At 38.7% G+C, this 72,089-nt stretch overlaps 1 pseudogene; it reads right to left on the bottom strand.

Moving 5' to 3' along the window:
* Positions 1–20,263: 20,263 nt before the first annotated feature.
* LOC101121223 (PEST proteolytic signal-containing nuclear protein-like) lies at positions 20,264–71,297 on the bottom strand (annotated as a pseudogene).
* Positions 71,298–72,089: the final 792 nt, after the last annotated feature.

Genomic DNA, 72,089 nt, shown 5'->3' with positions numbered 1-72,089 from the left:
ATGATACTCATTTATCTTCTGTATGATCACATAAATTATACTTCGTTTTATTAATTTTTATTTTTACTTTATTTTACTTTATAATACTGTATTGGATTTGCCATACATTGACATGAATCCACCACGGGTGTACATGAGTTCTCAATCCTGAACCCCCCTCCACCCTCCCAACACCATATCATGCCTCTGGATCATCCCCGTGCACCAGCCCCAAGCATCCTGTATCCTGTATCGGACATAGACTGGCGATTCGTTTCTTATATGATAGTATACATGTTTCAGTGTGATTGTACCAAATCATCCCACCCTCTTCTTCTCCCTCAGAGTCCAAAAGTCTGTTCTATACATCTGTCTCTTTTGCTCTCTCGCATACGTGACTATCATTATGATCTTTCTAAATTCCATATGTATGTATTAGTATGCTGTATTGGTGTTTTTCTGTCTGGCTTACTTCACTCGGTATAATTGGCTCCAGTTTCATCCATCTCATTAGAACTGATTCAAATGTACTCTTTTTAATGGCTGAGTAATACTCCATTGTGTATATGTACCACAGCTTTCTTATCCATTCATCTGCTGATGGACATCTAGGTTGTTTCCATGTCCTGGCTATTGTAAACAGTGCTGCAATGAACATTGGGATACATGTGTCTCTTTCTATTCTGGTTTCCTTGGTGTGTATGCCCAGAAGTGGGATTGCTGGGTCATAAGGCAGCTCTATTTTCAATTTGTAAAGAAATCTCCACACTGTTCTCCATAGTGGCTGTACTTGTTTGGATTCCCACCAACAGTGAAAGAGGGCTTCCTTTTCTCCACACCCTCTCCAGCCTTTATTGCTTGTGGACTTTTGGATGACAGCCATTCTGACTGGTGTGAAATGGTACCTCATTGTGGTCTTGATTTGCATTTCTCTGATAATGAGTGACGTTGAGCATCTTTTCATGTGTTTGTCAGCCATCTGCATGTCTTCTTTGGAGAAATGTCTATTTAGTTCTTTGGCCCATTTTTTGATTGGGTGGTTTATTTTCCTGGAATTGAGCTGCCTAAGTTGCTTGTATATTTTTGAGATTAGTTGTTTGTCAGTTGCTTCATTTGCTATTATTTTCTCCCATTCAGAGGGCTGTCTTTTCACCTTACTTATATGTTCCTTTGTTGTGCAGAAGCTTTTAAGTTTAATTAGATCCCATTTGTTTATTTTTGCTTTTATTTCCAGTATTCTGGGAAGTGGATCATAGAAGATTCTGCTGTGATTTATGTCGGAGAGTGTTTTGCCTATGTTCTCCTCTAGGAGTTTTATAGTCTCTGGTCTTACATTTATATCTTTAATCCATTTTGAGTTTATTTTTGTGTGTGGTGTTAGAAAGTAATAAAGTTTCATTCTTTTACAAGTGGTTGACCAGTTTTCCCAGCACCATTTGTTAAAGAGATTGCCTTTACTTTATTGTATAGTCTTGCCTCCTTTGTCGAAGATAAGGTGTCCATAGGTGTGTGGATTTATCTCTGGGCTTTCTATTTTGTTCCATTGATCTATATTTCTGTCTTTGTGCCAGTACCATACTGTCTTGATGACTGTGGCTTTGTAGTAGAGCCTGAAGTCAGGCAGGTTTATTCCTCCAGTTCCATTCTTCTTTCTCAAGATTGCTTTGGCTATTCGAGGTTTTTGTATTTCCATAAAATTGTGAAATCATTTGTTCTAGTTCTGTGAAAAATACCGCTGGTAGCTTGATAGGGATTGCATTGAATCTGTAGATAGCGTTAGGTAGTATACTCATTTTCACTATATTGATTCTTCTGATCTATTAACACGGTATATTTCTCCATTAGTGTCCTTTTGATTTCTTTCATCAGTGTTTTATAGTTTTCTATATATAGATGTTTGGTTTCTTTAGGTAGATTTATTCCTAAGTATTTTATTCTTTTCGTTGCAATGGTCAATGGAATTGTTTCCTTAATTTCTTTTTCTACTTTCTCATTATTAGTGTATAGGATTGCAAGGGATTTCTGTGTGTTGATTTTATATCCTGCAACTTTACTATATTCATTGATTAGCTCTAGTAATTTTCTGGTGGAGTCTTCAGAGTTTCTATGTAGAGGATCATGTTATCTGAAAACAGTCAGAGTTTTACTTCTTCTTTTCCAATTTGAATTCCTTTTGTTTCTCTTTCTGCTCTGATTGCTATGGCCAAAACTTCCAAAACTATGCTGAATAGAAGCAGTGAAAGTGAGCACCCTTATCTTGTTCCTGAATTTAGGGGAAATGCTTTCAATTTTTCACCATTGAGGATAATGTTTGCTGTGGGCTTGTCATATATAGCTTTTATTATGTTGAGGTATGTTCCTTCTATTACTGCTGTCTGGAGAGTTTTTTCTCATAAATGGATGTTGAATTTTGTCAAAGGTCTTCTCTGCATCTATTGAGATAATCATATGCATTTTTATTTTCAATTTGTTACTGTGGTGAATTACATTGATTGATTTGCAGATATTAAGAATCCTTGCATCCCTGGGATAAAGCCCACTTGCCCATGGTGTATGATCTTTTTAATGTGTTGTTGGATTCTGATTGCTAGAATTTTGGGGAGGATTTTTGCATCTATGTTCATCAGTGATATTGGCTTGTAGATTTTTTTTTTTTTTTTTTTTGTGGCATCTTTGTCAGGGTTTGGTATTAGGGTGATGGTGGTCTCATAGAATGAGTTTGGAAGTTTACCTTCCTCTGCAATTTTCTGGAAGAGTTTGAGTAGAATAGGTGTTAACTCTTCTCGAAATTTTTGGTAGAATTCAGCTGTGATGCAGTCTGGACCTGGGCTTTTGTTTACTAGAAGATTTCTGATTACAGTTTCAATTTCCGTGCTGGTGATAGGTCTGTTAAGATTTTCTATTTCTTCCTGGTTCAGTTTTGGAAAGTTGTACTTTTCTAAGAATTTGTCCATTTCTTCCATGTTGTCCATTTTATTGGCATATAATTGTTGATAGTAGTCTCTTATGATCCTTTGTATTTCTGTGTTGTCTGTTGTGATTTCTCCATTTTCATTTCTAATTTTATTGATTTGATTTTTCTCTCTTTGTTTCTTGATGAGTCTGGCTAATGGTTTGTCAATTTTATTTATCCTTTCAAAGAACCAGCTTTTGGCTTTGTTGTTTTTTTTGCTATGGTCTCTTTTGTTTCTTTTGCATTTATTTCTGGCCTAATTTTCAAGATTTCTTTCCTTCTACTAACTCTGGGGTTCTCCATTTTTTCCTTTTCTAGTTACTTTAGGTGGAGAGTTAGGTTATTTATTTGACTTTTTTCTTGTTTCTTGACGTATGCCTGTATTGGTATGAACTTTCCTCTTAGCACTGCTTTTATAGTCTCCCACAGGTTTTCAGTTGTTGTGTTTTCATTTTCATTAGTTTCTATGCATATTTTGATTTATTTTTTGATTTCTTCTGTGATTTGTTGGCTACTCAGAAGCATGTTGTTCAGCCTCCTTATGTTGGCATTTTAAATAGTTTTTCTCCTGTAATTGAGATCTAATCGTAATGCATTATGGTCAGAAAAAATGCTTGGAATGATTTCGATATTGTTTAATTTATCAAGGTTAGATTTATGGCCCAGGATGTGATCTATCCTGGAGAAGGTTCCGTGAGCATTTGAGAAAAAGGTGAAATTCATTGTTTTTCCTATAGATATCAATTAGGTCTAACTGGTCTATTGTATCATTTAAAGTTTGCATTTCTGTGTTAATTTTCTGTTTAGTTGATCTGTCCATAGGTGTGAATGAGGTATTAACGTCTCCCACTATTTTTGTGTTACTGTTAATTTCCTCTTTCATACTTGTTAACATTTGTCTTACATATTGTGGTGCTGCTATGTTGGGTGCATATATATATTTATAATTGTTATATCTTCTTCTTGGATACTTTTTTTGAATATATATATATTTTTTTACTGTGTCTTAGAGTTGGCAATATACATTTGTAACTTATCTGAATTCACATTCAATAATACTATATTTCTTTACTTATAGTGTTTAGTTCAGTTCAGCAAAGTTCAGTCTCAGTGTGTCCTACTCTTTGCGACCCCATGAATTGCAGCATGCCAGGCCTCCTTGTCCATCACCAACTCCTGGAGTTTACTCAGACTCATGTCCATTGAGTCAGTAATGCCATTCAGCCATCTCATCCTCTGTCGTCCCCTTCTCCTACCCCCAATCCCTTCCAGCATCAGAGTCTTTTCCAATGTGTAAACTCTTCGCATGAGGTGGCCAAAGTACTGGAGTTTCAGCTTTAGCATCATTCCTTCCAAAGAAATCCCAGGGTTGATCTTCTTCAGAATGGACTGGTTGGATCTCCTTAGAGTCCAAGGGACTGTCAAGAGTCTTCTCCTATACCACACTTCAAAAGCATCAATTCTTCGGTGCTCAGCCTTCTTCACAGTCCAACTCTCACATTCATACGTGATCACAGGAAAAACCATAGCCTTGATTAGATGGACCTTAGTCGGGAAAGTAATGTCTCTGCTTTTGAATATGCTGTGTAGGTTGGTCATAACTTTTCTTCCAAGGAGTAAGCATCTTTGTATATAACTTACAATGGAATATTTCCTATTCGTCTCTCCTTTCCCTTATGTCATTGATATCATTTATTTCACTTATGCACAGACTACAATCATCCAATATATGTTACTGCTATTATTGATACTTGGAATCATTATCTTTTATATCAATTGTAAAATATAAAAATGATATTTTACTTTCATTTATTCCATTTTTGATGTTCTACCTTTCTTTATAGATATCTTTTATGACCTATATTATTTTACTTCTTTTTGAAGAGCTGATTTTCTTTTAATATTTCTTACAGGTTAAGGTTTCTGACAGTGATCCTTTCAGTTGTTCAACTGAGAAAATTTTAATTTCCTCGTCTTGGCTCCAATTTTCAGAGTGTTCTTTTGTATGTGTAAACATACATTTTATTTTTTTTAAATTTTATTAACATATTTATTTTAGAATCCCTAAAGAATTTTATTTCCCCTTTCCTCATTTCTTTCTCTTGTCTAAATTTCATGGTTTTTTTTTTCATCATTTTATATTGTCTTAGTCTTTATTTATATTTGTCATGTTCATTTTTAATCCTTTAAATCATTTAATTATGTTTATTCCTTGATATTTTTCTGCATATCAATTCCTCTGGTTTTTGTGACTGTTAATCTCGTAATTATTGTGATGAGGCCAACTACTGTGGGCATACCGATCAACAGGGTTGTTCCCCAACAAAGCCCTGCCTTGTGAGATTGCTGCAGGTGTGCTGGTGGCAGGGCAGGTTCTTCGTTCAACTGGTTGTGATTTCTTGCGGTACACAAGTGCTGTGAGCCAGCTGGTGAGTAGGGCAGCCTCCCCAAGTAGCTGGCTTTGTGACCCAGAAGAGTGCTTCTGCTACAGGCTTGCTAGTGAGCAGGATAACCCTCTGGTGTTCATAGAACAGAGGAAGTATTCTCTGTCCTGTTAAAACATGGTATTTTCCAATGCCAATGTTATAGTGGTAGAATGCAATCCCCACGATGGCTGCCACCAGGTCTCTGCCCTCAGGGAGAGTTCTAGCTGATTTTCGCACCTCCAGAAAACCTTTCCAGAAATCTATCTCTATGATACTCTGTGCTAGGACTTGGATTATTGAAGATTTTGTGCACACTCTTTAAATCAAGAATCTGTTTCCTATAGCTTTCTGACTCTCGCTGAAGATAAGAGCCACTGGTTTTCAAAACCAGACATTCTGGAGGCTCCTCTTCCTGGTGAAGAATCCCAGGCTATGGAGCTTTGTATGGAGCTTGGATGCTTCACTCTTTGGAGAGAACATCTGTGGTTGGAGTCCCACAACATCTGTGGTTGTGTGATCCCTGTTAGTGAGTGGTTGACCCTGGAATATGAGTCACTTCATGGCAAGTAGATGGGGAAACAATGGAAACAGTGTCAGACTTTATTTTGGAGGTCTCCATAATCACTGCAGATGGTGATTGCAGCCATGAAATTAAAAGACTTACTTCTTGGAAGAAAAGTTATGACCAACCTAGATAGCATATTCAAAAGCAGAGACATTACTTTACCAGCAAAGATCTTTCTAGTCAAGGCTTTGTTTTTTCCAGTGGTCATGTATGGATGTGAGAGTCGGACTGTGAAGAAAGCTGAGTACCGAAGAATTGATGCTTTTGAACTGCGGTGTTGGAGAAGACTCTTGAGAGTCCCTTGGACTGCAAGGAGATCCAACCAATCCAGGAGATCAGCCCTGGGATTTCTTTGGAGGGAATGATGCTAACGCTGAAAGTCCAGTCCTTTGGCCACCTCATGTGAAGAGTTGACTCATTGGAAAAGACTCTGATGCTGGGAGGGATTGGGGGCAGGAGGAGAAGGGGATGACAGAGAATGAGATGGCTGGATGGCATCACCGACTTGATGGACATGAGTTGGAGTAAACTCCGGGAGTTGGTGGTGGACAAGGAGGCTTGGAGTGCTGCAATTCATGGGGTCGCAAAGAGGCAGACACGACTGAGAGACTGAAGTGACTGACTATTCCTCCTATCATCTCATTGTGGCTCCTTCTTTACGTCTTAGTTGTGGAAAATTTTTTATGTTCATCCTCAGGTTGTTCTCATGAATAGTTGCCTGACAAGTAGTTGTGTTCTGCCCATAGGAAGAGGAGAGCTCAGGATTTTTCAAGTCCATCATCTTGATCTGGCCCCCTCCTATGTTTAATTTACTTAAGTAAAGGGCTATCTCTTTCTAGAGGGCTGCTCTATTCAGGGTTCTAGTAAGAAGCATTAGATGGTTGGATGGCATCACTGACTCAATGGACATGAGTTTGAGTCAACTCTGGAAGTTGGTGATGGACAGAAAGACCTGGTGTGCTGCAGTCTATGGGGTTGCAAAGAGTTGGACATGACTGAGCTACTGACCTGAACTGAAGGAATAAGATTATCATTTAATAGGTGCTTTTATATGCTAATTAACAACTATTTTTTTATTCTTTTAGACTAAAGACTCAATTGTTAGCAGAGCTCCTGATAATGCCTGAATTCAAAAGTTATAAATATATAGTTTTAATAATCCATGCATTGCTCTTTTTAAATTAATTCAGTTTAAACATTACCATTAATCTGAATTAAGGAAAATTTTCCATGCACTGTTACTCTACTCACTCAGAGTTGTGGCTTTGGTTTGCATATTAACCAGGATAGAAAAAGTTATTATACAAATAACTAATATTATATGAATCACTACCTACTTCTTCTTTATATCATACACTGAGTTTCACTCTTTAAATATATTGTATAGCTTAATCCTCTTACAAACCTTATGACTCCACTTCTAATATATCCTCATTTAATAAAGGCTCAAATTAAGTGATTCGTCTGATGTTACTACCTTAAAAGGGGCAGAGCTAGGGTTGAAATGTAGCTCTGACTCCTTGCGGGAGATATTAACCACTGCATTCTGCTGATGTGAGATTTGAACGTGAAGAATAAGGAACGATTTCTAAGTGAAATCATTACTTCCAGGCTCAGTAAATGAGTGTATGAAAAATATCTGGCATTTAATTAGTGTCTGGTAAATAAGGGTAGGAGACAGAAATTGAAAATGGGTGGCATGAAAAAAATTACATAAGTAATGAATATGCTCATTATCCTGAATCTGGTGATGGTTTTACATGATCTAATCAAATTGCACACTTCAAATAGGTTCAGTTTATCTTATACAATTTATTCTTTCATGAAGTTTTTTTTTTAAACATTTTTAAATAGGTGAACATCCCCACTATAAAATTCTTCATATTTAAATAATCTGAAGAATACCTAGTTCTGGTAATGTTGAACTTTACATGAGCTTTGTGGTCCAGAAAACAGTGATAGTTATGAAATCTTCTCACCCTTTCAGCTTCCTAAATACCTCCATCAGTTGTGTTCTGTGAAACAGCCAATCTCAGAGGGCCACTTTGTCTTACATGTCCCAAGAAAATGCCATCCCTTCCATTCCTTGTGACACCTATAAGACTCAAGGATGAATCCATTGTTTATCTGTCCCTATAAAACCCTTTCTTTTCTTTGAGAAGTTCTCAATAATAACCATCCTCCTTATTGCAATAGTCTGAATAAAGCATCTTAATTGTCTAGTGACTGTCTTTCTCAGTATCAAGACAAGTTCACAGTGACTTAAATACATCAGATATAATTCTAATATAATACTATGTCTAGGTGGATGCAAAACTGACTTTGCTTAAGAAGACAGTAATATCAGGCCTCTGGTCAGTTGTTAATTGTTTACAAATTTCTATGAATTTATTCTCTCTGTAATCTCAGTGGTTTCTCTTTCCTGCTTTGACCCTAGGTAAATATCTCAATTGAGTAAGAAAATAAAAAGTAGGAGAGGAATGCTATTTCAAGATAAATATTAAAGTGAACAAAAATGGGTAGTTTACCTATGTTAAAGCAAGTTATTTTCATTATCTTGATATAATTACATCATGAAGTTCAGTTCAGTCGCTCAGTCATGTCCGACTCTTTGCGAACCCATTAATCGCACCATGCAAGGACTCCCTGTTCATTACCATCTCCCGGAGTTCACTCAAACTCACATCCATCGAGTCCATGATGCCAACTAGCCATCTCATCCTCGGTCATCCCCTTCTCTTCCTGCCCCCAGTCCCTCCTAGCATCACTGTCTTTTTCAATAAGTCAACTCTTCACATGAGGTGGCCAAAGTACTGGAGTTTCAGCTTTAGCATCATTCCTTCCAAAGAACTCCCAGGGTTGATCTCCTTCAGAATGGACTGGTTGGATCTCCTTGCAGTCCAAGGGACTCTCAAGAGGCTTTCCAACACCACAGTTCAAAAGCATCTATTCTTCGGTGCTCAGCCCTCTTCACAGTCCAACTCTCACATCCATACATGACCACAGGACAAACCATAGCCTTGACTAGACGGACCTTAGTCGACAAAGTAATGTCTCTACTTTTGAATATACAATCTATGTTGGTCATAACTTTTATTCAAAGGAGAAAGTGTCTTTTAATTTCATGGCTGCAATCACCATCTGCAGTGATTTTGGAGCCCCCCAAAATAAAGTGTGACACTGTTTCTACTGTTTCCTCATTTAATTCCCATGAAGTAATGGGACCGGGTGCCATGATCTTCGTTTTCTGAATGTTGAGCTTTAAGCCAACTTTTTCACTCTCCTCTTTAACTTTCATCAAGAGGCTTTTTAGGTCCTCTTCACTTTCTACCATAAGAGTGGTGACATCTGCATATCTGAGGTTATTGATATTTCTTTTGGCGATCTTGTTTCCAGCTTGTGATTCTTCCAGTCCAGCGTTTCTCATGATGTACTCTGCATAGATATTAAATAAGCAGGATGACAATATACAGCCTTGACACACTCCTTTTCCTATTTGGAATCAGTCTGTTGTTCCATGTCCAGTTCTAACTGTTGCTTCCTGACCTGCATACGGATTTTTCAAGGGGCAGGTTAGGTGGTCTGGTATTCCCATCTCTCTCAGAATTTTCCACAGTTTATTGTGATCCACACAGTCAAAGGCTTTGCAATAGTCAATGAAGCAGAAATGGATGTTTTTCTGGAACTCTCTTGCTTTTTCATGATCCAGTGGATGTTGGCAATCTGATCTCTGGTTCCTCTGCCTTTTCTAAAACCAGCTTGAACATCAGGGAGTTTATGGTTTACGTATTGCTGAAGCCTGGCTTGGTGAATTTTGAGCATTACTTTGCTAGCATGTGAGATGAGCGCAATTGTGCAGTAGTTTGAGCATTCTTTGGCATTGCCTTTCTTTGGGATTGGAATGAAAACTGACCTTTTCCAGTCCTGTGGACACTGCTGAGTTTTCCAAATTTGCTGGCATATTTAGTGCAGCACTTTCACAGCATCATCTTTCAGGATTTGAAACAGCTCATCTGGAATTCCATCACCTCCACTAGCTTTGTTCGTAGTGATGCTTTCTAGGGGCCACTTGACTTCACATTCCAAGATGTCTGGCTCTAGGTGAGTGATCACATCACCATGATTATCTGGGTCATGAAGATCTTTTTTGTACAGTTCTTCCGTGTATTCTTGCCACCTCTTCTTAATATCTTCTGCTTCTCTTAGGTTCATACCATTTCTGTCCTTTATCAAGCCCCTTTTGCATGAAATGTTCCTGGGTATCTCTCATTTTTCTGAAGACATCTCTAGTCTTTCCCATTCTGTTGCTTTCCTCTATTTCTTTGCATTGATCGCTGAATAAGGCTTTCTTATCTCGTCTTGCTATTCTTTGGAACTCTGCATTCAGATGCTTATATCTTTTTTTTTTCTTCTTTGCTTTTCACTTCTCTTTTTTTCACAGCTATTTGTAAGGCCTCCCAAGACAGCCATTTTGCTTTTTTGTATTTCTTTTCCATGGGGATGGTCTTGATCCCTGTCTCTTGTACAATGTCATGAACCTCAGTCCATAGTTCATCAGGCACTCAATCAATCAGATCTGGGCCCTTAAATCTATTTCTCACTTCCACTGTATAATCATAAGGGATTTGATTTAGGTCATACCTGAATGGTGTAGTGGTTTTCCCTACTTTCTTCAATTTAAGTCTGAATTTAGTAATAAGGAGTTCATGATCTGAGCCACAGTCAGCTCCTGGTCTTGTTTTTGTTGACTGTATAGAGCTTCTCCATCTTTGGCTGCAAAGAATATAATCAATCTGATTTTGGTGTTGACTTTCTGGTGATGTCCATATGTACTCTTCTCTTGTGTTGTTGGAGGAGAGTGTTTGCTATGACCAATGCATTTTCTTGGCAAAATTCTATTAGTCTTTGCCCTGCTTCATTCCACATTCCAAGGCCAAATTTGCCTGTTACTCCAGGTGTTTCTTGATTTCCTACTTTTGCATTCCAGTCCCCTAAAAGAAAAGGACATCTTTTTTGAGTGTTAGATCTAAAAGGTCTTGTAGGTCTTCAAAAAACCGTTTAACTTCTGCTTCTTCAGCATTGCTGGTTGGGGCATAGACTTGGATAACTGTGATATTGAATGGTTTGCCTTGGAGACGAACAGGGATCATTCTGTCGTTTTTGCGATGGCATCCAAGTACTGCATTTTGGACTCTTTTGTTGACCATGATGGCTACTCCATTTCTTCTGAGGGATTCCTGCCCGCAGTAGTAGATGTAATGGTCATCTGAGTTAAATTCACCCATTCCAGTCCATTTTAGTTCACTGATTCCTAAAATGGCGATGTTCCCTCTTGCCATCTCTTGTTTGACCACTTCCAATTTGCCTTGATTCATGGACCTGACATTCCAGATTCCTATGCAATATTGGTCTTTACAGCATCAGACCTTGCTTTTATCACCAGTCACATACCCACAGCCAGGTATTTTTTCTGCTTTGGCTCCATTCCTTCATTCTTTCTGGAGTTATTTCTCCACTGATCTCCAGTAGCGTGTTGGGCACCTACTGACCTGGGGAGTTCCTCTTTCAGTATTCTATCATTTTGCCTTTTCATAGTGTTCATGGGGTTCTCAAGGCAGGAATACTGAAGTGGTTTGCCATTCCCTTCTCCAGTGGACCACATTCTGTCAGACCTCTCCACCATGACCCCCTCGGCTTGGGTTGCCCCACGGGCATGGCTTAGTTTCATTGAGTTAGATAAGGCTGTGGTCCTAGTGTGATTAGATAGACTAGTTTTCTGTGAGTATGGTTTCAGTGTGTCTGCCCTCTGATGTCCTCTTGCAACCTACCATCTTACTTGGGTTTCTCTTACCCTGGGCTTGGGGAATTTCTTCACGGCTGTTCCAGCAAAGCACAGCTGCTGATCCTTACCTTTGAAGATGGGTATAGCCTCACCGCCTGTGAGGAGCTACCCTGCGTCCAAGCCCAGGGGTGGCGGCTGAGAGGAGCTATCCCATGTCTGAGGCCAGGGACAGCAGCTGAGAGGAGCTACCCCACGTCTGAGGTCAGTGACGGTAGCTGGGAGGAGCAACCCCACGCCCGAGGAGCACAGGAGGGCCTAGAGGCGCTATCCAACATTGAAGATTAACAAGGTATATGTAGTCAAAGATTCCATAAAATATGTTTAAATAAGCATTTTCTGTCCTGTTGGGGTCCAGCCCCCGCAGGATCCAGGGGAACCTGAAGGAAGAACGGCGTCGGCAGATGATTTAGAGAGAGATAAGGAAAGAATGTTGTAGATTAGAAAATAGAGGAGAGAAAGAGGCTGATATTCCTTGGTTTACATAGAAAGCCAATAAAACTTCGAGACAAGATGTTTGCCATGTTCACGGAGGCCACAGGTTCCTTCCCAGTCTCCCGAGGGAGTGAAGACACAGAACATCTTCCTATTGAGGCCTTAGAAACCTGGGCAGATTAGTGAACGCAGGGAGCATCTATGCTCCAAGGGATCAACCTGAAAAAGAAAGTAAGAGAGAAAAAAAGAGAAAAAAGAAAAACACGGGGTGACCAAGCTTCTTCAAACAAGGCCAATTGTTTTTATTTTCAAAAGGGTCTTTTATACCTTTACTTGTACATAGAGGGCAATGAAAAATGCAAAGTCATACAGAGTCAGCCCAAATATAACATCTGTTTTGTCTTTATCGAAACCAGGATTTTTTCTGCAAACCTTTCCCATAGACAATATTGTGTACATTATCTTCTGGCCTTGGAGGCCTATGAACATTTTATGACCCTCTTTTGATAAAGGCTGTTCAACCAGAAAGCTTATTTTCCCTTGAAATGTTTTTTCTTATATTTCTAACCTATGTCAGCTTCAAAAAGTATTAAACAAAGTTACATTCTCAGGAAGCAAAGGTGCAGTGAGTTACAAGAAAGAACCAATTAGCTCAAAAGTCTGATGTGGTTAATTTCAAGGCTACACTTGTTTTTCTTACTTTCCAACTATGTTAACTAATACACTCCCAGGTGCACAGTGGATAAGAGATATGGGAACTTAGCAACAAGCATTGGCCCAATAATGAAATCCTATGCCTAGCACTATTCTAATAACTTTTAACTCTTCAAAAGGCTCTATGTTTTAGGCTTTCCATGCCTCTCACAGTTGGGAGGATGTAAATAATCATATGCGTAGCTGCAAGTGTCTGGGTATACCTGCCAAGCAAGCTATAATGCTAACAGAGGGGGTTTGATTTGAAATATTTCTCTCATGTCCAGGAGACTTATTAGCTATAGCCCTAAGTTAATTTTCTCCAGAGAAAGGTGGTCAGAAATAGACCCCTGTTAATGTCAGAGGAGTTGGTGAAAATCATGAAATAGTAAAACAGATAGATTCTGGTTTTGGGGTAGATGCTCAAGAAAGCCTAGGGAGCCCATTGAGTTCTGAAGCCTTGCTTAACAGTCCTCTTCTACATGACCTTGTCATGGGTGGGATTTCCCGTGCTGGCTCCCGGCATATCCCCCCCTTTTTTTTAATTTCTTAGAGACAGCCAGGTGTAATTCAGTCTCGAGCTTCTGAGTGTTTTGTCTAAGAGTTTTGACAAAACAAGGAAGAATAATTATAAGAAGCAGGATAAAAATGGCTAGAGCAGCATAGCTAAAGAGAGTAGATAGAATATTTTTTTCAGAAATGAAATTAGAAAAGGTGTGGAAAAAGTCATTAGCTGCTCCAGCGGCAGTAAATTCTAATCGGGAGCGTTCCAAGGTCTCTACCTGACTGTGACGTTTTCCCAAATCCAAACCAATGTTGGAGCTGTCCCAATACCCTCGAAACATAATTCCCCATTCTCTCTTAGCCACAGTCCATCTCGTTTACCCTCAGGGGTGTCACACAAATCCACTGGCTGTTGGCACAACAGGACAATGCCAACTCCACTTTCAAAACCTACAATTCAGCCCCAACATGCATCATCACCTCTTCCAGAGCATCTACCCCCACCTCTCGCTTCCCATCTACAACCTCCTGTGTTGCCAACACCAAAGAAACATTTTTGGACATAGTATTAACATACTGGGCAGTATACACTTGTTGAGCCAATGACATTGCTGTCACAGCAACAATAACAGTAACAGTAATAGTAACAGTAGTAATTAAAGGAACAGAAGAACTTGTTGTCATTAAAGCAGATATTTTTAAGATAAATAAGCCCACAAACCATCGTGATTGCATTAAATCTTGTAGTTGTTGTAGCACAGCAAGACCATAGGTATCATACCAATAAGTGGTTACAGCTACAGGCACCATAAGATAGGATGGGCATTTTAACACCACAATGGAGCAAACATTATATTAAGGGGTTAAACAAGATGAGAGCATACATTGTTTACAAGACATTACATTAGGTCCACCTGAACAATTTATTTGTACATTAAGTTTTTTCTGAGATTTCTTTGTCAGTCGTCTTAGAGTCTGTTGGACTTTTCAGGTGGGCAGCAGAGGCAAGGGCAGAGGAGTGTCTTTCTTCTTTTGTGGTCGAAGCAATGGGGGAACTGGATGTCTGGGGGATTGTGACATGGCGAATCAGTCTGTCTGAGATCCAAACAGGAAAAGTGGAATCCTGTAGAAACACACAAACATACCCTCTCCAAGTTAGCAACACGTCTGGTCCTTTTTACTCTCTGGCAAGGAGATCTTTTTATTTGACCAGGGGCCAAGTCGTAGCCTCTTTAGGAGTCCAGTGCCTTGTCATTGTAGTCTGTCTCTGTGTGTCTATGTTTAAATGATTAATTACAAACAAAGCATGGTATAAAACATGATGTGGAGAGGAATACTTAATTTTTTCTTGTTTGTTTTAATTTAGCTATCTGATTGACCAGTGTTGGCTTGGTAGGAATAGGGTCAATCTTTTTTTTAGCAATATAAGAAACATCTGTTCTAGTATCTAACAGCACTGACATCTTATTTTTTTGAATTAAAAGATCTTTTAAAGGCCTTGGCGCTGTAATTTTTTGTACCCAAAAGGCTAGATCACTAGATTTAAATGTTTTGGATCCCCTAGCCTGAGAAGTTACGGTTTTTCTTTCTTATAATAAGGTAAAAGCAAAAGCTGTGTTACTCTTTGACCTTTATTAATTTACACAGTTTTGGTAGGCGGCAAGATCAAAACTTTAATTTTTCTAATATAATCAGAATTTACTATACCAGGCACGGCTGAAATTTTTTTGAAAACAAAGCGAGCTACACCCTAGCACAAGTCTCACAATGTCCTCAGGTAGGGGGCCAGCTACTCCCATTGGAATTGGAGTAACTGGCACATCAGGGGTTAATATTGTTGCCAAGTCTCCTTTTCGATGTTCTGCTTTTCTCCTAGCCTGGGTGAGGACCCCTAAGCACGCTCTGCAAATTATGCACCCGTCTGCTTTCAAAGTTACTTTGTTCAAAAAACTTTTTATTTTTTTCAGCCTTAGGCAACGCTTTAAGAGGCTTTGGGGACAAAGTGGGGAACTCCTGGACCCTGGGAGGTGCAAATGGAGGCGGCAGTGATCGCCTTAAATCAGAAAGTGGTGGATAAGTTTTTAAAGGTTTGTGTAGAGGGGAGAGGGCTCGCCAGTGTGCCAGGCCACAGCGTCCTGTAAGCCCTCTCCTTTCTCGGCAGGTAGAGCACAGTGTCCCTCCTTTTCTCTGTCAAACAGCAGAAAATATGATCTGCACAGAAAGTGGAGACCTACCACCATCCACTGCTATAGCCTCTCTAATAGGCTATCTAACAGCCTCATGACGGGAATCCAGGACATTTTTAATCATATTTCACAGAGCAAAAGCATCTACAGGAAACTTTTTCTGGCCCATGTAAAGTATAGTAAGTTTTTAGTTGTTCTCCTACCTTTTCCCAAGTATCTAAACTAATAGTGTCCTCTTCTGGAAACCAAGGACATTGTTTTTATACAAATATAAAAAGGGATTGAACACTAGCCTTTTTAAATTTAATTTCTCTTTTAACAGTTGCAAAATTAGTTATATAAAGAGTTGTCATTCTTTTGACTCATTGTTATCCATGTCAGAAATTTCTGTAGAGAAAGAGTTAAGATTTCAGTACTGATTTCTATAGAGAAAGATTTAAGATTTTAGCACAGATCTCCTATCTTATATTGCAAGAGTTAACACTTTAACACTGATTTCTTGTCTTATATTGCAAGAATCAGCACTTGAGGTTTCTTTCAACCTGTCTACAGGGTTTCTTTCAACCCAATACTTCCCACCTCTCTTTCCCTATCTATCTTATGTGGGGGGCGGGGGTCCCGGAAACCCTGAATGGGGACCTATCCGTTTCGAGTAACGGCACAATGGGGGAGGATTACCTTTCAGGTCCCTCTTCATGGCACCACTTGCCTGGGTCCAGCCCCCACAGGATCCAGGGGAACCTGAAGGAAAAACAGCATCGGCAGATGATTTAGACAGAGATAAGGAAAGAATATTGTAGATAAGAAAATAGAGTAGAGAAAGAGGCTGGTATTCCTTGGTTTACATAGAAAGCCAATAAAACTTCGAGACAAGTTTGCCCTATTCACGGAGGCCACAGGTTCCTTCCCGGTCTCCCGAGGGAGTGAAGACGCAGAACATCTTCCCATTCAGGTGTTAGAAACCCGGACAGATAAGTGAATGCAGGGAGAATCTATGCTCCCAGGGATCAGCCTGAAAAAGAAAATAAGAGAGAAAAAAAGAGAAAAAAGAAAAACACGGGGTGACCAAGCTTCTTCAAGCGAGGCCCAATAGCTTTATTTTCAAAAGGGTCTTTTATACCTTTACTTGTACATAGAGGGAAATGAAAGATGCAAAGTCATACAGAGTCAGCCCAAATATAACATCTGTTTTGTCTTTATTGAAACCAGAATTTTTTTCTGCAAACCTTTCCCATAGACAATGTTGTGTACATTATCCTCTGGCCTTGGAGGCCTATGAACATTTAATGACCCTCTTTTGATAAAGGCTGTTCAACCAGAAAACGTATTTTCCCTTGAAATGTTTTTTCTTATATTTCTAACCTATGTCAGCATCAAAAAGTATTAAACAAAGTTACATTCTCATGAAGCAAAGGTGCAGTGAGTTACAAGAAAGAACCAATTAGCTCAAAAGTCTGATGTGGTTAATTTCAAGGCTACACTTGTTTTTCTTACTTTCCAACTATGTTAACTAATGCACTCCCAGGTGCACAGTGGATAAGAGATATGGGAACTTAGCAACAAGCATTGGCCCAATAATGAAATCCTATGCCTAGCACTATTCTAATAACTTTTAACTCTTCAAAAGGCTCTATGTTTTAGGCTTTCCATGCCTCTCACAGTTGGGAGGATGTAAATAATCATATGCGTAGCTGCAAGTGTCTGGGTATACCTGCCAAGCAAGCTATAATGCTAACAGAGGGGGTTTGATTTGAAATATTTCTCTCATGTCCAGGAGACTTATTAGCTATAGCCCTAAGTTAATTTTCTCCAGAGAAAGGTGGTCAGAAATAGACCCCTATTAATGTCAGACGAGTTGGTGAAAATCATGAAGTAGTAAAACAGACAGATTCTGGTTTTTGGGTAGATGCTCGAGAAAGCCTAGGGAGCCCATTGAGTTCTGAAGCCTTGCTTAACAGTCCTCTTCCACATGACCTTGTCATGGGTGGGATTTCCCGTGGTGGCTCCTGGCACTTTCCTTTTGTTTTCAGTATCTTAAATGTGCTTTTGAGAGGCCACTGGTTAATATGTATGCAGTTAAGCCATGCTATTTTGGTAAATTTTGTTGTTCAGTCACTAAGTTGTGTCTGACTCTTTGAGATCACATGGACTGCAGCATGCCAGGCTTCCCTGTCCATCACCAACTCCCAGAGCTTACTAAACTCATGTACATTGGGTCAGTGATGCCATCAACCATCTCATGCTCTCTCATCCTCTTCTCTTCTTGCCCTCAATCTTTCCCAGAATCAGGGTGTTTTACAATGAGTCAGCTCTTTGCATCAGGTGGCCAAAATATTGGAGCTTCAGTTTTAGCATCAGTAATTCCAATGAATATTCAGGATTGATTTCTTTTAGGATTAACTGGTTTGATCTCCTTACTGTACAAGGGACTATCAAGAGTCTTCTCCAACACCACAGTTTGAAAGCACCAATACTCCAGTGCTCAGCCTTGATTATGATCCAACTCTCACATCCATACACGACTATTGGAAAAACAAAACAAAACAACAACAACATAAATTTAACTATACAGATCTATGTCAGCAAAATTATGTCTGCTTTTTAATACTCTGTCTAAGTTTGTCATAGCTTTCCTACTAAGGAGCAAGTGTCCTTTAATATCATGGCTGCAGTCATTGTCCACAGTTGTTTGGAGCTCAAGAAAATAAAATCTATCATTCTTTCCACATTTTCCTCGTTTATTTACCATGAAGTGATGGGACCAGATTTCGTGATCTTGGTTTTATTAATGCTGAGTATCTTTGTTTTTTCAATTTTATGTTTTTAATTGAAGTATAATTGGTTTACAAAATTGTGTTGACTTCTGCCAAATGTCAACATGAATCAGCCATATATGTATATACCTATATATATGTAAATTATGGGAATAGATGCCATGATCTTAGTTTTCTGAATTCTGTTTTAAGACAGCTTTTTCATTCTCCTGTTTCACTTTTATCAAGAGGCTCTTTAGTTCCTCTTCGCTTTCTGCCCTTAGTGTGGTATCATCTGCATATATGAGGCTGTTGATATTTCTCCCAGTAATCTTGATTCCAGCTTGTGATTCATCCACCCCATCATTTCACATGATGTTCTCTGCATATAAGTTAAGTAAGCAGAGTGACAATATGCAGGTTTGATGTACTTCTTTCCCAATTTTGAACTAGTCCATTGTTCCATGTCTGGTGCTAACTGTTGCTTCTTGACCAGCACACAGATTTCTCAGGAGGCAGGTAAGCTGGTCTGGTATTTCCATCTCTTTAAGAATTTTCCACAGTTTGTTGTGATCCATGCAGTCAAAGGCTTTGTGTTAAATAAGAATTCCTATAAATTAGTTCAGAACAAATTGGATTTCACAAGTTAGTAACATAAATTACTTGATAAATCCACAGATAGTATATCCTTCTTATTTCCCGTCTTCATACAATGTTGCCTTTTTTGGTGTTTATACCCTTTGAAAAAATAACAGCCAAATATTTAACTATTATTTACATTTAAATTACTGATGGTAGCTTCCTTTTTTAGAAGAAAGAGCTTCTTTACAATTTTCCTTGAGAGCTGGTGGAAATGTTAACAGAACTAGATAACAAAAATCTAGAGAAGCACACACAATATAACTATTTAATTTGGTAGAAAATGGCTGTTCTCTGAAGAATAATAAAGGTAGACAAGACCCTTTAAAATGAAACATGTTATTTTAAATTCTCAATGGTTTATATAAATTTTAAAATATTATTTTTATTTATTTATTTTTTTAAAACTTTATTTTTACTTTATTTTACTTTACCATACTGTATTGGTTTTGCCATACATTGACATGAATCCACCATGGGTGTACATGCGTTCCCAAACATGAACCCCCTCCCACCTCCCTCCACATAACATCTCTCTGGGTCATCCCCATGCACCAGCCCCAAGCATCCTGTATCCTGCATCGGACATAGACTGGCGATTCATTTCTTACATGATAGTATACATGATTCAATGCCATTCTCCCAAATCATCCCACCCTCTCCCTTTCCCTCAGAGTCCAAAAGTCCGCTCTCTAAAGAGCTTGGTACACATCTGTATCCACTGATAGCAATGCAATAAGTAGTCTCTGATGATTTGAAACAAAATAAATGCCATTAGGGGAAAACAGAGCTATGTTTTCATTTTATCTAATTTATTTTCTCAGTTAATATATCCAGTAACATTTTCCTCCCAATACAATACTCCCTTCTTTCTGTATTTGTCCCTGGGAACCAGACAGCATCAGTTAACACAGGAGTTAAATTAGAGCAATTGCTTGCAGTTTAAAGAGACAACTTTTTGCTTCCCTCTTAATGTGCTAATAGTTGTGTCTAAAAATATGCAGTTCTTAGAAACGTAACATTTCTGATTTTTTAAAATTATCTTTTAACTTTGGAAACTAATCACATGAAAATACAAAATTAGTTAATGCCTTAAAATTTGTATATAAAACATAAATTACCTCTAATTTCAAATTCTCACTTATTAGTGTACCACTCCGTCTTTAAAACAAAACAAAACAAACAAACAAACAAAAAAATGCTCCAAGGAGTCTAATGTCATTCTTTAAAAAAGGAAAGTGTTCCTTTTTCGTTTACACCCACCCCATGCCCCATTTTCAAAACACATGATTTAATCATTTTGGTCATGGACATTTCTAAGATGAGGTTTTATATTTCACTTCCATATCTTCTAATTATCAGAAAACCCATGTCCTTTATTGATGGAATTTGCTCCTGCTGATGTTGGTATATCCCATCCAGTAAGCCTCATCTTCATCTTTGCTTCTGGAGGCATGTCCTCTGGTTCACTATTTTCATCTGGTTCACTATTTTCATCCTCATTTAAGCTGCTGCTACTAAAATAGTTTTTGGAGTAAGTGTTGGAAAGGTTTCTCTAGGCTTACTTAAATCAAGTTCAATGGATAGGACTTTCTTTGTCATCTGACTACCTACCAAGTTGGTAGATTGCCAACTACCTCCATGTTCGGGAAATCCAAACTTGGAGATCTTAGTAGGCTTTGGCGGGGGGGAGGTCTATGGCTTCTTCTGCTTATTGCTTCTCAGCACTATGGTTGGTATTTCTCCCTCCATTACTGGAAGAAACAGTCTTAGCTTTCCCAGATTTTTCTGCTTCTTCTTGATCCTCTGGTGGCCCCAGTTCACTGCTCTGCCACCTGCCTGTCCTCCATTTTCCCTGCTATAGCCTCCAAATTTTTAATGTTTTAGTAAATATTTTTGGGCTTTTCCAGTGGTGTTAGTGATAAAGAACCTGGCTGCCAATGCTGCAGAAGATATAAGAGACATGAGTTTGATCTCTGGTCAGGAAGATTCCCTGGAGAAGGCCATGACAATCTACTCCAGTATTTTTGCCTGGAGAATCCCATGAACAGAGAAGCCTGGAAGACTATGGTCCATAAAGTCTCAAAGAGGTGGTCATGACTGAGGTGACTTAGCACGCACACATACAATAAACATTTTAAGAAACTAAATTATCTTGTCCCTAAGATGATCTTTGATACTTCAATGAGCAAAAGCATCTTCCTCCTTCATCTTAACCTTTCTTCTCTGAATATTCATTTTATGTCATATATTGAGAATAATGCAGTGTTTATGAGACCAAGGTATCAAGCCAGACTACCAAATTTTTATCTTACCTCCAACACTTAATGAGTTCTAATCCACACAGTTAATAATAATGGTAGCTAATATTAATTTAAAACATTTCATTTAAGTTTTACAACTCTATGAGATGGGTACTCACTCATTATTCCCAGGTAGATATACATGGGAATGGGGCTTCCCTGATGGCTCAGCAGGTAAAGAATCCACCTGCAATGCAGGAGGCATAGGATATTCAAGTCTGATCCCTGGGTTGGAAAGATCCCCTGGAGGAGGAAATGGCAATTTTCCAGTATTCTTGCCTGGAAAATCCAAAGGACAGAGTAGCTTGGAAGCTACAGTCCATGGGGTGCAAAGAGTATGAAAGGGTTGAGAATGAGCACAGCATGCATGCACACACACACACACACACACACACACACACACACACACACACACAGAGGATTGAAATTTCCATCTGCAAATGAGGACCTAAACAGCTAAATAAATGGCCTGAAATCACTCAACTAAGGATTTGACTCAGATTATTGGAATTCAAATTTTTTCCCTTGGCCAGCATTTTGTATGAATAAAGGAGAAATTAATCTCATGGGCTTCCCTGGTGGCTCCATTGGAGCCAAAAAAATCAAAACAAAACACACACCTGCCAATGCAGGATATATGGGTTTGATCCCTGGGTTAGGAAGATCCCCTGGAGGAGGAAATGGCAACCTATCCCAGTATTCTTGCCTGGGAAATTCTGTAAACAGAGGAGAATGGTGGGCTACAGTCCATGGTGTTTCTAAGAGTTGGACAGGACTTTGCCGACTGAGTAGACATGCATATCTCTTATAAATCCACCTGAATGACAAGACAATATATAAGTTGTACCAAGTACATGCAGAGAGCAGTAGTTGTGTACAATAATCAAATTTATTTTTGTTTTTGTTTTTCAGAAATAGAGCTTTCTACATTTGTTTTTTAAATACAAATCGACTCTGAAAGTGGAGTGTTAAATATTGAAATTAAGCATTTAGTAACAAGGATAGAATATGCCCTTGAAGAAAAACACATTTTCCTTAACTGTGCCATTTCTGAAACTCTCATGAGTACTTTATAAAACATCCCCTAAATATCAGGACAGCTATTGTTTAATCTCCTGGAGGTAAATTATTGACTACAAAATATCACTCTATAGAACCTGGCCTATTAACAAGATTCTTACTGAAGCATTCTTTCAGTTGTTTGATTACTATGGCAAGATCAGCAACTGTAACCCCTCTAGTTCTAATTTTTTTCCCTTACTCCAAGCTCTGTATGACATACTAGGAGCGATATTCCATGAGACTAGTCAATAGACAGTGGCTGAATGTCAGAGACAAGTCCTCCCAAGGATGTTTATGCAAGGAACATCAGGAGATGGGAAATTTCCACTCCATCCCCAACCACTATTTTATAATTCTGTGAAAATTCTTGTTTCTGGCCAGCGTTTCTCTCCTCCCTCTTGCTCTTCCTCTTTCGGGAACAGAAGAAAGTCTCAGTTTTTCCCTCAAACAAGTTGCTTCTAAACTAAACACCTGCAGCACTTTGTACATTCTATGTCCAAAAATACAAAAATGAGGACATAAAACTTCTCTCTATATGTTTCCCCACATTTGTGATTAGTCTTTTCTGTTCTGTACATCTTGGTAATCATAAATCTGTAGGTTGCTAAAGATCCAAAAATCTGTTAGCACATAAAAAGAAAAACAGACTCCAGATATATTGATTTTTTTTTTTTTTAATCACAAAGATAGACTCAAATTCTAAGTTAAAGCCACTGAGCTGGTTCTTGCAGAAAGAAAGGGGGAATGGAAATGAAGTATGATTCCTGGACCTCTGGCTGGGGAGGCCATTGCTGGGGGTGGGTAATCTGAAGGGTGACCAGAGAAAGGCGTGATTAGAGAATAAACTCTTTTCTTCTTCCTCATCACACTTCCAAACTACTGAAAATTACAAACAGGTAGACTGTGATGTGTTTGTGGGCACTATTTGGTCCCCTGAGTTACTAGCAGCCTGATCGTTGCCCTGAATTTTCTGAAATCTGTCCATACTTAAAGGACAGACATAGGTAAATAACTGTGACATAAGTGTGAATTTTTTTTCATTCCATGTCAAGTTTAGGTTCAGGGCACTATCTGGTACCTTCAACAGTAACCGCACCAGGTGAACCAGGCTTTTTTAATCTCTATTTACTTTTAATTGCACCATTTAAAAAATTTTGGATTCCTAGAATTTGGGCTTGTGCATGGTGCTTCAGTCCCAAATATGAGAGATTTGGTTGCTGGTTCAAAAGACGAAAAAGTCCCATTCTGAGCGTTAAAGGCCATCTCCTGAGAGAACAAACGGCAACCCCACAAGACCAGCAAGAAGGCATTCTACGACATACTCCCTAAGATCTTGTCCAGGTCCAGTAATTCTGATTTAATAATATCACTGACCTAATTCATAAGGACATTTCTTTATTATCCCTTGCTTATAACAGGTTTTCCATGAAGTTTGCTATTTTTAGTTGACTTTATCAAATTGCTATCATCAAGTAGATAATTGCTTCTAGGCTTAAGAGGAATGATTCTAAAGTTTAACAAGAAGCATAAATTTCAAAATTAGAAATGCCAATATTAATAGACTGTTTAAGGAAGCCAAGAGACCATTTAGTCCAATACATACATACAAAATGAAGGTCTCAGAGCTACTGAATCTGTCTCTTAAATCTTCATTTTAACCATTTTTTATACAAAATTATCTACCCTAAAACATTTGAAAACTGCAACTATAGCACTGTTTCCTTGTATTTTCAAAACTATTTTAATCTTGCTTGCAATAAGATTTTCCCTTGAGGTAGAAAATGCATTTTCATACAATAATAAGCAGCTGGGTGCCTGGTCTAGCTTATTAATAAATAAGTTCAATAAATCTTTGCCTGCACTTCCTAATTTATCAAGTTGTTTATTTTGCTAGCAGTATAGTACAGTGAGAGCAAATAAAGAATATGGTACACTTGTTATGTACACATACAAAACTTACAGCTCTTCTAAAATATCTTTCTCATATGATGACATTAGAACATGTTCTAAAATTTAGAAAATAAATAAGTGGTAATAATAAAGTTTTTAAATGGTTAAAGCAATTTTGCCAATAATTTGCCCTAAATACAAAAGTATAGCAAATATTTATTAATGAAAAATGGGAAAATCAGTGGCGAAACACCAGATGATAAGTGCTACAGTTTAGCAAGATATTTCACTTCTGGAATCCTGCAAAACTCAAATAAAATTCAACTGCATTTATGAACAATATACTTTACTAACATGCTTCCAGTAATGATTATTTCTAATACACCTAATATGATCATTGAAAGAGAAACCTTAAATTAGAAGGAACTGTGTTGACTGTAAATTTATCATTATTACCACCTCCCTTTGCTTGGGTAGAACATCTATGCTATTACTTGTTAAGTGGAGAAGTCTTTGAAAATAAATGTTTATAAATTAACTAATAGAACAATTACAGTAAATGACTCACTAGAAACTCTTACAGGACCAGCACAGTCATTCTTGACAAACTGCTAAGAAAATTAATTTTATGTATGTGCCAAGATGTAATGAAATAAACAAGTTCTATTAAAGTACAAAATAATCCATAACAATAAAAGCTTATTACAAAATATTTGCCTCATCAATTTCTGCCTTGACATAACAACTTGTTTCTTTATAATCGTTAAAACTATAAAAGTACATCATGCAAAATTAGATTATCTATATTGGTTTTTGTCAATAAATTCAATATTGTAAACCTAATGCTTCCTCAGAAACACTTTTATATTGATAATTAACAAATTTGGAAAGAGAAACTATAAAGGGATTGATCCAAATAAATGCAATTTTTTAAGAAAATTAGCAGTTGATAATCATTAAGATTTATTACAACTGATTATTAGAAAATTTAATGATTCAAAAGTTTTGTGTGGAAAAAAATCACTTCCTATAGAAGAAGGAATTTCTTCCCTATTGCACACACTGCCATCAACAAAAAGTGGAAATGAACATTGGGGTATACGTGTCTCTTTCAATTCTGGTTTCCTCGGTGTATGCCCAGCAGTGGGATTGCTGGGTGATAAGGTAGTTCTATTTCCAGTTTTTGAAGGAATCTCCACGTTGTTCTACATAGTGGCTGTACTAGCTTGCATTCCCACCAACAGTATAAGAGGGTTCCCTTTTCTCCACACCCTCTCCAGCATTTATTGCTTGTAGACTTTTGGATCACAGCCGTTCTGATTGGCATGAAATGGCACCTCATTGTGGTTTTGATTTGCATTTTCTCTGATAATGAATGCTGTTGAGCATCTTTTCATGTGTTTGTTAGTCATCTGTATGTCTGCTTTGGAGAAATGTCTATTTAGTTCTTTGGCCCATTTTTTGATTGGGTCGTTTATTTTTCTGGGCATACACACCGAGGAAACCAGAATTGAAAGAGACACGTGTACCCCAATGTTCATCGCAGCACTGTTTATAATAGCCAGGACATGGAAGTAACCTAGATGTCCATCAGCAGATGTATGGATAAGAAAGCTGTCATACATATACATAATGGAATATTACTCTGCCATTGAAAATAATACATTTGAATCAGTTCTAATGAGGTGGATGAAACTGGAGCCTATTATACAGAGTGAAGTAACCCAGAAAGAAAAACATCAATACAGTATACTAATGCATATATATGGAATTAAGAAAGATGGTAATTCTTTACCATCTTTCTAAATGTCTTGCTGTATGCGAGACAGCAAAAGAGACACAGATGTATAGAACAGTCTTTTGGACTCTGTGGGAGAGGGAGAGGGTGGGACGACTTGGGGGAATGGCACTGAAACTTGTATAATATCATATATGAAACAAATCGCCTCTCCAGGTTCAATGCATGATACTGGATGCTTGGGGCTGGTGCGCTGAGACAACCCAGAGGGATGGTATGGGGAGGGAGGAGGGAGGGGGGTTCAGGATGGGGAACACATGTATACCTGTGGCGGATTCATGTTGATGTATGGCAAAACCAATACAATATTGTAAAGTATTTAACCTCCAATTAAAATAAATAAATTTATTTTTTTTAAAGAAAAAGTGGAAAGAGAAAATAAGAACTAAAATTTATTGTTATGCAGTCTTCCTGCTAACACTTCATAATACTCAGAAAATTAGTTCTGTAAGAGCTTTGTCCCGTGGAGTTATCCACTGGTAGCATGCAAGTCTGCTGTCAATGAATGAATGGGTATTAAGCTTCTCAGGCATACGTTGTTTGTTGACTGACATTCTACTCTAAAGATATTTCCGTTTCCCATATTTGTTTACTTATTGTTTTATTATATTCACAATGGACTTATGTACTCCTTTTATTCAGTTTGTGTACTGTAGTACTGTCATTGTTTTTTTCATGCTCTAATTATACTGTATTTGGCCTATGTGAACTATTTCAAGATGGCATCTTTCTAATATGTCTCCACCACGCTTTGAATATGTTCTTAATTTCTATTAAATACCACAAGATATTCCAAGTTCACCACATTCTTATGAAGTTCAGATATTTCTCCAAGGAGACTTTATTTCATTTGTTAGAGGGTGGTATTTGTAGACTAAGATCTAGGAACTAATTGTGCTTCTTACTGATTTCTAAAGTGAAAACTATCTACACTTGCTCTACCACACACTCTCCAACCTCTACAGCATCCTCCAAATTGTTTTATTGCTAGCTTTCTATCTTTCCTTCTATACCAATACAAGTGTTCTTAAAACAGTATGAGGAGTCTTTTTTAAAAAGTATACTGTGTCATTTGATTCATTATCTTACACTGTCTAACGTTTTTATGTTTCATTTTAAACTACACAGAGATACACACACAGAGAGACACACATACCCCAATGTTTCTCATGAATTTAGACACAAAGTGAAGTGAAAGTCTCGCAGTCATGTCTGACTCTTTGCAATCCCATAGACTATACAGTCCAAGGAATTCTCCAGGTCAGAATACTGGAGTGGGTAGCCTTTCCCTTCTCCAGGGGATCTTCCCAACACAGGGATTGAACCTAGGTCTCCTACATTGCAGGTGGATTCTTTACCAGCTGAGCCACCAGGGAAACCCAAGAATACTGGAGTGGGAAGCTTATCCCTTCTCCAGCAAACTTTTCCTGACCCAAGAATTGAACTGGGGTCTCCTGAATTGCAGGCAGATTCTTTACCATTTGAGCTATCAGGGAAGCCCAAAGTTCTTAAGACAATATCAGTATATTTAATTCATTAATATAGAAAAGGAATTGTGTACCATGATCAAATAGGATTGATTTCATGTACACAAAGCTAATTAGATATTCCAAAACCAATTAATGTACTTCAGCAAATCAACCGATTAGAAAAGAAAGACCATATCATCATATCAATAGATGCAAGAAAATAACTCTTAATAAAATACAAAATTCATGCATAATATTTTTCAGGAAATGAGAAATGATAGAGGACTCCCTCAACTTGATAAGGACCATCTGAAAAAGAAAAAAAAAAAAACTACTCAGTATAAAAAACTGTGAGAGAGCGTTTTCTCTGTAAGACAGAATTTGGCAAGGACTTCTATCACTATTCTTACTCAACATAGTACTGGATATACTAGCCACTACAACAAGGCAAGAAAAAAATAAAAGCCATCAGATAAGAAAGGGAAAAATAAGATTATCTCTACTCACAGATGAAATGATTGCCTATGTACAAAATCGAAGTAATCTATTTAAAATTTCATAGAATTAATGTGAGTTCAGCTAAGTGACAGATACAAGATCAATACACAAAATTTGAGTGCATTTCTGTATTAACAATGAAAGTGTGGACTAAATTAAAATCACTGTAATATATACTGAAAGATGTAAAGGAAGCTTTGAACAAGCAGAAATATTTTTTAATGTAAATACAGTATTAGAAAGATGGCTGTCATTTAGCCGCTAAGTCATGTCTGACTCTTTTTTGACCCCATGGACTGTAGCCCTCCAGGCTCCTTCTGTCCGTGGTATTTCCAGGCAAGAATACTGCAGTGAGTTGCCATTTCCTTCTTAACGATATCTTCCCAACCCAGGGATCAAAGCCATGTCTCCATTGGTAGGTGGATTCTTTACCACTGAGCCACCAAGAAAGGCCAGAAAGATTATCTAAATTTATCTGAAAATGTAATTCCAATCAAAATTTCAACATTTTGCATAAAAGTGTATATGCATGAAAACAGCCAAGGCAATTTTCAAATTATCATGTGATAAATTACAATAATGCAAATAAAATGTCTGAATACAGTTAAATAAATAAATACTTAAATAAAACTATGAAACAAGCTAGAGAATTTAGTATAAAATTGAGCTTCAATTTAGTGTAAAAAAGATGAATAGCCAATGAAGTGTTGAAAAAATTGATTATCCATTCATAAACATAAACTTGAAATTGATTGAGAATTCTGTATGTGTATATTTTTCACACACTTACCACTAGTGGTATTTATGGAAGTACATAGATGGAATATCATGCCGATTGTTTATAATAATGAAAACTCAGAAACAAATTATCCATCAAAGCTAGAATCATGAAACAAATTATGCCATTTCCAAATATGAAATGCTATTTAATAGATAAAAGAATGCTGCACTGACATGAAAAATCTCAGAGGCATACTGTGGGGAGTACAAAGCAAGTTATAGAAAATATTCAATTTTGTTATTCTTAAGTTGTTCAGTCGTGTACAACTCTTTGTGACCCCACAAACTGGAGCATGCCAGGGTTTCCTGTCCTTCACCATTTCCTGGAGTTTGCTCAAATTCATTTTATTGAAAATATTCATTAAAAATAGCTGTTTTTCTCTTTTTAAAAAAGAGCCAAATACCACATATTACTATATTTAAAAAAAAAAAAGGAGAATAGATTTCAGAAAGATTACAGAGCCTGTCTCTTGGTTCCCCAGCTAACTGTGACTTTTAAGAGCCCTTCCATCCAGGATTCTCTTTCTTATAAAACATATTTCAGAACAACCTAGAAAATGTCAGTTCTTCAACATCTGGATCACTCCTTCTGAGGGAGTTCCTTTGAAAGATATCAGGGTAGACATTCAATCATCAGGATCCACTTCAATGATTAAAAAAAAAAAAAAAAAAGACGGTTAGGAACATAGTTTCTACAATGTTAGAAACCGTTTTGAATACTGTACTGATATCTTCTCCCTTGTAGGAAGAGTATTAAATAATAAATGCTCCCTAACATATTTAAGGGAAAAATAGAGAGAAAAGACTGAGAAAAAGATATAGCTACAACCTCAGGTCAAGATGAGCAGCAAGTCATTCGGAGTATTGAATTAAGATTCTGAATGCATTAATCATATCTGTAAAGCTGCTAGACCAAGGACAAGCTCAGTTCAGTTCAGTTCAGTCACTCAGTCATGTCTGACTCTTTGCGACCCCATGAGGAGTTCACTCAGACTCATGTCCATCGAGTCAGTGATGCCATCCAGCCATCTCATCCTCTGTCATCCCCTTCTCCTCCTGCCCCCAATCCCTCCCAGCATCAGAGTATTTTCCAATGAGTCAACTCTTCTCATGAGGTGGCCAAAGTATTGGAGTTTCAGCTTTAGCATCAGTCCTTCCAAAAGAACACCCAGGGCTGATCTCCTTCAGAATGGACTGGTTGGATCTCGTTGCAGTACAAGGGACTTTCAAGAGTCTTCTCCAACACCACAGTTCAAAAGCATCAATTCTTCAGCGCTCAGCCTTCTTCACAGTCCAACTCTCACATCCATACATGATCACTGGGAAAACCATAGCCTTGACTAGACGGACCTTAGTTGGCAAAGTAATGTCTCTGGTTTTGAATATATTATCTAGGTTGGTCATAACTTTTCTTCTAAGGAGCAAGCGTCTTTTAATTTCATGGCTGCAGTCACCTAGTAAAGCATAAATACTGATCATTAGATATTGTTCTCTTATTTACCAGATTGGATAGACAAATGTTCACTTTTTTTTTTTTTTTCAGATCCTAAACTCTGGAGAGAATAGTAGTTATTCTTATTTTATCTTGTTTTACATTGACTATAATTTCTAGCTTTATTGTTTACTAAATAGCATCTTATTGCTTACTAAATAACACTTCTCTGCAAAACTCATTATCTTTCCTGACCTCAAATCACACCAGGAGTTAAAGAAGGAGAGGTATTGCTATGCCCATTTTCAAAAGAGAAAATGTGGAAGCTATTTTAAGTCATGTGGTTGAGGAGGAAAAGTGGTGTCATTGTTACCAGTTGTTTTGCTTCAGAATAACTATTTTCCTTTCAACTGGCAGAGTAAGTAATATTCTTTTCCCTTCTATACTGTCTAGAGAAGCATTGACAAAGCTCTCTGTCTTCCCCCTGAAGTGGATGACCACAAGATGTAAGCCAGGCCAATGTTACATTGTTGTTGGATTTTGCATCTTGAATAGAGATATTAAGACATCAAAAGAAAATTATCATATTCATTCCAGAGGCGTGCCACTGTTGAGACTGTTGCCTAGACTTCACTAGGGATCATACTGGCCCTTGACTTCTGTGATTCTGAACCCCCTTCCTTAGTGTTTCCTTCACTTCTATCAGTCCCCTTCATCCCCAACCAATCTCTCTTATCTCCTTTAATTAACAGAATCATTATATCTTGCTTGGTACTAATAAAGAACCACCGTATACAGTTGGCCATGTGCAGAATTAGAGAGGGCTTATTTGAGTTTGGAGGAAGCATCATGCCCATGCCACACACCCTCCCCATCCCCGCATAGCCTATTCCATCCTTAGTCACATGTATTTGCAGTTTCTTCCCACCTTCCATAATGCACACATATACTCAAAGAAGACTTCGATTTCCTAACAAATCTCCTCCATCAAAATCTGCTTTCTGGAAGAAACATGAACTTTTTTGCACACATATGTAGAAGAGTATTTTGTTTTTTCTTTTATCCATAAGTTTTATTCAAATCTTCCTACATACATATTATTGTGCTAAGAAAGATTATAGTGTAAATAAGAAAGATTTGCCCATCGTCTTGTAGCTGATAAATCCATCAAACACCGTAAAGGATATCTAATTACAGGATTCGGAGATCTAGAGGGGAGACAAAGTACCTTCATTCCAACTCTGAAGTCAGATGAACTTTGAAATTGTTAGCTGCTTACCAGTGTTTCCTATTTAGAAAATAAAGCCACATCTAGTTTAACAGTGAATAGAATATCACCAGCAGTATACTGATTTTCCATATAAAGTCAGAGAATGGTTTCATTGTCTTCCCCTCACCCTTCATATTTTTATTACCTGTTGACACAGTTAGTGTCTCATTGTGGAATCTTCTACAGTGGTTAGGCTTACACTAAGCCTAGCTGACTACATTAAGAACAATGCTTGACTGAGGAAACTGCTCTCAAACTCTTTACCTTAAAAAGTAAATAATTAAAAATAAAGAAAATATAATTTACATTATTATTGAAATTATTTTGATGACTAACTTAAAAATATTGGAAACTTTAAATCATCCAAAATGAGGTAAACAAAAGCACCTGTAATTCTAAAACAGAGAGACTGCCACTATTTACAGTTTAACCTATATATTTTCATTATTTATACTCATACATACATGAGTAACTCACCTTCTTCATATATATTTGCTTCTGAAAAACAGGGATTATTTTAAGTACTCTTTTAAATTATGAGTGGATGATATATTTGAAACAGAACAGAATTAAACTTGTCAAGTATAATCACAATCATGATCCATTCTTTAGTTAACTGTGTCAGATACTGGTTTAGTATATTGAGTACTTGATCTCATTTAATCCTTCCAACAAACTAATGATGCTGGTGCTACTGTTATCTGGAGAAGGCAATGGCAACCCACTCCAGTACTCTTGCCTGGAAAATCCCATGGACGGAGGAGCCTGGTAGGCTGTGGTCCATGGGGTCGCTGAGAGTCGGACACGACTGAGCATCTTCACTTCGTTTCACTACTGTTATCATCAATTTTACTGACTAAGAAACAGGATTTAACCAGGCAATAGCTCAAGATCCTACAGAAGTAAATTTAATATGAATTATGGATAAAGGAAGATACCCAGAGGAAACTTTTTGAGCCATGTTGGCCCCCCACAAGAGAGAGTAATGAAGACCAAAGAGATACGTGTGGAAGATTTGAAATCTTTCTTTCCAGAGTCTCTTGGTGAGGGTACAAACAATGCACTGCGACTCCCATTCAAAGTGTGTGCTGTGTTGCTATGGTGAGTGTATATTACTCAATCTACCCAATTTTAAGAAATAAATTTATATTAAAAATAAATAAATAAAAGCTCCTCAAAGGTGTCACAAAGAGACATTGGGAGGAAATGGTTTTCTTTCCCTTATAATATAACTTCTAGCATGAACTACAGGTTGCCCATGCCCCACTAACTCCTTCTCTGGTGGCTCAGCAGTAAAAATCCACCTGAAATGCAGGAGACACTGGAGACATGAGTTCAATCCCTGGGTTGGGAAGACCCCTGGAAGAGGGCAGGGCAAGCCACTCCAATATTCTCTCCTGGAGAATTCCATGGACAGAGGGGCCTGCTGGGCTACAGTCCATAGGGTTGCAAAGAGTTGGACACAACTTAAGAGATTGAGCATGAATGCAGGTGTGATCCCCTAAACCAAAGAGTGGATGATGAAAGCAGGGTAGCCCTGAAAAGCCAGAGGTCAACACCTGTGACAGGGATCTTTTCTACAGTTGGGTTTCTGTCCAATTTTACTTCTTCCATGGATAGAATCAGCATACAAAGCTCCCATGTTCCCTTGAAAGAAGTCCCCACATGGCAGATATGAAAGCATAACACCACCTACACAAAGACAAAAGCTCTGGAGCAGGAGAGAACCAGCTTCCTGACGTCTCTGTGAAGTGGATGCAAGGTTCAGGATAGGTGCTGGACAGGTGCTTGTGGTCCTCAGGGTAGTACTGACCTCAGAACACGATAGGGCAGCTTCTCCCTTTTGACTATGTATCTTTGTAATTTACCCTGAAGAAGGGGTGCTGCAAGGTAAAAAGGCCTCCAACAGGCCTGCACTCTCCTCAGAGACAACCCCATAGAGACTTCAGCTCTTTTCAGCTGGACCTGACTCTATCTGCCTCTACCAATTCCTGCCACTCTGAAAGCTGTGAGGGAAACGACTCCACATACTAAAACAATAAAATCAATAAAAATAACAATAATAAAATGTTTAGTTTCACAAAAGAGTCTCAAGATGACAAGCTGATTGCTTACCTCCTAATCACCACTGTCCAGTATCAAAATTAATAGAGAATAATTTCTTGGGGCTTCTCCAATGGCTCAGCGGGTAAAAAATCCACCTACAGGAGACACAGAAGATGCAGTTTCGATCTATGAGTCAGGAAGATCCCCTGGAGGAGGAAATGGCAACCCATTCCAGTATTCTTGTCTTGGAAATCCCATGAACAGAGAACCCTGGCAGGCTACATAGGGTTTCAAAGAGTTGGACACAGCCGAGCAGCAGAACTAGTACTTCTCTTAGCTTCAAAAGGAAAATATAAAACACTTTATAATCACACAAGATTGGAACTGATTTTTGAATCCTTAGCATCTTTTCTGAAATGACAAAGCCTTTAATGAGACACCCCTCAGCTGCACACAAAGGCCTCCAAAGAGACTCCCAGCACCCCCCAGCTTCAGTTCTTCTCAAACCCCTATTCCCACCTCCTACAGCAGGCTTGAGAAGAAGCCTCAACATTAAATGAAAAAAAGAGTTCAAAGTATAACTATAACACAAGCAAGAATATTTTGTTTACTGATAAGAATCTTAACTTCTTTTCAAGTGACTAGAATTTAATGGACCAGAGGAAGAAAGAGCTCAACAGAGATAACTTTAAAATTCTCTAGGAGATAAAAATAAATTGCTTTGGTAAGTATATCCCTTGATGTGTCATGCTTGTCCAAAGATGCAGTTATAAATGCACTAAAGTAGTATTGGCTATTTTTATCATCTTTCCCCCATGTTAGTACCACACACATGGGAAGGGCTCATTCATTCACTTGTTCAGACATTTATTGAGGAGTTCCTTTGTGCCAGTCAGTACCACCCCTGAGGATACAGAGATGACAATAATAGACTGTTCACAAAAGACACAGAAGTTTAATAGATTAGATGACAAGAAAAATGAGAATAATTTAAGCATGATGTGCTTCACAGAGTGGGGTATCTACAAAGTACCACTGGACCTAAAGGAAGATTAGAGGAACCTCAGAGTGAAAGAATCAATACATTTGGTCAATAAATAGATTTGTCAACTTTATATTATTAAAATTCACACTGTTAAAATTACTAAATTGTTGCTACTTTATGGAATTATCTGAATTCAAAGGGAGCAACTATTTTGGATAATATTCACAGTGAAGGTTAAGCAAAATACCGTGAACAAATATGAATCACATCCAGCTCGTAGAACTCAAGTGCAATTCTGAAAGGCAGCTGTTGGCTTCTAAGCAGGAAGCAACATTATTACTGGAGGTTGTCTATGGTGCATCATTTCAGGAATGCCTGGGCAGATCTCTTTTCATGTGTCCTAAAGTATCTCCTCCAACTACTTCACTGTTCTCTAAAACTATATTGAGCAATTTATTCCTTCATTCATCTTAAATATCTCTGCCACTAATATGAAAATATTTTTGGAAAAGAAATAGATCGTTACTGTAAAATAGAGCTTTTTTTCTTTTCTTTTTCTTTCTTTCTTTCTTTTTTTTTTTTTTTTGCTATTTATCAAGAAGAAGCTTTAAAAGAAAAAAGAGGGAAAATTAATTCCCTGTATACCAAGGGAACTGAAAGGGCTACATTGAGTCTGACAGGAAACAGAGAGAAGATCCAGAACATGGGCTAAACACAAAATCTCTGGTTCCATTATTTTACCTTGTTCTACTAACTTCTTTTTAAAAATTTTAATGCAATTTAATATTTTTAATTTTTAAAATTTATTTTACTTTACAATACTGTATTGGTTTTGCCATACATCAACATGAATCCACCACGGGTGAACATGAGTTCCCTAATCCTGAACCCTCCTCCCACTTCCCTCCCCATACCATCTCTCTGGGTCATCCCAGTGCACCAGCCCCAAGCATTCTGTATCTTTCTTAAACTCCTTTGAACTTTCACCACTAATCATATGCCTTTCTTTCCTCTACATTTCTGAATTCCCAAGTCTCACTTCAAAAAAAAATATAAAATTATATTCAAGATCTATGAAGCTCTTTTAACCATCTCAGTTTTTCTGTTGAGATCAATCACTGAGAGGTCAAAACAAAATGGTTCATAGACACCAAACGTCAAAATAAAAACAATGTACATTGGCTGCCTCTGCTCAGAAGTGCACTATAGACACTGTCCCATTTTATAGTAGTGAGCACTTGGGCCTCAAATAAGACACTTTATGTGTAACACATGTACATCACCAGCATACCTTGGAAGCAATTATATCTAGCCCTATAAATCCCTGGGCTTCGTTAAGGAGCCAAAAATTCTTTTTTTACATCATAGAATTCTCTAGTGCCAGGGAATTTGCAACAATCCTCTTAGACTCATATCCAAGAGATTGCTATCAAAATATCCTTTACAGACAAACAATGCATGAACACATTCACTTACTCAAAATACATTTCCTTGGTGCCAGGAAAGCTACTTATCAGTGAGGATGGAAGCATAATCCCAGCCTTTGGGAATCTTAAAACATTCTCATTTAAAAGGGGTGGATGTGACTTCTATGTTTTCATATAGGGCACTATTGACTTACTGGAGAGGAAACTATTCATCTGGTCAGATAATCTGTGCTTACAAAAATGTGAAATATTCCTTGCCAAAAATCTCAACAGAAAATTTATCAAAAGTTATTTTCCATTAAATAGGCATCTATATAAAATTCCTCTGGTAGCACGTGTGTCTTTGAATTATAAAATGGGCTCTTAAATAATGGTTTCCATTCTCCAAACTACGGAGTAAGTTGTATCTTCAAATCCTGGCATCTAAGGCCAGACCAGACAGTTACACATTGTAAACCTGAACAAGAGTTGATCAGAAAATTTTGTTTTACACTGTCCAAATTATCCAAGCTAAAAGACTGAATTTCCTCATTTCATAGCCTAAGGAGAATTGTTTTAAAATTCTAAAAATGTATTTTTTTAGCTGTGTGGTAAATAAATTATTGAGTAATCTTTGTTAATTAAGCCAAACTAGGTGCATTATGGCAAAAAAGTTGCTTGTTAAGATGTAGATAAATCAAAAAGATCTTGGGATTCAGGGTAAGTGCTTTGTAAATGATTATCTCAGCAAAAGAGAGTAAGTTCTTCTAAGAAAGCAAGAGATTTCCTAACATTGGAGTTTTGGAAGTGCAAACTGTTGACAGTGTAAAATGAACTGGAGATTGGACACGGAGTCTGAATCAAGGTTATTTCCTTCATGAAAAGTAGATGGAATGTTGTGTAAAAGTGAATAGAAAATGAACGGAGACTATAAGATTATTTTCAGAGAAACACAATTTTTCTACTCTTTGGCAGTTTAAACAACTTAAAATTTAAGACCATACTGTTAATCCCAGTATGGCTATGCTTAGGATATTACTTACCTATAAAGCTAAGTTGACAGTAGCACCTACCTCACAAAGTTATTGTGATGATGGAATGACATGAGACATTATGCATATCAGTAGCAGAATGCCGGCTTCATAACAAGCAAATTTTTTTTTCAAGATTACCGTATTACCATTATAAAAAACAAATGAAATAAAACTACTTTAATTTTGAATAAAATAATAACTTTCTTTCTTTTATGTTCACCATGTTCTTTTAACTTTTCAAACAAAAGCTTAAATAAATAGATGTTAGCATAAAACATTACTGGATGAAATAACAATTGAGGCACTGTAAGGATACAGCACAATTGCACTCATCTCACACACTAGTAAAGTAATGCTCAAAATTCTCCAAGCCAGGCTTCAGCAATACGTGAACCGTGAACTTCCAGATGCTCAAGCTGGTTTTAGAAAAGGCAGAGGAACCAGACATCAAATTGCCAACATCCTCTGGATCATGGAAAAAGCAAGAGAGTTCCAGAAAACATATTTCTGCTTTATTGACTATGCCAAAGCCTTTGATTGTGTGGATTACAAGAAACTGTGGAAAATTCTGAAAGAGATGGGAATACCAGACCACCTTACCTGCCTCTTGAGAAACCTATATGCAGGTCAGGAAGCAACAGGTAGAACTGAACATGGAACAACAGACTGGTGATATGGGGTGGGAGGTGGGAGGGGGGTTCAGGATTGGAAATTCATGTACACCCATGGTGGATTCATGTCAATGTATGGCAAAACCAATACAGTATTGTAAAGTAAAATAAAGTAAAAATAAAAATTTAATAATAATAAAAAAAAGATCTATTGTTGGAAACAAACAAACAAACAAAATAAACAAATAGGAAAAGGAGTAGGTCAAGGCTGTATATTGTCACTATGCTTATTTAACTTATATGCAGAGTACATCATGAGAAACGTTCGGTTGGAGGAAGCACGAGCTGGAATCAAAATTGCTGGGAGAAATATCAATAACCTCAGATATGCAGATGACACCACATTTATGGCAGAAAGTGAAGAGGAACTAAAGAACCTCTTGATGAAAGTGAAAGATGAGAGTGGAAAAGTTAGCTTAAAGCTCAACATTCTGAAAACTAAGACCACGGTATCTGGCCATATCACTTCGTGGGAAATAGATGGAGAAACAGTGGCAACAGTGTCAGACTTTATTTTTGGGTTCCAAAATCACTGCAGATGGTGATTGCAACCATGAAATTAAAAGACACTTACTCCTTGGAAGGAGAGTTATGACCAACCTAGACAGCATATTCAAAAGCAGAGATATTACTTTGCCAACAAAGGTCCGTCTAGTCAAGGCTATGGTTTTTCCAGTAGTCATGTATGGATGTGAGAGTTGGACTGTGAAGAAAGCTGAGCACCGAAGAATTGATGCTTTTGAACTGTGGTGTTGGAGAAGTCTCTTGAGAGTCCTTTGGACTGCAAGGAGATGCAATCAGTCCTTTCTAAAGTAGATCAGTCTTGGGTGTTCTTTGGAAGGACTGATGCTAAAGCTGAAACTCCAGTACTCTGGCCACCTCATGCAAAGTGTTGACTCATTGGAAAGGATTCTGATGCTGCGAGGGATTGGGGGCAGGAGGAGAAGGGACAACAGATGATGAGATGGCTGCATGACATCACCGACTCAATGGATGTGAGTTTAAGTGATCTCTGGATGTTTCTGATGGACAGGGAGGCCTGGCATCCTGCAATTCATGGGGTAGCAAAGAGTCGGACACGACTGAGCCACTGAACTGAACTGAAGGAAAAGAAACTTACTTTTCAGTATATATTCTTTAGCATTTTAATTTTAAAATGTATTATCTATTTTTAAAACATGTTAAATATAAAACAGAAGCAACAATTTGTGGTGTTAGGAAAGAAAGTACCAAATGATAGATATATGTTTATTAAAACATGAGTATAGTATTTATGTTAATATTTAAGTGCCTACTATACGATTGTAATTGCTTTAAGCTATTTCATACATGCATTAATGAATTACATGAGTTTAATATCTTTAGTCTCCTGAAGTAAAAGTGATGTTAGTATTTCAAGTTAGTGATGAACTAGTTACAAAGCGGTTTATCTACTTCCCTCAGGTTTACTTCACTTATTAGTAGCTGAACTAAGAAATAAGTCCACACAATGTTGCTATATATATGTACATACTTGTAAATATATCACTTAACAAAATAAAATCAGAAAGCAAGTCTCCATATGATCATTCTTAACTCTGCCAGTCACAATATGAAGCAGAGTTTCCTGTAAGCAAATACTCCTTGCCTGTTCCCATATTTGATAAATCTATATATCCACCGGAGAAGGCAATGGCAACCCATTCCAGTACTCTTGCCTGGAAAATCCCATGGATGGAGGAGCCTGGTAGGCTGCAGTCCATGAGGTCACGAAGAGTTGGACACGACTGAGCGACTTTACTTTCACTTTTCACTTTCATGCATTGGAGAAGGCAATGGCACTCCACTCCAGTACTCTTGCCTGGAGAATCCCAGGAACAGAGGAGCCTAGTGGGCTGCCGTCTATGGGATCGCACAGAGACGGACACGACTGAAGTGACTTAGCAGGAGCAGCAGCAGCAGCATATATACACAGTCCAATGACTGGAGACATCTGAAAAACCATTGATATTCAAGGCATCAAATAAACAACAGGGATAAAGTTATTGGTGGCTGTTTCTTTAAGAAAGAAGAATAAAAATTACACAATTAAAATTTCTGTAAACAGTTTGAGACTAGTAAGTCCTCCTTAATATCTTTTTCTATTTCTCCCCAAACTCTTGAGGTTTCTTAAAAATTTGTCTAGTTTGCACCTGCCAAATGAATTATTGGATAGATAAATGTGAAGCTAAGCCCAAGCTATTGATCAGTGAAATTGTTTGCAACTGGGTGGAAGAGCTGCAGTGTTGGAAACTCCACAAAATGGCAACATCACTCAAAGCATGCAATATCCTGCAGTGGAAACAGTACACAGTGGCCTGCCCTTCAATGCCTGGCTCAGGTGAGAAGTCACTTAAGGAGTCTTGTGAAACTTCTGAATGGCATTGGGTCCCTGGCTTTACAATTTCACAAGAATTGAGTTTGGAAGGAATGTGGTCTGAATTGGCTTTGCCAAAAGGTTCCACGATAATTCAGTTTATAAAAATCAACCATCCTCTTTTTTTTTTTTTTTTTTTAGTTTTTTTTGGACCATTTCTCAGTTTTATACATGAAAGTGAAAGTCACTCAGTTGTGTCCAACTCTTTGTGACCCCATGGACTGTACAGTCCATGCAATTCTCTAGGCCAGAATACTGGAGTGGGTAGCCTTTCCCTTCTCCAGAGGATCTTCCCAAACAAGGGATCAAACCCAGGTCTCCCACATTGCAAGCAGATTCTTTACCAGCTGAGCCACAGGAGGAGCCCAAGAATACTAGAGTGGGTAGTCTACTCTTCTCCAGCAGATCTTCTCGACCCAGGAATCGAATTGGGATCTCCTGCATGGCAGGTAGATTCTTTACCAACTGAGCTATAAGGAATATTTTCCATATTTGTGTTAAATTGTCTAACTCTGAGATCCCAAATTAAGTCTGTGATCTTTGGCAGAAGCTGGTAAACTTCTACATTAAGGAGTTTATCCCCAGTTAGTTGTAACCTATTGTGCACTGTAGCAATTCTAAGTTCCTAGGAAGACTTCTTGATTCATTTATACATATACTATTTTCAAACGGAGGGAGTAAAGACACATTTTGGTGAAAAGGTTCAGGTGATCTGTAACTTCACTTACTGCAAACCCTGAATTTTTTATTTATAAGAAGAATTGAAAGCTACTTATTTGTGACTACTAAGTAAGTCATTACAAAAAGCTTCATGTTGCAAGAGTTTATTGAAGAACCTAGCTCATTAATCTACTGTTAAATCTTGGCAACATTTAATAATATAACAACATCAATGTTTGCTTAATGAATGAATAAAGGAGTACACATCAGTGCATACAAACCTACTCAGAGTCTTGAAGAAGAATGAAAAAGGCCCTCCAAAGAGGATCCCTAATAGGGCACTTTTATTCTGTTGTTCTTTACAGCTTAAAATCTGAGTTCAAAAGAAAGTCATGGGAGAGACTGTTGGCCTTTGGTTTCCCCAGTGCGGTTAGTCTAGCTAGTTCCACCAGGCCAGGGCAAGAGGAAGGAGTTTCTAAGAGGAAGAAAACAGAAAGTCAACCAACCAAACCCAAAGAGAAACTATAGACTCTCTTCCCAATCTGAAGAGAAAGAAAAAGACAAGTTACAAGTGTTTCCAAAGAAAAATTACATAAAAGGGATACTGAATCTAGGAGATTTGGTGTCAAAAGTTTGAAAACTAGGAAGTGAATATACCAGACAGCATGTCATCAGTTAATGGGGAGGTTTGAAGCTGTAGCCAAAAAAACAGGAATCTGATGCTTAAGTCTGTGGTCAGGAGCTAGTCAGAGGTGCATGAAACTGTCTCAAGAAGATTAACGTTGGACTCTCCTACCACAAAGCAGCATCGTGTGGACAGGATTTCTCTGCTGTTGTTTTAAGGCTCTGAGTGATTTAAAGACGTTTGGCAGCTGAGGAAAAGAAATCACATATCCAGTTTGTGCACTCTCATTTTTTTCTGATGGAATATTTTTTCATTTTATTTTTCATCATTTACAAAATTATTTTTAGTGTGTAATCCAGTTATTTTCAACCATGACTATATAACAGAATAACCTATGCAGTTTTCTAAAAAACACAAATAAGAACAGTCACCTGGAAAGTTTCTAGGTTTGGCTGCTTTTTGTGTCTTAGTTCCAGCATTGACTCAATAGTTAATCAAGTTTGAGAACTGTTCACTTAAATCACATAAGGCTCAAGACCACTCTCTGGTGCATACAGTCAAGTTACATTTCAGAAAACTTGTTGTCCCTGGAGGCTGTAATTTCAGTTGGCATTTTTTTTTCTTTCTACCTTTCTGCCTTTTATAAATGTTCCCCAACAAACATAGGTGAAATTCATAATAAAATTAAAATGTTATTTTTATTAAAGAATGCATGAGTTTGAAATATGTTTTCTTACTGTAAAAGAGAATTCCAGAAAAACATGTAGTTCTGCTTCATTGACTATGCTAAAGCCTTTGAGTGTGTGGATCACAACGAACTGTGGAAAATTCTTAAAGAGATGGAAATACCAGACCAGTTTACCTGTCTCCTGAGAAACTTGTATGCAGGTCAAGAAGCAACAGTTAGAACTGGACATGGAACAAGAAACTGATTACAAATTGAGAAAAAAGTACTTCAGGGCTATATATTGTCTCCATGCTTATCTAACTCATATGCAGAGTACATCATGTGAGATGCCAGGCTGGATGAAGCACAAGCTGCAATCAAGATTGCCAGGAAAATATCAATCACTTCGGATATGCAGATGACACCACCCTTATGGCATAAAGTGAAGAGGAACTGAAGAGCCTCTTGATGAAGATGAAAGAGAGTGAAAAAAGCTGGCTTAAAGCTCAACACTCAAAAAAATAAAGATCATGGCAGCCAGTCCCATCATTTTATGGTAAATAGACGGGGAAACAATGGACACAGTGACAGACGTTATTTTCTTGGGCTCCAAAATCACGGCAGATGGTGACTGCAGCCATGAAATTAAAAGACACTTGCTCCTTGTAAGAAAAGCTATGAGAAAGCTAAACAGGATATTAAAAAAAAGAGAGAGAGAGAGAGAGAGATTACTTTGCCAAGAAAGATTGGTATAATTGAAGCTATGGCTTTTTCCAGTAGTCATGTATGGATGTGAAAGTTGGACCATAAAGAAGGCTGAGCAATGAGGAATTGATACTTTTGAACTGTGGTGTTGGAGAAGACTCTTGAGAGTCCTTTGGACTGCAAGGAGATCCAACCAGTCAATCCTAAAGGAAATCAGTCCTGAATATTCATTGGAAAGTCTCATGCTGAAGCTGAAGTTCCAATACTTTGGTCACCTGATGTGAAGAGATGACTCATTAGAAAAGACCCTAATGCTGGGAAAGATTGAAAGCATGAGGATAAGGGGATGACAGAGGATGAGATGGTTGGATGGCATCACCAACTCAATGAACATGAGTTTGAGGAAGCTCCAGGAGATGGTGATGGACAGGGAAGCCTGGCATGCTGCAGTCCATGGATTCGCAAATAGTCAAAAGGACTGAGTGACTGAACAACAACTTTAGTTTGATTCCAAACAAGAGAAATTAACCATGTCCCTAACTGCACATGGGTGTTGCTGTTTTATTTAAGGACTGATAGCAGTTCTGAGTCTCTATTTTTCTTTTTTAATGAATGTTTGTTTATAGCAGTTCTTAAAATATTTGAACAGATCAATCAGAGGTAACTCTCTTAAAAAAAAATTAGAAAAATATCCCTGTTAGTTACTTACCTTTCCCCATGTCAAAAATCAGTAATGGATTAACCCTATAGTATTTATTAGCTATATAGAAGTCTACTGCTGAAATGAAATGTCTCTCCTTGCTAGGCTACAGACAGACTATACTATGGTCTGTTTACAGTCATTTGATGTTGAGTCACTTTGTCTCTGATATGAGAGATGTTTATAAAATATCTGTTATGTCTATTGAATGTTATAACTTACATATGCATGTCTGGATATTGAAATGCTTTCAGGGTCAGAGTCAAGCAAAAAGATCTTCAGGAACCAATATGACCTACAAGGCTGCCCCCATAGAAAGCAAAAATCGAAACCACATGCAGAGTCTTCACTGAAGTGTTAATATTGGCTCCGTGGACACCTGAGGACAGTTCAGAAATGAAACCTCCTAAGAGTGACAGTGTGAGTCCTGCCACTGTGAGTTCACAGTGAGACAGCAGCAGTTCATAATTACCTGTGTTAGGGGGACCCAGTACTCCGTGGATCCTGTGGGCACTCCTGCTGGAGTACAGTTCAGTAAGCTCTGTGCGGCAGCTCCTCAGGGTTGCTAACAGGTCTCTCATTTGGGTCATACTGACTCAGGATTCCTGGGATGGTTCCCTTTCCAGTCTCTTTGATTTCCTATTCATCTCAAATGGGTTCATTTGGCTGGCTCTGTGCTTGTCTCATTTTGAAAATAGTTGCCACAGGGGAACATTATTGTGTTTGTGAGTGAAGTGTTAAGAGGAGCAGGTGCAGAGAGAGAGCACCACGCTGGGAAGACAAGCATTCCTATCTCGATCTATTCATTACACACAGTGCAACTGCAGTGAGGGCTAGGGATGCAATGCTAATGAGGGAAAGAACACACTTCTCAGTTCATAAATTTGATGCTAAGGAAACCAAACAGAAAGCAAAGGCATGATAATAAAAAGAACTGCTCTAAAGTTGTATGGATCTAATTCCAATATTAGGTTGAAACAGAGATAAATTTTTGCATCGGCCTAGATGACTATTGTTTCTTATCTCTTCTTGCTATTCTTTGGAATTCTGCATTCAGATGCTTATGTCTTTCCTTTTCTCCTTTGTTTTTCGCTTCTCTTCTTTTCACAGCTATTTATAAGAAGAGATATGAAAGACTTCTTCAGCGATCAATGCAAAGGAATAAAGGAAAATGCAGGATGGGAAAGACTAGAGATTTCTTCAAGAAAATTAGAGATATCAAGGGAATATTTCATGCAAACATGGGCCCAATAAAGGACAGAAATGGTATGGACCTAACAAAAGCAGAAAATATTAAGACGAGGTGGCAAGAATACACAGAAGAACTGTACAAAAAAGATCTTCACGACCCGGATAATCACGGTGGTGTGATCACTCATCTAGAGTCAGACATCCTGGAATGTGAAGTCAAGTGGGCCTTAGAAACCATCACTATGAACAAAGCTAGTGGAGGTGATGGAATTCCAGTGGAGACCTTTCAAATTCTGAAAGATGATGCTGTGAAAGTGCTGCACTCCATATGCCAGCAAATTCGGAAAACTCAGCAGTGGCCACGGGACTGGAAAAGGTCAGTTTTCATTCCAATCACAAAGAAAGGCAATGCCAAAGAATCCTCAAACTACTGCACAATTGCACTCATCTCACATGCTAGTAAAGGAATGCTCAAAATTCTCCAAGCCAGGCTTCAGCAATACGTGAACTGTGAACTTCCAGATGTTCAAGCTGGTTTTAGAAAAGGCAGAGGAACCAGAGATCAAATTGCCAACATCCGCTGGATCATGGAAAAAGCAAGAGAGTTGCAGAAAAACATCTATTTCTGCTTTATTGCCTATGCCAAAGCCTTTGACTGTGTGGATCACAATAAACTGTGGAAAATTCTGAGAGAGATGGGAATACCAGACCATCTGACCTGCCTCTTAAAAATCTGTATGCAGGTCAGGAAGCGACAGTTAGAACTGGACATGGAATAACACACTGGTTCCAAACAGGAAAAGGAATACGTCAAGGCTGTATATCGTCACCCTGCTTATTTAACTTCTATGCAGAGTACATCATGAGAAACTCTGGCCTGGAAGAAACACAAGCTGGAATCAAGATTGCCGGGAGAAATGTCAATAACCTCAGATATGCAGATGACACCACCCTTATGGTAGAAAGTGAAGAGGAACTAAAGAGCCTCTTGATGAAAGTGAAAGTGAAGAGTGAAAAAGTTGACTTAAAGCTCAACATTCAGAAAATGAAGATCATGGCATCCAGTCCCATCATTTCATGGGAAATAGATGGGGAAACAGTGGAAACAGTGGGTGACTTTATTTTGGGGGGCTCCAAAATCACTGCAGATGGTGATTGCAGCCATGAAATTAAAAAAAAAAAAAGCTTACTCTTTGGAAGAAAGGTTATGACCAACCTAGGTAGCATATTCAAAAGCAGAGACATTACTTTGCCGACTAAGGTCCATCTAGTCAAGACTATGGTTTTTCCAGTGGTCATGTATGGATGTGAGTGTTGGACTGTGAAGAAGGCTGAGCACTGAAGAATTGATGCTTTTAACTGTGGTACTGGAGAAGACTTTTGAGAGTCCCTTGGACTGCAAGGAGTTCCAACCGGTCCATTCTGAAGGAGATCAGCCCTGGCATTTCTTTGGAAGGAATGATGCTAAAGCTGAAACTCCAGTACTTTGGCCACCTCATGTGAAGAGTTGACTCACTGGGAAGACTCTGATGCTGGGAGGGATTGGGACAGGAGGGGAAGGGGTCGACAGGTGATGAGAAGGCTGGATGGCATCACTGACTCGATGGACCTGAATCTGAGTGAACTCCAGGAGTTGGTGATGGACAGGGAGGCCTGGTGTGCTGAGATTCATGGGGTCGCAAAAGAGTTGTACACGACTGAGCAACTGAACTGAACTGAGATGACTATTCTACAATTTTGTAACTGCCACACACACACACACACACACACACACACATATATATATGTGTGTGTGTGTGTGTGTATAAATCTGTACTTTAAGCTCCTTAAAATGTAGAACTTTATACACTTTAAGACTGTTTTGCATGTATTAGTACTCAATAAATCAGAGAAGGAAATTAATGTTTGTGAATACCTTATGTATGCTCCCCATCATTAATTATGTTTAATTTATTTCTGGTAGAACTCTTTTTGTACATATTATATTTTGTGCTTTTCAGATGAGCAAACATGCCCAGAATATTTTAGTGACAAGCCCAAGGTCTCAGAGTTTCTAACTGGCAGGATCTGCACTCAAATGCATGCTCTCTCACCTCTGCCACCTTGAGAGGAGTCCCACAGTCTTATCTCCTTCTTTTTCTTTCCACTTTTAAGGATTCATGTGATTACAGTAGATCCACCTAATTAGTACAGAAAAATCTCTATCTTAAATTCCATCAGTTATTAATCATAATTACATCACTAATTCCTTTTATGAAAAGGCAATCTATTGGTGATGGGTTAGGATTTGTAATCATCTTCAGGGTCACAATTCTTCCTACCACACCACCTCAGAGAGATATAAATCCCATTGATCATAGCCAACATATTTATCAAAGTTCCTTTTGCACTTGTAAGGGCAAAAAAGACTATAAGATACATCTCCATTGCTCACATCAGAACCAGTTTTATCCTCCGAATCAAGTCTAAGTCATTTTATGCAGGATGACTGAATACTGAAACTTCCTTAAGCTATTCTGCTCATAACCCTGACGTTGAAGACCAATAAAGTGATACTTTTAGGCTGCTGTACAAACTGAGAAACTGTTCAGGGTGTTAGCATTAGAATGTGACACAATACCCTGTGTCAGGGCATAGATCTCACACAGGAGAAGAAGAGCAGCAGAGCTTTGATAGTGCCCTTAAGAGATTCAGATTTGTTATTAAACTCTCTCTGGATGGAAAGACCAGTGGTAAATTTATCAAGAATTCTTCAAGCATTATTAAAGTGAGTGATTTTTCTGCATCTCAAATAAGAGTCTCATATAGGCATCAAAGTTAGCCAAGATAAAATGTCCAAAATATGAACATGAGGAATTTATACATGCAAGCAAGTGATGTCATTAACCTGAAAAGATTCCATTTGACTTAAGATGACCTTCTAACTAGATGATTTTCCTGACCTAGATTTTTCACCTTAACAGTCTCATTTACTTCATACCTGTCTAAATGCTGATTTGGTTTTTATTCATATATGCCAGAAAATAAATCAGAGAAAAATATTTTCTAGCTTCCAGGAATCACCGACAAAGTTATAAAAAACTCTCAGTGATAAGAAACTCCTATTAACTTGTCTTAGAAAGAAAATGGAAAATCATACAAGACAACTAAATTGAAAAGGTCCAAGACTCTTGCCAGGTAACTAGTTCTAGAAATTAGACTGTAGGAGTGAACAAAGACTATTTACTCTACCTGAGAACCTAGAAGAGGAGTAGGTTCTTAGAAAGTGCTAAGGGTCCAGCCAAGGAGACTAGCATCAACCAGCTGATATGGTAAGTTTAAGGACCAGGAGCCAGACAGAAGGTAACAACAGAATGTGAATAGGGATGAGGGCCAAGTTCAGAGGGTTGATAGGCAATCATTTTTTTGGAAAATAAAATGAATTAAATCCAGGAAATGGATGGAGCTGGCTTAAAAGAATAAGGCAGACACACAAAAACCCTAACAATATCACCAATATTTTTCTTAGGGTACACACTGACTTTATATAAAATAATATGCGCCATTTAAGAGTTACTAATATACTTACCTTCTTAAAAGCACTTAACTTCTTTGCCAGTCATGTTCCTAATACTTCTACATGCCCTTGTTTTATTAGACTGAAAGGTAGGTACAGTGTAACACATATAGAGGATCTCATACCTGGATATGGCTGACTTGTCCAATAGTACATATTGTTGTTGTTTAGTCATTAATTCATGTCTGACTCTTTGGTATCCCATGGACTGCAGCATGACAGGCTCCTCTGTCTATGGGAATTCCTAAGCAAGAGCACTGGAGTGGGTTGCTATTTCCTTCTCTAGGGGATTTTTCCAATCCAGGTATCGATTTCACATCTCCTGCATTGGAAGGTCAATTCTTTACCACTGAGCCATTAGGGACCACTGAGCCATTAGGGAAGCTCGCAGTAGTGCATACTGGATCTGAAACCAGGCAATCCATTCCTTAGCTGGCAACCAAGGAAATGTCTTTCTTTACATTGGATACATCTCAACTGTTCTCATTGATTGGAAGGTGTTAGATCTGAAGAGCTATCACCTATGTAGAGTCTATGTAGAGCTCTAAGATCTCCATGTTTCTGGTTCATTTGGATAAAGTAGAAGATGCCAATTTTCACATGAGGAAAATGGAGTATAAGTAAGAGCCTAGAATTCTAGAAAGAATGAGAGAGACATAGGAAGGCTGTCTGCCTTGGCAATCAATAGTTTAACAAGTCTCAGCAAAATTTGAATGAAATCTACCTACAAATGTTTTGTTCAGTGAAGTCTCCCTATTCTTACATCAAACCCACTCCTCTTTATTTGAGCAAACCACAGTGGATGTTTATCTCTTGTACCTGAGAAGATTTTGGCTGGGCATCATTATTATTGTATCTTCACTGTTTTTGCAAGGTCCTGGACTTCCCTGGTGGCTCAGACGGTAAAGCGTCTGTCTACAACGTGGGAGACCCGGGTTCAATCCCTGGGGTGGGAAGATCCCCTGGAGAAGGAAACGGCAATCCACTCCAGTACTATTGCCTGGAAAATCCCATGGACAGAGGAACCTGGTAGGCTACAGTCCATGGGGTCACAAAGAGTCGGACACGACTGAGCGACTTCACTTTCACTTTATGAGTAGACAGAGAAGTCATCTAAAGAGAATAGTAACTCTGGGAAGAGAGCAGAGAATGAAAATTCGAGAAGATATTAAGGATAAACTTTGCCAATATCAATATTACTACAAGAGTTCAAGAGTTCCTCCTATATGCTCAAAAATGTTTGTGCTTGTGTATATTCATGTTTAATAAGATGGTATAAAATATCATATATTCATCATATGAGTTAAAATCATTGTAGTTCTTGATGCCTTAAGAGTTAACTTCACTCATAACTTATAAATGTTCTAAATTATTTAATATGTGTTCTTTTTCTCCTTAACTTTCTTGTTCTTCAAGTTAATAATAATTAGTCTCTATTTTACTCAAGGAGAAAGCTACAGTGTCTATTTCTCTATGCCATGAGACGATTTCTAGCTGAGTTTTAAGAAAAGTTGAGCCAGTAAAGTGAAAAAATTATAATTTTATTATGTCCATGATAAAAAAGAGAAAAGTAGATAATCCTGCTTTATAGGGAAGTCCAAAAAAGAAATGTGCTGCTTAAAGGGGGGGGGGGAGATAAAAATCAATGTTTGTTGGCTACAACATGCAAAATCTTAAATAAGAAAGAATAACCAGCAATTATATTAATACTTTATGCACATGCATCTCCAAGTTCACCCTAAAGTTCTAAGCTAACTTTTCTAGTAAATGGCATAATTGGTATTTGAAAACCATGTAAGGCATTTTTCCTTTTTAAAAAGAGTTAAGTACAAAGGTTTATTAGGAAGCTGTTTTATCGCATTGTGTACATTTGTTTAATTATGTGTCTTTTTTTGTTGTTGTTGGTTCATTTTTTTTCCAAGTATGAAAGGAAAATCTTTGTAAATTTCTAAAAATATTCCATGGTTATCAATTGCAGATTTAATAATGCTCACTTATATTTTCTTAGAAATCATCTACATTATTCAGACTTCCAAAGTTATTTATATATTGACATTTGATTATTTTGGTGTCTATTGTTCTTTCCTCTTTTTCCTTCAAGCTTTGTACTTTTCATATTGGATAGGTTGGTGATATGTGTATCTTAGTGGTTCTCTTATTTTTATGGTTGATTTTTCTTATTTCCAAGTAATATTTGCGCATAGTTTTGCTGTTTTGTTTTTTTAAATATAAATTTATTTATTTTTTTTTTAATTTTTTTTTCACCTTGTTTCACTTTTATTTATTTTTTTTTAATTTATTTTTTTATTTTTTTATTTTTTAAGATAAAATATTTTAGTTTTTTATTTTTTAAAATTTTAAAATCTTTAATTCTTACATGCATTCCCAAACATGAACCCCCCCTCCCACCTCCCTCCCCATAACATCTTCCTGGGTCATCCCCATGCACCAGCCCCAAGCATGCTGCATCAATATTGGCTCTTCTAATTACATATCAGTTTTTTTTTCTTTTTGCTAAATAATCTGTATTTTTATTTCTTCTTCTCTCTCTTTTTCTACTGCTAGAATCTGAAGTTGCTGAGACATTGGAGAAATAGAAGCACACTTTGTTTAGGAATGCCTGAAAGCTATAGTATAAGACTATTCTAGTATAGAGCCTGAATTTAAACAGAGAGAATTTCATAGTTTTTCCTCAACACTTCTAGAATCCAATGTATGTAGACTGTGTCTTCAATATCTTCGTGCCTTATAGGCAAGCCAGAGACAAAGAAAAGAAAATGTGCTGAGATGATTTTGTCCCTATTTTTGTGTGACCACAAGCCTTTTAAGTAATGTACTCTTGACTGACTATATCAGCAACTTTTAAAAATAAATGATTACATGTATAGTTTCTTACAATCAATTCATAATTTAACTGGAATTTTTAGTTTTTTTTTATTATTTTTGAATCTTTTTTATTCATATTTATTTATTATAAAATCCAGTATAAAGGAAAGGCTGCCACTGAATATGTATTAATTATTTCACTAGAAATTACCTGGTGATATAATGAATAGCTGAATTAAATACTGAATTTCAAATGGGTGCAAAAATAAAAGATTCCTAGAATAAAAAGGGTTTTTTTTTGGTTTCTTTTTCCTGTTCTTTTTGTGTGTGTGTTCTTTATGTTTTATTTTTTATGTTTTTTACTTTATAATTATCTACTCTAGTTGAATGTTCAGTTTTTTCTGCTCTATTTTAATAATGTGTTTAAAATAGATTTCCTCTGTGTACAGCTTTTGACATGGCTCTTGAATTTAGATTATGATGTAATTTGTGATTTTTATTTCTATATATTCTGTCTTTTGTTTATAGTCCTAATGGGGGGAGAGAGAGAGACAGAAAGAGAGGGGGTTACTTACTTATTTTTTTCTTTTTGATTGCTAATTGTACTGCAGCTTGTACAGAAAACTATTCAAAGTCACATTTTAAACTTCTCAAGAATAGGATACATCTCTGACTACAGATATTTCAACACAGTTATATCAGGGAAGGAGAGCAAATCAGTCAGTCATAAAGGAAATAAATCCTGAATATTCATTGTTGCTGAAGCTGAAATATTTTGGCCACCTGATGTGAAGAGCCAGAGCTCACTCATTGGGAAAGACCTTGATGCCGGGAAAGACTGAAGGCAAAAGGAAAAGGGGGCAACAGAGGAAGAGATGGATGGCATCAATGACTCAATGAACATGAATTTGAGCAAACTCTGTGACAGTGAAGGACAGGGAAGCCTGGTGTGCTGTAGCTCATGGGGTTGCAGAGAGTAGGACATGACTTAGTGACTGAACAACAGCAGCAACATGTAAAGCTGACACTGGCAAAATTAGCTAGAATGGATCTTAGCATTTAACTTAAATTCTAATGTCTAAGGATTTCATAATGAATATTTCTTTTTCTGCAGGCAAGAACTAATGATTGTAATAAACCTGTGTGGAAGATATTAACTAGTCCTGTAGACTCTCTAACTAGCATTCTGATTCTCTGGTCCTCAATGTTCTCATACACAAAATGAAATGGTGGCTAACAGGATTCCTAAGCTTTCTTCTAGCTCTAATATTTTATTAGTCTGTTCTCAGAATTTGATAACTTTTATCTCCTATGCACTTCCATATATGGCAAGAGATTAGATAAATAGAAATTTAAAAAGCTATTAGTTAAGCGTATTATACCTAAATTTATTAATAGGATATAATATAATCTCCTGAAGGGTCTGGAGAAAAAAACTAAGTGGGTGGAAACATACATGAGAAGGAATAAATCATCTTCCTATTGCTAGTTGAAGTTGTTTTATCACAAAGACTGTTAGAAAAATGAATGAGTAAAAATAAAAGTCTTTTTGTAGCCAGAGCCAAACACTATTATAGTGAGTGAATAAATGATTCTTTTCCCAGATGGTGATTTATTGTCTAGTAGACTGCTAGATTGCTTTTAAAAAGTAAAGAAGGAAACAATAGTAACAATAAAACTTGAAACTCCATTTCAAGTAAGTATTTTTAACTTAGAAATTTAACTTCTAAATTAGGATGGAGTCTTTATATCTCATGGTAAGCCACTAGGGCTAAGGAATAGATACTCAATGTTTACTTAATTTTTATCCACTTAGTTATAAAATGTTGAGTGTGAAAAATCTGAATAGTCTGTAATAATGTGCTTCCCTTGTATGGCCTCAGTTTTCTTCTTTTATTAATGCTATAGTTTTGGTAGATTTTGATTTATGGATATTTTTCCCTTTAATTATAACTAAATGTCCCTTTTAACTGATTTTACCTTTTTCTTCCTTGATTTTTGTCTTGATATTAATATAATTGATATAACTTTATCTTTATAACATTTTCTGAACAAATGAATAATTCCCTTCCTATTTTAACCAAGACATATTTACTTATTTAGAGCTTCAAGGTAGGAGTGGGAGTTTAGAAGAGGACAGCTTAGTCGGTTCTTTTGGAAAGTCACAAATAGTGGACCTGACTTCTGCTTTTGTCCTTTCAGTAAAGAGAGCAGAGAATACTGCTATCAATCAACTGTTAGACATCTCTGAGAATGCAGTGGGTTCTGACACACAGCAATAGATCTAACCACAGCATCTCCAGCAATTAGGGAGTACTTTGCAATTGGTGTGATGCTTTCCAAGCCATTCACTCATGTATTCATGTTCACTGAGCACCTCTCAGGGTGAGATGTCACATGAGGCTCCAAGGAACTATCAGAAGGTGAACCAGAGAGAAACATTTATGCCAGCCTGGAGCTTATACTCTGTGGGAGAAAGCATCATATAAACCAGGAAATAAATGCACAGGTAATTAAGATATATGATAAGTGTGATGAAGAAAATATATATGATAGTTTGGATGAAAATATGAAGAAGAGTCACGCTGAGGAAGGAAAAGTTAAAATAAATATTTTATTTTTCCAAACATAATTTTTAAACTGCCATCTGTTGAGGCATTTCAAACCAAAAGCCCAGAGATTCAAGTTTATTGTAATATGCATTCTGTTTTCTAATAAATAAATGCTTGTTGAAACGTACCAACTAGGTTTTAATATCCCATGTCACTCAAGTAGTTTTTAAATCTCCAAATAATGCATCAGTTCTGTTCAATTCAGTCCCTCAGTCGTGTCTGACTCTTTGCAACCCCATGAATTGCAGCACGACAGGCCTCCCTGTCCATCAACAACTGCTGGAGTTCACTCAGATTCAGGTCCATCGAGTCAGTGATGCCATACAGAGATCTCATCCTCTTTCGTCCCCTTCTCCTTCTGCCTCCAGTCCCTCCCAGCATCCAAGTATTTTTCAATGAGTCAACTCTTCGCATGAGGTGGCCAAAGTACTGAAGTTTCAGCTTTAGCATCATTCCTACCAAAGAAATCCCAGGGCTAATCTCATTCAGAATGGACTGGTTGGATCTCCTTGCAGTCCAAGGAACTCTCAAGAGTCTTCTCCAACACCACAATTTAAAAGCATCAATTCTTCAGCGCTCAGCCTTCTTCACAGTCCAACTGTCACATCCATACATGACTACTGGAAAAACCATAGCCTTGACTAGACGGACATTAGTCAGTAAAGTAATGTCTCTACTTTTGAATATGCTATCTAGGTTGGTCATAACTTTTCTTCCAAGGAGTAAGCGTCTTTTAATTTCATGGCCACAGTCATCATCTTCAGGGTTTTGAAGCCCCCCAAAATAAAGTCTTACACTGTTTCCACTGTTTCTCCATCTATCTCCCATGAAGTAGTGGGACCAGATGCCATTACCTTCGTTTTCTGAATGTTGAGCTATAAGCTAACGTTTTCACTCTCCTCTTTCACTTTCATCAAGAGGGTTTTAGTTCCTCTTCACTTTCTGCCATAAGGGTGGTGTCATCTGCGTATCTGAGGTTATTGATATTTCTCACAGCAATCTTGATTCCAGCTTGTGTTTCTTCCAGTCCAACATTTCTCATGATGTACTCTGCATAGAAGTTAAATACGCAGGATTACAATATACAGCCTTGAGGTACTCCTTTTTCTATTTGGAACCAGTGTGTTGTTCCATGTCCAGTTCTAACTGTTATTTCCTGACCTGCATACAGCTTTCTCAAGAGGAAGGTCAGGTGGTCTGGTATTCCCATCTCTCTCAGAATTTTCCACAGTTTATTGTGATCCACAGAGTCAAAGGCTTTATCATAGTCAATAAAGCAAAAATAGATGTTTTTCTGGAACTCTTTTGCTTTTTCCATGATCCAGCGGATGTTGGCAATTTGATCCCTGGTTCCTATGCCTTTTCTAAAACCAGCTTGAACATCTGGAAGTTCACGGTTCACGTATTGCTGAAGCCTAGCTTGGCGAATTTTGAGCATTACTTTATTAGCATGTGAGATGAGTGCAATTGTGCGGTAGTTTGAGCATTCTTTGGCGTTGCCTTTCTTTGTGATTGGAATGAAAACTGACCTTTTCCAGTCCCGTGGCCACTGCTGAGTTTTCCAAATTTGCTGGCATATGGAGTGCAGCACTTTCACAGCATCATCTTTCAGGATTTGAAATAGCTCCACTGGAATTCCATCACCTTCCCTAACTTTGTCCATAGTGATGCTTTCTAAGGCCCACTTGACTTCACATTCCAGGATGCCTGGCTCTAGATGAGTGATCACACCATTGTGATTATCTGGATCGTGAAGATCTTTTTGTACAGTTCTTCTGTGTATTCTTGCCACCTCTTCTTAATATCTTCTGCTTCTCTTAGGTTAATACCACTTCTGTCCTTTATTGAGCCCATCTTTACATGAAATGTTCCCTTTGTATCTCTAATTTCCCTGAAGAGATCTCCAGTCTTTCCCATTCTGTTGTTTTCCTCTATTTCTTTGCATTGATCACTAAAGAAAGCTTTCTTATCCCTTCTTGGTATTCTTTGGAACTCTGCATTCAGATGCTTATATCTTTCCTTTCTCCTTTGCTTTTAACTTCTCTTCTTTTCACAGCTATTTGTAAGGCCTCCCCAGACAGCCATTTTCCCTTTTTGCATTTCTTTTCCATGGGGATGGTCTTGATCCCTGTCTCCTGTACAATGTCACGAACTTTATTCCATAGTTCATCAGGCACTCTATCTATCAGATCTAGGCTCTTAAATCTATTTCTCACTTCCACTGTATAATCTTAAGGGATTTGATTTAGGTCATACCTGAGTGGTCTAGCGGTTTTCCCTACTTTCTTCAATTTAAGTCTGAATTTGGTAATAAGGAGTTCATGATCTGAGCCACAGTCAGCTCCTGGTCTTGTTTTTGTTGACTGTATAGTGCTTCTCCATCTTTGGCTGCAATGAATATAATCAATCTGATTTTGGTGCTGGCCATCTGGTAATGTCCATGTGTAGAGTCTTCTCTTGTGTTGTTGGAAGAGGGTGTTTACTATGACCAGTGCATTTTCTTGGCAAAACTCTATTAGTCTTTGCTCTGCTTCATTCTGTACTCCAAGGTCAAATTTGCCTGTTACTCCATGTGTTTCTTGACTTCCTACTTTTGCATTCCAGTCCCCTATAATAGAACCAAGGAATAATTATAGAGATGAAACTGGTTGGTAAAAACTAAAAGCATTTTCTCTTTGAAAGCTTTTCCCAAGGAATTTCACTGAAAGAAACAAGAGTGAGTATGAATGTTAACATTCAAACTATGAACAGCTCTCTGCAGCCTCTGTTATTTTTTGTTACCCAGAATAAAGCATTACCTCTGCCCCTACTTAAAAAAATAACAAATTTTTAAAAATTAAAAGAAGGAAAAATAACCCACTCTATTAAGAGTCTTAAGAAAATGACTTTAGCTCCCTCAAGGCTACTGTTTATCTTCTGGAGAATGGAATAAATTAATATTTCAAAAAATTACCAATCTGAGGCCCTTTCTAACTTTTTTTGTTTAGTTCGATTTGATCCACACTAAGTTAAATCTTACATTAATAAATACCATCCACTAGAAGGATATATAATTGCATTAAATCCTCATCCAATGAAACTGAAAGAACACAAGCCTAAAGCACAGTCTTATTTGCAAGTAATGTTCTGTATTTAACAGAACAATATCTTACCAGTAAGTGAAATTCCTGGTTGCATCTCTAGTGCATGTGTGTGTACTAAGTCACTTCAGTCATGTCCGACTCTTCGGGACCCTACTCTGACTCCTTTGTCCATGGGGATTCTCCAGGTAAGAACACTGGAGTAGGTTGCCATGCCCCTTTCCAAAGGATCTTTCTGACCCGTGGAATCGAACCTTCATCTCTTCCATCTCCTGCTTTGGCAGAAGGGTTCTTCATCACTAGCGTCAACTGGGAAGATCTTGTATCTGGAGACTCATACAATAACAAAACTATTTATACTGATTAACACGCTGGTGAATGGCATCTCCATTTCTAGGTATCTATTTGATGCCTAAAATGTTTGCTTTACCTCCTAAATCCTAAATACTTACCAATTTTAAGCACAGCCTGATGTAACTATGTCTCTTGCTACTGCTATTAGATCAGCTACAACCAATTCTTAACAGAATAACTAGCAAGCAGTAGGCACACTTCATTCAAAATGCACTGTGGTAATAAAGCCTTTAGGATGAAAGCAATTGGGAAAATTGTAACTTGCTCATAAAATGGTAAACTGAGTGAAATTACAAAGAGGTGATTCGAGGGTGTACCTCTGTTTCTGCTAGCAAGACATTGGGGTAAAATAGGACTAATAGTTTATTTGTTTACATTAATAAAAAAAATACAGATAAATTCAGGAAGAAAAGAGATAAGATATGAGATGCTCTGGATGGGTCCACTGAGACTTAGATTATGGATTTGCATCTCACTGTCATCAAAGACATTAAGGCTCCTTCAGTGATGGGAAGGCCATTAAAAACTTTGATGCATTACTTACTCTGTCTGAGGAAGCCTTACAAATATCTGTAAAAAGAAGAGAAGTGAAAAGCAAAAGAGAAAAGGAAAGATATACCCATTTGAATGAAGAATTCCAAAGAATAGCAAGGAGAGACAAAAAAGCCCTCCTCAGTGATCAATGCAAAGAAATAGATGAAAACAATTGAAAGGAAAGACGAGATCTCTTCAAGAAAATTGGAGACACCAAGGGAACTTTTCATGCAAAACTGGACACAATAAAGGACAAAAATGGTATGGACCTAACAGAAGCAGAAGATACTGAGAAGGGAGGCAGGAATGCACAGAAAAGCTATGCAAAAAATCACGATGTCGTGATCACTCAACTAGAGCCAGACATCCTGGAATGTGAAGTCAAGTGGGCCTTAGGAAGTGTCACTAAAAACAAAGTTAGTGGAGGTGATGGAATTCCAGTTGAGCTATTTCAAATCCTAAAAATGATGCTGTGAAAATGCTGCACTCAATATGTCAGCAAATTTGGAAAACTCAGCAGTAGCCACAGGATTGGAAAAGGTTAGTTTTCATTCCAATCTCAAAGAAAGGAAATGCCAAAGAATATTCAGACTAACACACAATTTCACTCATCTCACATGCTAGTAAAGTAATGCTAGTAAAGCCATGCTTCAGCAATATGTGAACTGTGAGCTTCCTGACGTTCAAGCTGGTTTTAGAAAAGGCAGAGGAACCACAGATCAAATTGCCAACATCTGCTGGATCATGGAAAAAGCAAGAAAGTTCCAGAAAAGCATCTATTTATGCTATATTGACTATGCCAAAGCCTTTGACTGTGTGGGTCACAATAAACTGTGAAAAATTCTGAAAGAGATGGGAATACCAGACCACCTGACCTGCCTCTTGAGAAAGCTGTATGCAGGTCCGGAAGCAACAGTTAGAACTGGACATGGAACAACAGACTGGTTCCAAATAGAAAAAGGAGTATGTCAAGGCTATATATTGGGCCCCTGATTATTTAACTTCTATGCAGAGTACATCATGAGAAATGCTGGACTGGAGGAAGCACAAGCTGGAATCAAGATTGCTGGGAGAAATATCAATAACCTCAGATATGCAGATGGCACCACCCTTATGGAAGAAAGTAAAGAAGAACAAAAGAGCCTCTTGATGAAAGTGAAAGAGGAGAATGAAAAAGTTGGCTTAAATCTCAACATTAAGAAAACTAAGATCATGACATCTGGTCCCATCACTTCATGGGAAATAGATGGTTAAACAGTAGAAACAGTGTCAGACTTTATTTTTCTGGGCTCCAAAATCACTGCAGATGGTGACTGTAACCATGAAATTAAAAGATGCTTACTCCTTGGGAGGAAAGTTATGACCAACCTAGACAGCATGTTAAAAAAGCAGAGACATTACTTTGTCAACAAAGGTCAGTCTAGTTAAGGGTATGGTTTTTTCCAGTAGTCATGTATGGAAGTCAGAATTGGACTACAAAGAAAGCTTAGCACCAAAGAATTGATGCTTTTGAACTGTGGTGTTGGAGAAGACTCTTGCGAGTCGCTTGGACTGCAAGGAGATCCAACCAGTCCATCCTAAAGGAAATCAGTCCTGGGTTTTCATTGGAAGGACTGATGTGGAAGCTGAAACTCCAGTTCTTTGGCCACCTGATGCAAAGAGCTTACTCTTTTAAAAAGATCCTGATTCTGGGAAAGAATGAGGGCAGGAGGAGAAGGGGATGACAGAGGATGAAATGGTTGGATGGCACCACTGACTCAATGGAAATGAGTTTGGGTATTCTCTGGGAGTTGGCGATGGACAGAAGGCCAAGCATGCTGCAGTTCATGGGGTAGCAAAGAGTCGGACACAACTGAGCAACTGAACTCCATTAAAATGGGATTACTGTCTTTTAAAATAAATTCACAGGATTGTAGGAGTGAAAAGGAGGAAAAGGAAGAAAAGTAATTCGATTTTTAACTGTCATCCAAGTATGAAGATAACATCAGAAAACATGCATAGACACATTATGAAATTATTTTCACAGTGCATGAAGATCGGCCACCCTAGTCTGTCATAAATGGATTTGTGGTCCAGGTACTTTAGATTCCAGCTCTTGGCTGATAACAGCCTGCAGAGCATCGTCATGAATTAAAGATGGAAGGATCATGCAACTCAGAATAATATAAGAGGAAGTTGATCAGGTTTAGTTTTATGCATGTGCAGTGAAAATAAAATGCATTGGAAAATATTTTTAGAGCCAAAGAAAGTAGCTTTACACAGGAATAAGCAAAAATGACACAAATGATTGATAAATCAATATATTTTTTAAATTAGTATTTATAAGGAACATGATAAACATCCCAGGAGACAGTGCCTTAATCATTTCTCAATGAATGTGTGTGTCTACTATGCCTACTGTGTAAAATCCTGAATGCTGGGATTAAAAAATTAAGAAGGCAAGGATGTTCTCATCTTTGTAGAATTTAGATTCTAAACTGAGGGAGGAAGGAGAAGATGATAGATAAGTAAATGATGATAAATATAACATGAGGGTGGTAACCTCTGAGGGGGACTTTCCACGTGGCACTAGTGGTAAAGCACTTACCTGCTAATGCAGGAGACATAAGAATTGCGGGTTGGATCCCTGGGTTGGGAAGATCCCCTGTATGAGGGCATGGCAACACACTCCAGTATTCTTGCCTGGAGAATCCCAGGGACAGAGAAGCCATGTGAGCTATGGTCTACAGAGTCGCAAAGAGTTGGACATGACTGAGGCAATTCGGCGAGCAACTTTTCAGGACACAATCAAATTGGGGAAAAAGATATCAAAACAAATATGTTTGACAATGTAAGAGGAAGCAGAGAAATTACTTTAGTTATGTATGGTCAGTCTCTGTTATTTATCACCATGTCCTCATTCAATGAATAGTAGTTTCTATAAAGGCCAATCCAAGTTTCAACAAAGTCACATTTTATCAGTGATGCTAGTTATGAATGGCAGCAATTGCAATTAAGTGAGAAAGCATGTCTGCCAGAGTCCAGCTCCAGCAGCCAGGGATTCAGCCTGAAGGGAGGAACAGTGTCAGCAAGTAACAAGACAGCCTCTCAGTTTTCTTGGACTGCCTATTTATTTTAAGTTTAAGATTCTGTTTTATACTTTTACAAAAACATTAGGTTAGAGGTTTGACATTTTCAGTTCCCCCTCACCCAGATTTATTATCTCCATAAATCATCTTTGTCCTTCAAACAGAGTTCATGTTTCAGCGATTCTCTTGGAATCAGCTTTACCATTTATTATCTACTTCCTCTTATGTGTCCTATAGTTAACTTGTGATTACATTGTAACTCATGCTACATTCCTCAGTTTATTTCTTACCTTTCTAAATTTCTAACATCCTGAGCTTTTTTGCCCCTAACATCCTGAGCTTTTTTGCCCCTAACATCCTGAGCTTACTATCTCTTAAAAAGGCTTCAAGTTATAGTATCTCTAAAATTCCTAACCTCTATAAGCTATAGTAAATTATGCTAACATTACAACACTCCTTAAATCTTCAACTTCTAAATATTTTAATTATTTCTAAGCCCTAAATTCAGTAAACTCCCTTGCCATAAACATTTTCCTCACAAATAGGCTTCAGTTAGCAGTCCCTCCCATGGCCTCAAGCTGCGGCCTATGTGCTCATCCTGGAACACTCTTTTGTAAAAGTCCTTAAACAAATGTCAATGATTAACTTTATGAATTATTTTATGACCACAGCTGCAGAAGGCTTTGTGCCTTCTCATGCTCCTCTCAAGAACAATAAGCACCTTAATATTCTTTTCAGTCAACTCAGCCGAGGAGACCAAAAAACAAGTCAGAATCACAAGATAACCCCTTCATTCCAGGTCCATGCTTGCAGGACAAAGAGAGAGAGTTGCGGTCATGCCTGCATTTTGTCAGTAATGCCTAATGTGGCTCCCAACACATGTCAAACACTTAGGAATTTGGGCTGCCCTAGTAATCTTCCTAGCCATGATGAAAGCTCAGAAATAATGATGCATCCCCTATTCTCATGGGGCTACACATGCATATGTAGGAAACACAACATTTGCAACAAAACACTGCTATCCATTCTATAGGTAATGACTCTAAGATTGCTTTCCCTAACTCAGCGTGCCTGATTCCTTACCTGGCCAATTGTTACTCTCCTGCATTCTTTCCATTTTCTTTTGTCGGAGGAGTATGTAATTTCCTCGGTTCTGTCTCATCACAACAAAAATTCGAAGTGATGAACCAGTGTTACAGCTCCGTGTTATAGCTCAGTTTTATTTAGAAAGTAAAGGACAATACATCCTCAAGGCATAAGGGCATGCCAGCTGAAAAGACATGAAGAGAAGAGAGAGGGAGTGCGCACCAGATCCCCAGCCCTTTGGCACCTCTTTTTTATGCCCTTTTTTTTTTTTTTTTCCTCCTCCCCCTGGGCCTGTCCTATGTAAACTGAGCAAGCTAGGAGTGCTGCTTGTTCTACTTGGGGTCCTCACTCTGGTCCTCAGACCTTCCTTTGTTCTATTTTCATAGGCTTTTCCCTTCTTTGTCTTTTAGCCACTGCCATTCTGAGCTCCTTTTTCCTATTCTACCTACCTAAAATTCCCCCTCAAGAGATGGGAGGACCAATTTTTTGGGAATAGGGGCATCAAGGTCTTTCTGGCTACCTACTGCTAAACTGGGATGGCGAGGAGCATTAAGCCTCCCCCTCTTGCTAGGCTCAGGCCTCATAGTCTTTATAGTGGTGTCCATCTAAGGGAGAGTGATATTTTCTGTGGTCAACTGTATTTTTATGTATCCTTGTTGAACTGGCACTGCACATTGTAGCTTGTTGAGCTGGGCAGAGACAAAACAGGTTAGACAATTGATAATACATGGAGCAGTCATAAGCAGTATCAATATGGTGATAACAAGGACTAGTAGGGGCATTAGCCAACTCCAAATTCCTACCACCAGGATGATCAAGTCCCTTCCTGTTGAGGGATCAGAAGATTTATCTCCTGTCTGTTTTGGAGTAAAACCCCTTCCAAGATGTGTTGGCTCTTGAGAGCTGTTCTGAGAAATCTTATCCCCAGAAGTTTAATTTTGGGGGTGTTCATTAGGGGCACTCATTTGTAGTTCTGAATACGTATCTGAGATCTCCCAAGGGCTCACAGGTGTATTGAGTGTCCTCTTCTGTTTTCTTCCATGGCTTGACTCGTCTGTAGTGAATACAGGAGTCATATCCTGGTACCTTGACTGCTGTGGAGGTAGAAAGTATTACAGGGTAGGGGCCTTTCCATGTGGGCTGAAGCTGAGCCTTTGGCAATCCATCTTTCCAGACTTTAATTAGGACTTGAGTCCCTGGAGCATATTATGGTGACTCCTTAGAATCTTTTGGGTTCTGGTTGACCTGTTGGAATTGCTCAATGACCATGGTATAAGACTGGGGTTCTGAGCCTCTGAATCTAGGAAGAGGTCATTGACACAAATAGAAGGTCTCCCATATAGCATCTCATAAGGTCTAAGACCAACCTGTTCCTTGGGGGCAATACAGGTGTGCAGGAGAGCTATTGGTAAAGCCTCCTTCCATCCCAGGGAGGTCTCCTGGGTTTTCTTTTTTATCACTGATTTTAAGAATTGGTTTGCTCTTTCTTCTTTTCCTGAAGCCTGAGGCCTCCAGGCACAATGCAGATAATAAGTAATGCCCAATGCTTTAGAGACCCCTTTGGTGACCTTAGAAGTAAATGATGTCCCATTGTCACTTTGCAATGCCCTGGGCAGACCAAATCTTGGAATGATTTCATGGAGAAGTCTTTTTTTTTTTTTTCCCACCTCCTCAGCCTTCTCAGTCTGGGTGGGAAAGCCTTCTATCCATCCTGTGAATGTATCTATCATGACTAATAGATATTTATACCTTTGAGAAACTGGCATTTGGGTGAAGTCCACCTGCCAGTCCTCTCCTGGGTACGTCCCACATCATTGGACAGGCTGGGCCAGCAAAGGTCTTTGAGATCCTTTTGGGTTGTTTAATTGCCAAGTAGGACAAGAGGAGACCACTTGCCTTATAGTCGTTTGGAGGCCTGCTCCTCTGAAAGACCTTTCTAGTAATCTTTGGAGGGCCTTTCCCCTAAATGAGTAGTGCCATGTAAGGAGTTAACCAACTTCGATTGGAGATTCCCAAGAAAAAGGACTCTCTCCTTTTAGGACCACCCCATGTGATTTTCATGAAAGCCCTCATTCTTAGCTTTAAAAGTCTCACCTTCAGTATAAAAAGGAGTTTTTGGCAACTTAGTCTGTGGAACTAAGGTGGCAACCCTTATTAGGCCATTTTTCTGTAATGCTGCTCTCTTAGCTGCCTGATCAGCTGCTTGGTTCCCTCGTGCCACTTCCAGTGTCCCTTTTATGGTGTCCTTTACAATGGGAGATGGAAACCACAGTGGGCAGATGGACTGCCTCCAAGAGTCTAAGGACTGGATCACAATATCTGATTGGGGGCCCGCTGGTGGTCTGGTGGCCTCTTTCCAAATAGAAGCATGTGTATGTAGCACCTGAAAGACATATTTGGAGTCAGTGTAATTGCTACTCTTTTTTTGTGTCCCCAACGCTAAAGTTCGAGTCAGAGCTATTAGTTCAGTTCAGTTGCTCAGTCCTGTTCCACTCTTTGTGACCCCATGGACTGCAGCACACCAGGCCCCCTTGTCCATCACCATTCCCAGAGTTTACTCAAATTCATGTCCATTGAGTCAGTGATGTTATCCAACCATCTCATTCTCTGTTGTCCCCTTCTCCTCCTGGCTTCAATCTTTCCCAACATCAGGGTCTTTTCAAATGAGTCAGCTCTTTGAATCAAGTGGCCAAAGTATTGGAGTTTCAGCTTCAACATCAGTCCTTCTGAGAGCATAACAGGCAGGAAGGCCAGAGGTCTCCAAGCGGAGAAAATAGCCTGCAAATGTCAAACATTTTTATCTCTCTGAAGCGGCAGGAGGAAACAAACTAGCGATATTTTTTCCTTCTCTACACAAATTTAAAAGGAGGTTTTTCTTAAAATACTGTGTTGCCATAATGACACCTGGTTTCACCTGAAGTTAACTATTCTCAAACCTAGAGATAACCAATGCCTTTTTCTTATGGAAATGTTTATCTTAAGCTATGCTAATGTATTATGCATTTACCCCAAACTCTGTCTTCAAGTCGGTTTTGCCTCTTGGCTCAGAACCTACTTGACAAACCAGTATGTTATACTCTGATATTGTTCCCCTAATCTATGTAAACGAAATTATTTTTATGGTGATCTGCCCTTCTTCAAGATTCAAGTTAATCATTTTATGGTTTAGGATGAACCACTTGGTGCCAAGATAATCCCAAAATGCATCTTATGGGTGAGGAGCCTGGTGTCATTCTGAGTTTTAAGACATTCTTTTCTTTCATTAACAGACTCCTAGTGACTATATGACATCGAGCTGAAGACTAGCAGGGGGGTACTCTTTCTGCCCCCTTCTGATGCCTATGTCAGAAGCTTTCTCTATCTCCTTTATACTTTAATAAAACTTTATTACACAAAAGCTCTGAGGGATCAAGCTTCGTCTCTGGCCTCAGATTGAATTCTTCTCCACCGGGGGCCAAGAATCCCGACGGATTTGTGTGATTCAACAATAACCTTCCACTTCCAATGAAAAGTCAGGACTGCTTTCCTTTAGGATGGATTGGTTGGATCTTTTGCAGTCCAAGGGACTTCAAGAATCTTCTCCAACACCATAATTCAAAAGTATTAATTATTGGTGTGCAGCTTTCTTTATGGTCCAACCCTCACATCTGTACATGACTACTGGAAAAACAAGAGCCTTAACTTGATGGAATTTGTTGACAAAGTAATGTCTCTGCTTTTTAACATGCTGTCTAGGTTGGTCATAACTTTCCTTCCAAAGGGTAAACATCTTTTAATTTCATGGTGGCAGTCACCATCTGCAGTGATTTTGGAGTCCCAAAAAATGAAGCCTGCCACTATTTCCACTGTTTCTTCATTTATTTGCCATGAAGGGATGGGACTAGATGCCAAGATATTAGTTTTCTGAATGTTGAGCTTTAAGCCAACTTTTTCAGTCTCCTCTTTCACACTTTCATCAAGAGGTTCTTTAGTACTTCTTTGCTTTCTGCCATAAGGGTGGTGTCATCTGCACATCTGAGGTTATTGACCATTTCTCCCAGCAATTTTGATTCCAGCTTGTGCTTCCTCCAGCCCAGCATTTCTCATGATGTACTTTGCATATAAGTTAAATAAGCAGGGTGACAATATACAGCCTTGATCTATACTCCTATACTCCTTTTCCTATTTGGAACCAGTCTATTGTTCCATGTCCAGTTCTAACTGTTGCTTCCTGACCTGCATACAGATTTCTCAAGAGGCAGGTCAGGTGGTCTGGTATTCCCATCTCTTTCAAAATTTTCCATAGTTTATTGTAATACACACAGCCTTGACATAGTCAATAAAGCAGAAATAGATGTTTTTCTGGAACTCTCTTGCTTTTTCGATGATTCAATGGATGTTGGCAATTTGATCTGTGGTTCCTCTGCCTTTTCTAAAACCCGCTTAAACATCAGGAAGTTCACAGTTCACATATTGCTGAAACCTGACTTGGAGAATTTTGAGCATTATTTTACTAGCATGTGAGATGAGTGCAATTGTGCAGCAGTTTGAGCATTCTTTGGCATTGTCTTTCTTTAGAATTGGAATGAAAACTGACCTTTTCCAGTCCTGTGGCCACTGCTGAGTTTTCCAAATTTGCTGGCATATTGAGTGCAGCACTTTCACAGCATCATCTTTCAGGATTTGAAATAGTTCAACCAAAATTCCATCCACTAGCTTTGTTTTTAGTGACACTTCCTAAGGCCCACTTGACTTCACATTCCAGGATGTCTGGCTCTAGTTGAGTGCTCACACCATCATGATTATCTGAGTTATGAAGATCTTTTTTGTACAGTTCTTCTGTGTATTCTTGCCACCTCTTCTTAATATCTTCTGCTTCTGTTCGGTCCGTAACATTTCTGTCTTTATTGAGCCCATCTTTGCATGAAATATTCCTTTGGTATCTCTAATTTTCTTGAAGAGATATCTAGTCTTTCCCTTTCTATTGTTTTCCTCTATTTCTTTGCACTGATCATTGAGGAAGGCTTTCTTATCTCTCCTTGCTATTCTTTGGAAGCCTGCATTCAAATGGATGTATCTTTCCTTTTCGCCTATGCTTTTCACTTCTCTTCTTTTCCCGGCAATTTGTAATACCTCGTCAGACAGCCATTTTGCTTTTTGCATTTCTTTTTCTTGGGGATGGTCTTGCTCCCTGTCTCCTGTACAATGCCATGAACCTGTATCCATAGTTCTTCAGACAGTCTGTCTATCAGATCTAATCCCTTCAATCTATTTGTCACCTTCATTGTATAATTGTAAGGGATTCGATTTAGGTCATACCTGAATGGTCTAGTGGTTTCCCCTACTTTATTCACTTTAGTTATGAATTTGGCAACAAGGAGTTCATGATCTGAGCTACGGTCAGCTTCTGGTTTTGTTTTTGCTGACTGTAGAGAGTTTCTCCATCTTTGGCAGCAAAGAATATAATCAATTTGATTTCAATGTTGACCATCTGGTTATGTCCATGTGTCCATGTGTAGAGTCTTGTCTTGTGTTTTTGGAAGAGGGTGTTTGCTATGACCAGTGCATTCTCTTGGCAAAACTCTATTAGCCTTTGCCCTGCTTCATTCTGTACTCCAAGGCCAAATTTGCCTGTTACTCCAGTTGTTTCTTGACTTCCTACTTTTGCATTCCAGTCCCTTATAATGAAAATGATATATTTTTTGGGTGTTAGTTCTCAAAGTTCTTGTAGGTCTTCATAGAATCATTTAACTTCAGCTTCTTCAGCATTACTGGATGGTACATAGACTTGGATTACTGAGATATTAACCGTTTACCTTGTAAATGAGCAGAGATCTTTCTGTCATGTTTGAGATAGCATCCAAGTACTGCATTTCATGACTACTGGAAAAACCATAGCCTTGACTAGATGGACTTTTGTTGGCAAAGTAATGTCTCTGCTTTTCAATATGCTATCTAGGTTGGTCATAACTTTTCTTCCAAGGAGTAAGCGTCTTTTAATTTCATGGCTGCAGTCACCATCTGCAGTGATTTTGGAGCCCCCCAAAATAAAGTCTGACACTGTTTCCACTGTTTCTCCATCTATTTGCCATGAAGTGATGGGACCAGATGCCATGATCTTCATTTTCTGAATGTTGAGCTTTAAGCCAACTTTTTCATTTTCCACTTTCACTTTCATCAAGAGGATTTTTAGTTCCTCTTCATTTTCTGCCATAAAGGTGGTGTCATCTGCATATCTGAGGTTATTGATATGTCTCCTGGCAATCTTGATCCCAGCTTGTTCTTCTTCCAGCTCAGCGTTTCTCATGATGTACTCTGCATATAAGTTAAATAAGCAGGGTGACAATATACAGCCTTGACATACTCCTTTTCCTATTTGGAACCAGTCTGTTGTTCCATGTCCAATTCTACCTGTTGCCTCCTGACCTGTGAAGAAAGCTGAGCACTGAAGAAATGATGCTTTTGAACTGTGGTGTTGGAGAAGACTCTTGAGAGTCCCTTGGACTGCAAGGAGATCCAACCAGTCCATTCTGAAGGACATCAGCCCTGGGATTTCTTTGGAGGAAATGATGCTAAAGCTGAAACTCCAATACTTTGGCCACCTCATGTGAAGAGTTGACTCATTGGAAAAGACTCTGATGCTGGGAGGGATTGGGAGCAGGAGGAGAAGGGAATGACAGAGGATGGGCTGGCTGGATGGCATCACTGACTTGATGGATGCGAGTCTGAGTGAACTCCGGGAGTTGGTGATGGACAGGGAGGCCTGGCGTGCTGTGATACATGGGGTCTGAAAAAGTCGGACATGACTGAGCTACTGAACTGGACTGAACTGAACTGTATTTCAGACTCTTTTGTTAACTATGATGGCTCCTCCATTTCTTCTAAGGGTTTCTTGCCCACAGTAGTGAAGATCATCTTCATTAAATTCACCCATTCCAGTCCATTTCCATTCACTGATTCCTAAGATGTCAACGTTCATTCTTGCCATCTTTGACCACCTCCAGTTTGCCTTGATTCATGAACCTAACATTCCTGGTTCCTAGGCAACATTGCTCTTTATAGAATTGGACTTTTCTTCTGTCACCAGTCACATCCAAAACTGTATATTGCTTTTGCTTTTGTCTCCATTTCTTCATTCTTCCTGAAATTTTTCTCTCCAGTAGCATATTGGGCACCTGCCGACCTGGAGAGTTCATCTTTCAGTGTTCTATCTTTTTGCCTTTTCATAGTGTTCATGAGTTCTCAAGGCAAGAATAATGAAGTGGTTTCCCATTCCCTTCTCCAGTGGACCACGTTTTGTTAGAACTCTCCACCATGATCTGTCTGTCTTGGTGTACCTACAGGGCATGGCTCATAGTTTCATTGAGTTAGAGAAGGCTGTGGTCCATGTGATTAGACTGTTATTTTTCTGTGATTGTAGTTTTGAAACTGTTTGCTCTCTGATGGAGAAGGATAAGTGACTTATGGAAGCTTCCTGATGGGATAGACTGACTGAGGTGGAAACTGGGTGTTGTTCTGATGGGCAGGGCCATGCTCAGTAAAGCTTTAATACAATTTTCTGTTGATGAGTGGAGCTGTGTTCCCTCCATGCTATTTTTAAGTGATGTTGCTCATTCCAACTCTGGGATCTTGTGGACTATAGCCCATCAGGCTCCCCTGTCCATGGGATTCTCCTGGCAAGAGTACTGGAGTGGGTTGCCATTTCCTTCTCCAAGGTCTTCCCAACACAGGGATCAAACCCAGTTCTCCTGCATTGTAGGCAGCCAAACTATGGTGGAGTTAATGAAGATAATGATGACTTCCCTCAAAAAATCCCATGCATGTACTGCTACACTCACTGCCTCCAACCCTGGAGAAGGCCACCACCAAGCCACACCTCTACCAGAGATTCACGGACACACACAGGCATCTATGTGACAGTCTCTTGTAGGGTCCGTGCTCCTTTCTCCTGGGTCCTGGTGTGCGCAAGGTTCTGTTGTGCCTTCCAAGAATGTATTTCCCAGTTTGGTATAAGTTCTGGCAGCTCTATGGTGGGTTAATGGCGACCTCCTCCAAGAGGGCTTATGCCATACCTGAGTCGGGGATGTCAAACACAGTTCTGTCTCAGTCTCTGTGGGGTCCCTGGGTCCTGGTGGCACAAGATTTGTTTGAGCCCTCTGCGCATCTCTGGCAGGAATGGGGTTAGACTAAATGCAAATTCACCCTTCTTGCCATCTTGCTGGGACTTCTTCTTTGCCCTTGGATGTGAGTATCGCCTCCCAGCTGCTCCAGCGCCTACCATCTTACTCTGGTTTCTCTGAACTTGGACGTCAGGTATCTCTGCATGGCCAGTCCAGCAAAACACAGCCGCTGCTCCTGATCTTGGATGTGGGGTATCTCTTCACAGCTGCTGCTCCAGCAGCGTGGAGCTGCTACTTTTGAGTCAGAGCTATGAACTCAGATAACTGGGCTGAAGTACCTGGTGGCAAAGGTTTAGCCTGCTGCTGCTGATAACTCACTTCAGTCGTTTCTGACTCTGTGTGACCCCATAGATGGCAGCCCACCAGGCTCCCCTGTCCCTGAGATTCTCCAGGCAAGAGTACTGGAGTGGAGTGCCATTGCCTTCTCCAAAGGTTTAGCCTCTATGGTCTCAAAATTGGAGACTACCACATATCCTGTTCTTCTTTTATCATCCAAGACAAAACTGCTTCTATCAGTGTACCAAATTTCTTCAGGATTGGTCAGAGGATCTTCCAACAAGCCCTCTTGTGGTTTTGTCTGGTGGTCCAAGGTTTCTGCCACATCCAGTTTCACCCTTGGCTCCAGCCCCGTGATGGTTATCTGTGACAGGCAGGCTGGCTGGAACGGGCTGCCTCATTCCTGTTGAACCATCTTTAGGGGAGGCTTGGCACTTGACCTTGAAGCTCTAGGGTCCCAAGAGCAGAGTGTCGCCCAATATCCCAATTGATGGTATTTGTAGCAAGCCATTTTAGGAGACTTGTCATGGTTTGGACATTCTTTGGCCCAAAGCCCACCTGTCTACAGATTAGACATTTGCCTGGTGCCTTGTCCTTCAAGGACTCAGGGTTTGCCATAGAGCTTACCTGGAAGGTGGGCATCATCTGGGCATGCCTTGTGTCTTTCCTTTTCTCCCTTTCCTGGGCATTGGCTTCCCTTTCCTGTTCTCTGTTATAAAAGGTATTGGTGGCTCTCTGGACCATCTCATCTAAAGAGGCAGCAGGGTCCTGCTACTGAAGCTGTTATAACTTTATCCTGATGTGTGATGCACATTGGGACAGAAATCTGTCTTTTAATATCACCTGTAAGAGTCTAAGTCCCAATTGGTAAACTTTTGGAGTGTCTCATTTAGGCTTTCCAGAAAGGCAATGGTGTTTTCATTGGGCTTGGAGTTATCACTGAGACTGGGCACAGTCCCCAAAATAATAGGCTTCCTTCTATTTCTATGGGTGGACTTCCTTAGAGGTGAGTCTTTTAGAAACTTATCCTACTCAGTACTGCTGGAATTTGAGAGCTAGGCGACCCCAGCTCAGGGTGCAGATCCCCAGGCAAGCTGAGGTGTGAAAACCTCCTGGAGATCGAATCCCTGGTCAGGTAGAGGCATGTCGGCCTCCCGAGAATCGGGTCCCTGGGCAGGATGAGGCATGTCGACCTCCTGGGTCCCCTGGAATGGCGGATTCCTGAGTAGGATGAGGCGTGACAACATTTCAAGGACCAGGTCCCAGCCAGGTCAAAACATGTCAACATTCTGGGACACCCAGACTGGAGCTGGGTGTCCCCAAGGTCTCCAGTGTGACCGGTGCTGGGTAGGATTAAGGGTTTGTCATCATAACTCATTGCCAGTTTGTACACTACAGATGGGAGTATATACCATAACATAAAGCAATTCAAGCCTATGCTCTGAGACTGGGAACCTGGTGAAACAGTCATAAGCCTTATCCACTTACTGTTCTAAGGGATTATAAGTCACTGATTTCCTCCCCTAGTCCTTCATAAGAGCAGTTTAGGGTGTTTCCAATGGTACACATTTCATTTTCATAGACGCATTTTAGGTAGTAACAGAAATAATGACAAAGGAGTGGGGGTTATCTGGCCCTGTTAGGGGCTTTGCTGCTTCTGCTACTGCTGCTAAGTCACTTTAGTTGCGTCCGACTCTGTGCGACCCCATAGACGGGTCTCCCAGTCTCCCCCAACCTTGGGATTCTCCAGGCAAGAACACTGGAGTGGGTTGCCATTTCCTTCTTCAATGCATGAAAATGAAAAATGAAAGTGAAGTTGCTCACAGAGTCGTGTTTGACTCTGTGTGACCCCATGGACTGCAGCCGACCAGGCTCCTCTGTCCATGGGATTTTCCAGTAAAGAGTACTGGAGTGGGTTGCCATTGCCTTCTCTGTTTAGGGGCTTTAAGAGTATTTTAATAATAAGCGGGATGGAGCAA

This window comes from Ovis aries, chromosome 22 (genome assembly GCF_016772045.2).
Source record: "Ovis aries strain OAR_USU_Benz2616 breed Rambouillet chromosome 22, ARS-UI_Ramb_v3.0, whole genome shotgun sequence".
In the NCBI taxonomy this organism is placed as follows: Eukaryota; Metazoa; Chordata; class Mammalia; order Artiodactyla; family Bovidae; genus Ovis; species Ovis aries.
The sequence above is the reverse complement of the archived record's forward strand: the minus strand, read 5'-3'. Positions and strand labels throughout refer to the sequence as shown.